This window comes from Amphiura filiformis, chromosome 5, assembly GCF_039555335.1.
Source record: "Amphiura filiformis chromosome 5, Afil_fr2py, whole genome shotgun sequence".
Lineage (NCBI taxonomy): Eukaryota > Metazoa > Echinodermata > Ophiuroidea > Amphilepidida > Amphiuridae > Amphiura > Amphiura filiformis.
Genome location: NC_092632.1, coordinates 23,629,125 through 23,697,493, shown reverse-complemented (window position 1 = coordinate 23,697,493; position 68,369 = coordinate 23,629,125). Strand labels below are relative to the sequence as shown.

General features: G+C 35.3%; 1 protein-coding gene across 2 annotated transcripts; it reads left to right on the top strand.

Moving 5' to 3' along the window:
* The first annotated feature begins 40,575 nt into the window (after window positions 1–40,575).
* On the top strand, window positions 40,576–64,792 carry LOC140151830 (cytokine receptor-like factor 1). Of its 2 annotated transcripts, none has more exons than XM_072174158.1 (9): window positions 40,576–40,688; window positions 52,314–52,552; window positions 54,127–54,411; window positions 56,431–56,557; window positions 57,376–57,539; window positions 58,456–58,610; window positions 59,429–59,568; window positions 61,883–61,972; window positions 64,663–64,792. In XM_072174158.1, exons 2-7 carry the CDS (start codon window positions 52,462–52,464, stop codon window positions 59,453–59,455), a joined length of 849 nt encoding a protein of 282 aa, XP_072030259.1. In that variant the 5' UTR covers window positions 40,576–40,688; window positions 52,314–52,461; the 3' UTR covers window positions 59,456–59,568; window positions 61,883–61,972; window positions 64,663–64,792. The 2 variants fall into 2 exon arrangements, with proteins under 2 accessions (XP_072030259.1, XP_072030258.1); XM_072174157.1 differs by having other exon boundaries at window positions 40,603–40,705.
* The last annotated feature ends 3,577 nt before the right edge of the window (window positions 64,793–68,369 follow it).

Sequence of the window (68,369 nt, the reverse complement as noted above, 5' to 3'; positions counted from 1 at the left end):
TTTCATATGAAAAAAGTACATAATAAGCCTATTAAAGAAGTTTATGAAAATTCAAATATTTTTATACTTTCGCTGAGATCAATTGCAGGATCCTTAATTAGCATGCATCAGTCATTTCCATATTTTACGTCGTGACTCGTGACTTATGGTTACACCATTTCAGAGGTGGTTGTTCTTGCATGTAATTATGATTTCATTAGCAGAATGATGTGCATTGATAAATTGAAAATTATAATTTATTCAACTGGACTTATTATTTTTGAACTGGCGGCACTTTTATTTCCTATCCCGGATGTATCTTCAAGCCGTCTGGTCTTCTGGTGGCAATCGTGAAGGTTCAGTTTAATATTTTGCATACCTGGATGACTGAGAATATACATAAATAGATATGTAATTGTTCAGAGGAGAATATAGAGCTTTTGAAATTTGTGGTGTAATGAACCCAGGAAGCCGCACAATTGGAACAATCATGTTTCTTGCCCTTTTAACCTGTGCTTTTAAAATCATGACAATGTTTAACTTGAAATGAGATCAATTATTGAAGCAGTATCATGTTGATTGATTTATTGATTGAATCACTGAAAAAATATGATTTTGGATGATTTGTTAGATTTTCTAATTTTGCAAATTGATCGGCTTGACGCTCTGAAAACGGAAGTAAACATTGAGCATGCATGAGGATCGCTTTTACAGAGAATCGCTTTTCTGTAAAAGCGATCAAGTATAAACTTTAACATTGCAAAATGTATTTTTTTTTAATGTATTCTTCTTCCCCTTTCTATTGCATCCTAACTTAAAAAATTATTTTGTAAAAAACAAGTTAAAAAGAATAATATGTTATTGCAGATATCAATTTTATAGTATTTGGCATTATCTTTACAAATAACTGTATTATGATGGCCCCAGACTGGAATATCTAGGGCCCAATTGACAAAAACCCGATTTTGATGTGAATGTACTAAATATTGGGGTAACAGTAGCAGTACGTTGGAACTAGGCCAAAGAAAATGTTTGGTTATTTCAACACAGTTTCTAAGTAATCTTTGCACAATGTTATTTTATTCATTCATTCATTCATTCATATTTTATTTTCATCAATCATCAACATCAATATACAAGTGATACTAATAGCTCAACAAAGTAATACAATTAAATAAAGTTAAATGACAAATGAAATTTTTGCATTTAATCACAGATTAAGATTGGCAAGGCGATAAAACTTTCTTGGTCATATAGTCTATTGGCTGGTTTCAAGTGGTTGTTATTTTCCACTGGCATTATTGATTTATGGATTGAATTGGTTTCAACATGTTCAATGGGTTTTCAAATCATTCTTATGTTTGCTGTTGAGGAATGAAGTCATACATGTATCTACCTTGTGTTCCAAATTGTTAAAACTACTGTAGGCCTACACTGCCTGATTAATTTTCTTTGTTGGAAGTTGATGGAAACTAACTTATTATTGGAGTGACCATATTCTACCATGGAATAGAATTTTAAAGGAGATCAAATAGTAGAAGTACAGGTAAATAATCTGTTGGGTAAATCATGAACTTATATAAATCATTTGTTTCATATTTGGATTTATTAGTCGCTTTGAAGATTCTCAGAGAATTATGAAAGATGCTGGGCCTATTTAGCATCTACAAATTTGGCAGAGAAGATTGAGATCCTGCAAGTATAAATAGACCGGTCTAGAAACATAGATTATTGTGAACATTCATTAATTTTGTTGTTTTAATATTTATTATAAGAATTTATCTTTTTAGTATGATATTGGAAAGAGCTAAGTGTGAAGCAATAAGCATCAGTATTCGAGACTACATGTAATAGCCACAGCAGTTGAGATTTATTAACGCTACATGTAACAGGTCCAGAGTAGGTAATAAAGAAACACCAAAACATTGGTAAGTTTGAAATGACAATATGTTATATGTTGTCATAATTTATTTGTCCTAGTATTTAGTTTAACATCAGGCAGTGTACGGCAGGTTTTTTTTGAGTAAAGGTGATATATTATTACAGCACATTTGATTTTAATTTTCATTCTCTAAAACACAATTTTAATAAGAATAGATGATGGCTTAAGGACCCATTGGTTATAAAAAATGGGAGCTAGTGTTAATTTCATTTTGTCAGGAAGTCAGAGATTTAAAAGGAAGAAGGGCAAAACGAGATGGTGCAGGAGCATCGATTTATTTTAGACTATCACATGAAAGTATTGCATTAAATGAAACTAAATATACGCCTATTTATAGTATTAAGATGAAAATTTTACCTGTATGAGGGGATGTGATGTTAAGAGGGGGTTTAATGATTTAATTACCTGGTTGATGATGCTGGTCATAGATTAGTAGATACCAATATAGCGACATCACAGATAGAAATGATACAATAATCACATCAGGTTAGCTTCTTGCAGCGAAGCACAGATTTGTGCATTGCATTAGACAAATTTTTCTTAATTACAGTATTAACACGTAATCATGGTGTATTATTGAAGTTATGTGAAACCCTCCATTAAATATATTAATATTACAATTAGACATGATCATCTGTCCTTATAATAGGTCATGACAAGTGTCAGTATAAGAGAGATGTAGAGAATATGTATCAATAAATTTTTTTATTTATTATGGATTTCATTTTGATAATCGCAGTTGATGTGTTCAGACCAGTGACTATTTGGGGCAACACCAAACAAGCCAATATAGAAAAAGTGTGGTAAAACACAGTTGTATAAACTTGAAATTATATAGGTAAATGGTTCAATTATATAAAAAACATGATTAATATAGTAAGGCCCTAAAATCAGTCAAACGGAGGTACACAGGTTGAAATCTAAAAACAAGTTGATTATTGGGGATATGTAGATAGATAGATAGCTATTAGGGAATTGGTATCAGTCTATATAAGCCTACAGCTTGAATAACAAAGGAAGTTTCTTGCAGCTTGTAATTTATTGCAAGAATATACAGTTACACAATAGACTACTCCATAGGATTTGCAATTATATAGGTAAATGGTTTAATTATATAAAAACATGATTAATATACCGGTAGTAAGGCCCTAAACGGAGGTACACATGTTGAAAACAAGTTGATTATTGGGGATAGGTGGATAGATAGCTATTAATTGGTATCAGTCTATATAGCTTGAATAACAAAGGAAGTTTCTTGCAGCTTGTAATTTATTGCAAGAAGGTGCAGTTAACTTTTTATAACTGTTAAACTACTAGCTTTGAGTGGAATGGTATGTAGAAAACTGTGAAAACTTGACATGAACAGAGCAGATTATGGTCATCACAAATAATCAATTTTGCTGTTAGTATAGAATAATCAATATATTGGTTTAAGTTAAGTGTTATCATCAGATGGAAAGGACATAAACTTGTCAGAAAGCATTATTCTATGGCATGGATATGATGTGTTCAATAAAAGCTAAAAAGAATTACTAATAAGATTTTAAGACATCAATTTATAGTACTATTTTAAGTGAGCTACATAATTGTTGTTATCAAGGGCAAGTTAGTTGTTATTTAGTAGTCACTGCCTCCCTGCTACACATTCCAAAGGTTTAAAAACAATAATTATCAATGTGTAATTAAATAGGATATACACGACTAGGTGAAGAAATACTTGGCACACAATATTATTAAAATAATTAAGCGGAAATCATCAATAGTTAATAAATCGATCTTCATTGAACTAAGCAAGCTGTCAGATAGGCCTATCTCAAATGGGTATATATTAATGCTTGAAACCTTGATGGAGACCAAGCTTTAGAGTTGTTGCTAATTAATGCTGATCAATAACTTAATATGATTTAAGAAGATGATGATTGGGCATTTATCAAGGAAAATTATAAAGCTTATAGGCCTTTATTTAATTATAACAGGCTTACATTAAGGTTACAAATTATCTAATAACTTTGCTTGGTAAAACATGCATAGAGTTTCAGTTTCAGTTTTATTTACCAATTGAGTCAAATAAATCACAACAAACGGTATTACAATGGAGGGATGACCAAAAAAGAGCACAAGGCTCGTACAAGTTTGGTCACCCTGAAAGAAATTTAATACTTAAATACTATACGTGCAAAGACGAGAGACATTATGAAACGACAAAGCTACAACGTGCAAAGCGAGACAGGACAACACAGGTGAGACAGAAAAAAATGTTGGCAATGACGATATAATCATGATAATAAAAAGATGATTATGAGACTCAAAGTCACGAGAGTATTGATGGAAATCAACATGAGCTATAAGTAAAACCCCAAGCAATCTAATTACAACTCATATTATGATACAAGATAATCTTTATACAGGTTTAATTTTAAAACATTTAACAGTGTTACAGTTACGAATATTGAGATCAATAACATTCCAACTTATATGGTCCCTGTCTTTTAATAGTGTTATTTACAAGGTCTATACAATTCAGCTGACCTGGTTCCATAAGAATGGAAAGTATTACTCTTCTTAAAATAATCAGTGAAAATATTTGGGAGTAAACCACTTTTGAACTTATACATAAAGAGGGAAATTTGATGTTTGTGAATATCATAAACTGTATGTGTATTTAATCTCTTAAACAAAGGTTGTGTGTGTGCAAGGTAATGTAAGTTGGTGCATAAACGGACAATTTTCTTTTATTTGAAGTGAATAGATGATGCTAAAGGAGAGTGTATAACATAGTATTACCCAATGCAGTTAGATCAACATAAAAGTTAAAACATTAGCATATTTTATTGGTGTGAGATACGCGTGTGGAGCTTCAGATTTCGGAGCTTCAGAGTTGCTTTTTGAAGGAAAGAGTTAATATAGATCTTACATCTTTGGATTGCATAATAAATAAAGGATTAGCACACATGTTGGTATGGGCATACCTCCACATTGTGGAATTAACTGTAGGGAACATAGTTAATCATAAATGATCATTATTTTCAAAGCATGTACCATTTTCCTTCATGAAATATATCAGCCTCAGGAAATGAATTTTAGGATACCAGTAAGCTATAAAGAAGAGTTAAATTTAGCCCAAAATGATGGGATTTGATTTTGAAATAATCAGCATGTAGCTGTGATCATGAACTTAGGCTATCAGAATATGTAATTTATAGCTTTACAAATAGATTTGGCTAAAGAAATTTATCAGCCTTGGGAAGGTTTATGGCTGTTGGGAAGGTACAAATTATACATGGTATATGATGTAGGAAGGTTTAGTAATTCCCTTAACTTAGCACCACTATTCGTCTGTATACACAAATCAAACTGGAAAGTTATTATAAGATCACCTTAAATATGGAGAGCTCGTATAAAAAATGGATATAAAGCTACTGGTGAGCTATAACTTCTCTCTCTTTAAGGGTAGACGAGGTATTGTGGGTCGAAGCAACCTAAAAATCGAATTTTATTGTCTGGATCAATGTATTGTTGAAAATTGACACCTTGATGTTTTGCAAAGGTTCAGTCTACAAATCGTATACTTTGCAAACTTGCTTAATTTGGTAATGAGTTATGTACGTTTTACAAAAGTGTTGTTGTTTCTGCCCTCTTCACAACGTGACTCAAGAACCGCAGCATCTATAAAAGTATATCAGTGATATTTTAATTATCCTACACACTCACTATGAATTGAGCAATGCAGTTTTTGCCAAAGCTCACAACCATTCGTAAGATACTGTGAACTACCAAATCACAACAGTTTAATAATTAAGAACCTTAACTCGCTTTTCCTTTCTCTATGTGGTATTGTAATTTGAAATGGTAACATCGATTGCATTTTAATAATGGTATTTTCTTCCATGTACAGGTTAAGACTGAAATATGTTATTGTTCAGCAAACAGGATGGAAAGAATGTTATCAGAGTGAAAGATTTCCAAGGCAACACCAGTAACAAAATAGAGTATATGCGCTATAAGTTGGCAATGATGATAATTCAACAACATTACAGGTCGGTCTGGTGCATAGGCCTTTCTGAGGTGGAATATATGGAAGATTTAATAATAAGAAGGATCAAATATAAAAGGATTTCAATATTCAGAACATGTGATTTATAGTGATATAGTAATGGGAATTATCACGGTAAATTGCTTTAAAAAATGTTGAAGGATAACAGGAAAGACGTAAAATTAATGAAAAGTATCAACCTTATGCGGATATTTGGATGTTATGAATAGTTATGAAAAGAACATCTATGATGTTGGAAATATTGGTTTTCAATTTATTATTGGAATTAACAATTATCAGATAGCCGTAAATATGTTGAACACAATAAAAGGTAAATATTGATATTGTTTAATTTATAGCATATATTATATAGCTATAAATGAAAGATTCACCCTCATGAAGGGATTGGGCAGAATATATACTGCATTTCATGTTAAAATGTCCATATTATGCTGATTTACGTGCTAAACTATTCTCAAATGTTTCAGAGATGATATTAATAACATGTCTGATAATGAAATATTTTTGCTGCTAATGGGATTTCAGGATTATGATGCTATTTCTTTAGTTATAAAGTTTGTTAAAAGTGCATTTGAATCCCGAGTTACAGTAGACATCTGATGTACATGTTTCTCAATGTCATACAGTATGTAAAGTGAATGTTGTAATGTTTTATACTACCATTATTATATCCTTGTATTGATGTATATGTGTTTTGACTATACCTATATGTGTGGTGCATGTCAATAAAGAACTGATCTGAACTGAACTGTAGGCCTAATTCATATAGGCTTTTTGATGAAACAAAATAACAGTTAGAAGTCCTATTAGTTTATCCCTTAGATTATGTGATACAGTTGGAGCATGGAATATCTACTTTATCAATGGTTGGAAGCAGTAATAGCTCGAAACAGGTTATGGGATGTTGAAAGTCTAGTCTAGTTTAGTATTTAACTGGAATACAGTATCGATGAATAAGAGGGAACTTGCAGTTATTATGTCTCGGGTAGGCTATCAGGATTAAAACATGTTTAAGGTATGTCAAATGGTGCGTCAGTAGGAATAGGAAGAATTGGGAATATTATTGTTTGGTTTTATTGAAGTTGTTGTTGTTAATTTATTATACTGTATGTGTATGTATTCGGTAGTGAAGATCATTGGGATTGTCTTGTTTGGTGTTGTTGGGCCAAAACTATTGCATAGTCTTGGTTGGGTGTGAAAGTTGAAAGTGGGGAAGTTAAAGTCAAATTTTGGCTGGATCAATACTCCCTAAAATTGGCTTATAATTTTTGAGCCAAAAGTTGATAAATAAAATAACATTGTAATTCAATTCACTCAGCAATTGAAATTCTACTTATGATGAGATGATTAGAAATTAAACAGCATACATAAGTGGCAAACTGTATAGTTTGAGTTTTATTTGTTTTCTGTGTCCGAGTACAATCTTAAATAAAGTTAAATGACAAATGAAATTTTTGCATTTAATCACAGATTAAGATTGGCAAGGCGATAAAACTTTCTTGGTCATATAGTCTATTGGCTGGTTTCAAGTGGTTGTTATTTTCCACTGGCATTATTGATTTATGGATTGAATTGGTTTCAACATGTTCAATGGGTTTTCAAATCATTCTTATGTTTGCTGTTGAGGAATGAAGTCATACATGTATCTACCTTGTGTTCCAAATTGTTAACCCACCCTTCCCTCCCATAGGATATGTATAAGCAGAGAAGATGTAATTAATCCATTACATCTTCTTTGGTATAAGTTTATTAGTAGGAGATTATATAGTAGATTTAGTTATAAAAGGGCAATCAACAGTAATGAAAGTGAAGTTAGGTATAACAAGTCATGGTATTTCGCTTAAGAAATTAAAGTCCGTTTAATGAGATTGCCTCTTTTAATTTACTTTCACTTAATAAAGATTTGAATATAGAATATATATAGAATATGGCTGCTGTAAATACATCTTATACTTGATAGCCATTAAGTATTGGCCCAAGAAATATGCCTGCCTTATTTGGTATTTGGCTGTAAAATTATTATTATTATTATTATTATTATTCAGTTAAAACATTTTGAGAGTATTGGGCTAAAGAAAGATATCAGTTATACAAATGTTATTGATTGTTATACAAATGTTATTGATCGTTGCGGAATATATAAGGGATAAGCATATAATGGAGAGATTTAACTAAAGAATATTATCAGCATTAAGAAACTAAGTGGTAGCTGAGAGTGAGAAATATTGTAAACATACTTTTGATTTCTCAATATACCTACCATTATATTTTGAAGGTATTTAACTGATGAGGAGATATTCAATTGTAGCGGACAATTGAAGATTTAAGATCATACTTACCTTATGAAGGTATTTGAAGACTTGGCTATTTAGAAATATCTGAAAGTATGATGGTATTTATGGTTTGTATTGATTGATAGCCGCTTTAGGCAGGTATTTAGCGGCTAAAGTATAATAGCCTTATGCAGGTATTTGACTATTTAAAGATATACCAAAGTATGATGGTATTATTGTTTGTATTGTTTGATAGCAGCCTTAAGCAGGTATTTGGCTGCTAAAGTATTATAGCCTTAGGCAGGTATTTGGCTATTTAGAGATATACCAAAGTATGATGGTATTAAATGTTTGTATTGTTTGATAGCAGCCTTAAGCAGATATTTGGCTGCTAAAGGATAATAGCATTATGAAGATATTTGGCTATGCAGAAATATACCAAAGTATGATGGTATTTTTTTATATGGTTGTTTGTGTAATTGTTTGCTTGTTTTATAGCAGCCTTATTTGGCTGCTTAAGCATGTTAAGTATAATAGTCTTATGAAGGGATTTAGCTATTTAGAAATGTAACAAAGTATGTTGGTATTTTTTAGTTGTGGTTGTTTGTTTGCTTTATAGCAGCCTTATGTAGGAATTTGGCTGCTAAAAAATATCTTAGCCTTATGTAGGTATTTGGCTGATTAGAAATATCCCAAAGTATGAGGGTATTTTGTTTGCTCGTTTTATAGCAGCTTTTGTAGATATTTGGTTGTTGAAAGTAGTTGGCTCTTGAGATATATACTAGAGTATGATGGAAAATTATTAGCTTTATCCAGGATTTGGCTGTGGCTGTGGTAAAGATATCTTATCGGTTTGTTTAATTGTTTAGAATTTGGCTGTTAAATTACATTTCTGCTTAGGATGGTATTTAGCTTTCAAGTGGATTTAGCTAAGGAAAATCATCAGCCTTATGTTCGTATTTGCCTGATGAGAAAATATCATGTAGTGGATTTGAAACGAGGAAAATATTTTCCCTGGTTGGGTGTGGAATAAATACATCAGCCTTATGATCGTATTTGGTTGAGAGGGTGTGAAAGTTGAAAGTGGGGAAGTTAAAGTCAAATTTTGGCTGGATCAATACTCCCCTAAAAAATTGGCTTATAATTTTTGAGCCAAAAGTTGATAAATAAAATAACATTGTAATTCAATTCACTCAGCAATTGAAATTCTACTTATGATGAGATGATTAGAAATTAAACAGCATACATAAGTGGCAAACTGTATAGTTTGAGTTTTATTTGTTTTCTGTGTCCGAGTACAATCTTAAATGTAAACAAGAGTCATTGGTATAAATAAATATCAATACATTTAGGCAGTAACAATTAAATCAATATAATTAAATTAGAATAGCATTACTATGTATGATTGACCAAAATACACTTTAAATGCATAATGATATTACGAGCGTGCTTGTGGTAGTTTATCACGGAAATACCACACTGCATGCAATGGCAATTGATTTAGAAGTAGGCCTACTTCTCACGATGATAAGCGCCTAACAACGGATAAGCTGGCTCTCCACAAACACGCTCAGTGAATAATACATACTATCAAAATATAACATGGTAATACATGATAATGAATATAAAATTTTAATGTTTTTAACATAATATTATAAGAACATAATAATGTGATGATAATATAATAATATTATAATATAATAACATAATGATAAAATAGTATAATAATAATATTTCTAATTCTCTTATAGTGATGGCAGAGTACATTTTAAATGTTTGTTGATACAATGGATGCATAATATAATGCATAGTAATATATGATAAGAATCATAAGTATGATACATTAGATTTTACAAAATACATAAATGACCATTAATACAATGGATAATAATGATAATAATTATTTTCCTGGCATGATCAACCAAATATAAGTGTCAATCTAACTCTGTGTTACTGGTATGTTAATCTTGACATTTAACACCTAAGTCACCTATGTTTCTTAAGCATTAAGGTATATGACATTTATTTGTTGAGGACAAGGTTAAAGCGATATTGAAGTATTTCAATAAAAATCAATTTGCATTTCTTTTCCACTGCATCGTACTGCAAACTACTGCATTGCGATATCGCAATAAAGTAAAATACATTTTAACTTGGAAATGTGACGAGTTGTGTTGAGTTGCGGCAAAAGTAATCGATATATCTGCATCGCAAAGCAACGCATCGCAAATGCTGTGGTAGTATGAACGGACCTTTAAGGTCTCAGTTAAAACATTTGTGGAAAAATTTTATACTAAAAATCTCTGAATATCCTTTTAAAAGGCTGCAATATGCTGAAAATTTATTTGAAGTTGTATCCTAAAAGACGATATCTTATCCTTCCCACAATGCACTGCTTCTATTTCAATTTTCTGTACTGATTTGCTATCCAGTGCCCTGTCCAGTGCAACATGGGCAGGGCACCTCAATGAACAGGTACCTCAATGAACAGAGCACGTGCATCCAGAGCTTGCAAATTATGTTTATTTCTTGACTATTGGCCCATGTTTAGCCTGTCTTAAAATTTGAAAAGAAATGGAACCTGTAAAAAGTAATTATAGAAGTGTCAGTTGATGAATTGAGTGATGTATCATCTTACAAAGGATTCTGGGAAGGGTAAGATATCTTGTCTGGTATCCAGGTTTCCTGAGATATGAATTTTATCATGTTTCAGAAAACAAAAGAATACAAAGGCTATTTTTCTTGATTGCTGCCTTTCCTGATCATGCTGATAGGTGTACACATTTGGTTTCAAATGTTAAAGGTCTCTGTAAACCACAAAATATTTATGACAATGTACATTGTATGTTTGATTGAACTTTATGAATGGGACACAGTAGTGAATCCAACTCTGGATTGTTATTACTGTGCGATATATATTGAAAAAAGTTAAGCATTAAATAAGCACTGTTGCATGAAGTTCATGTGAAATTTAGTACACTGATTATTTTAATCTTAGACCGCAACACAATTTTGACATGACAGGCACGTAGCCACTCTGTGTATTCTGATAGATGTAACCAAGCCTGGTTACTCTTCCCTAAACTACCTTTTCTCAAGGCCCCACACCCAACAAACACAAAAAGAAAGACATCACACACAGTATTTATGCGGTCTAGGCCAGTATTATTGCGGCATCCAGAGCGACTGGTGGAATGAAAGTTCCACAATCTCAAATGAACTCATACAAATATAATTTAACGGAACCTACACTAATACAATGGGGCAGCCTACCCTGAAAATTGAACACGTTACTCGCCTGCTACGTAAACTCACCCCAGGCCAAAAATTGAGGATGAGACCGTAGATCTGCTCTATGCAATATAACTTCATGGCAGATACCATTATTCCAATTTCCAGCCACCCTGCATTATCCGTTCTTTCACTAACCCTCCCTGGAAGAGCAACCACCAATATTTATAAATAATTGTCTTCTTAAAATTTGCTCAACAGCACCTTAGTATCCAATTTTTATTTTGACTATCAAACTACGAGCTCATACTATCAGGGATTATAACCCAAGAGCTTTAGAGACTGAAAACAAGCTTTCTTTGCTTTCCTTGACATAACCATCCTTCGCAAAATCAGTTTTCCACCTACCGTGCTTCTTCAGCAACCTGTCTTGGATACCCGCATTTGCCGCGGCTGATGCGCCCCCCTGATCTTAAGCTATGCACTCCAAATTTGGACACATCTGGAACTAAAGGCGCAATGCTTCCAGAATAACCTCACGAGCCCTGGTGTATGAAATCGGTTGGTTGCCTTCCCTCAACTTATAACCATCCCGAGTCTTTGACAGACTACGAAAAAGAAACTGTTCTGACTGGACCTGCGCTAAATCTATATATACCTCGAGCATTTTAACGGGACAAGTCGGAGTATTTAACTTACTAACCGCTACCGACCTCCCCTGCCTATATACATCTGTTTTACTTGAGGGAATACATATTTCCACTCCCTTCTCAGTGAAATTTAAATGTCGCAGTTTTATTTCACACAATTCGTCGAAACGCAAGAACGCGGAATAAGCAACCAAACACATAGTGACTGTTCTAATGTTCATTAAATTTTGCACCCCACGTCCTCCCTCTGGAACATGAGCATCGACCAAATCTCTGATCATTTGTGACGTTATGGGCTCTTTTTTAACAATGGGTTTTGATAATTTTCTCTTCAGACCTTCGTGGGTAAACGAAACCATACTCGAACTAGTGGGATCGGGCACTCCTGCCATTTTATGTGCCCATGATAAACCCGAGACAGCTTTGGTGATAGGGGCAGGTGATGTGGCTGTTTGACTTAAATGTGTTAAATACAGAGCTATATCTACCGAATCTGCCGGAAGAACACATTTTCCATACTTATTAGCCCAATCAGTCCACCTGTTCATAGCCCCAGAGTAAGCGCTAACTGTTGAATTAGCTCGTGCCCCCAACATAACATCGGGTAACATCTTTGCCAGTCTGTCCAAATATGGATGGTCTTGAAGCTGGTGTTCTGCCCAAATACCGCTGTTGAATATTACCTGCATTGGGGAAAAACAAAGCATCAGCTTTTAGTGCCCAAGTACATTTTTAAACATCTATATCCACTCACACTCTAAAATCAAGCCTTACTGCTAAAATCTTGCTTCTGCCAATATTCATGACAAATTCCTCATTTCCTCCCTCCCAGGAATAAATAAACCTGGATACCAGGGCATTTCATAAATCCCCACAACTGCTCTAATTGGATTATAACCATCTGGGAAGAGCAAAGGCCAATACGGTGCTGAATACCAACATGGGCATATCATAGTTCCCACCGCTCTTATTTGCTGCATGAATAAAATCACTCTTGATATAATTGCTATTGGAGGGACTATCCAGTTATTTTCGCCTTCCCACTTAACTGTAAAAGCGTCAATGGCCTCACAACCTGGATTCCAGAATCTAGAATTAAACCTTTTGATTTTCTTGTTATAATAGCTGGCAAACCTATCAACAGTATGTGGACCCCAGAGGTCATCAAAATACATAAAGCACTCATCAGAGACACTCCAATCATCATTGTCAATAATTCTACTGAGCTTGTCTGCTTTATCATTTTCCGATCTTGGAACCCATTCCATCTCTAAATGAATATTATGTTCCAAACATGTCTTGCAAATGCTCAAAGCAATACTCTGCAATTCACTTTTCATACTACCTTGCACTGCAATCTTTTCAACACCTTGGTTATCTGTAAACCACTTAGTCCTTCGGCTGGACAGCTCGTGTGCTAAGGATTTAAGTACCAACTCAACTGCTTTAAGTTCTCTCCATGTGGAACTTTTTTGGGATTCACTACTATCCCACAATCCATGTGCTACTGTGTTACCAATATCTACTATATAACCACCAAATCCTGACCTACTGGCGTCAGAGAACACAATTCTTGAACATTCGGCTTTTGGTCCGATACTGGACTTGTTCAAACTTTCCACATTTGAGCTCCAAAATGACAACTCGCTTAATGCTTCTATTGGAATTAAAACAGGAAAATCCCAAGATAACCTTGATTCAATACACACGTGTAAAGCTTTTGTCATAACCCTAGCTATGTTACCTGTCACGAGATTAGTGGACATAATCTTCCCGACCACTCTGGCGATTTGCCTTGCTGATGCTCTATTCATTTCATTCCCTGTAAAATATCATGAATGCCTTTTTGATACTCACAATCGCCTTTCAGGAATCACAAAAGAACCATCTTCTAGGTCTATATAATAGCCTAACCACTCGATCTTCTGCACTGGATCCCATACACTCTTTTGCACGTTTGGAACAAACCCAGAGGCTATCAGATCTGCTTTTACTTCCTCGCTTACGAATGGCTTCAGAAAGTGAACTAGCAAACCCAAGTCCATCGTCTAAAAAGACTACTATTGACTTACCTTCTCCTCTCCACTTTTTAACCAATGGGCGAACAATTTTGCTAAAGATGAAAGGAGCCGAGGAGAGGCCAAAGGGCAACTGTTTAAATCTGTAAAACACGCTCTTGGAACGCGAATTCCATGCAAATCCTAAAAATTCTCTATGCGCAGCACAAATGTCAATGTGATGATAACCGCTTTTCAGGTCAAATTTAAACATAAAACCACCCTTTCTGAGAAATATAAGAGCAGAGCGCATATCTTCATATTTGACTGAAATTTTGTCAAGATCTTCATTTACCAACCTCAGGTCCAAAATCAACCGCTTCTTACCATTGCTTTGAATCGACACCGTAAGTGGATTTACTACTGTCGGCTGTGCCTTACATACCTCAATGGTTTCCAAAAGAACCAACTCAGATAGCTTGTGAAACAAATACCTTGTGAGATAAAGCAGACTTGTTATTCTTAGAAAAAGATGGCGCTTGACCTTTTATTGAATGGAATTACATAACCCAAACGAATGGTATTAAGAATAAACTCTGGCGCCCCTATCTGTTCCCAAAAATGAAAATGCTTATTTAGCCTACCTGCAACTTTAATACCAGATACTCCATTTCGCTCTTCAGTACTCATAATAATCGTTAGCAATAAATGCATTATCATTTTGCATGACTGACTCTGACACACCAGACTTTTTTTGGTGGGCTAGTACAATTTCTTGGATTACCTACATTACTACACTTAACTCTATGTTGGCGGTTTTGACACTGTGCTTGCGGCATATGGAGCTCTCTTGTATGGGCAATTGGCCTTCCAGTGGTTGAAACTCCCACAGGTGAAGCAACTTCCGGTTCCACTTCCGGTGCCTTGGCCTCTGCTGGCGCCGGCGTAGGTGCTTTGGCCACGAAAAAAATCACCAGTATAACTACTCTCAGTAGGTCGCTTGAACTTTTTGGTTTGGTTGCTCGCCCCCACGGCCGCCCTTTTCTGCTTGACCTTTCGCCCGGCCCTGTTTTCTGCTCGCATGATTTTATTGTCATCCTCATCATCTTGCGCAATCTCGTGCGTTTCATATTCCGACACTGTTGCCCATCCGTAAATGGAGGTGTCTGCTAGACGGATCAACTTCTGCCGCTCTTCTAACTGATTCTTCGTCTTGCTTAAAATGGCGTCAACAGCCGACCCATCTGGTACGTGCTCCAAAGCAGAGGTAATCAAATCCTTTATCCCTCTGAAACATTCAAACACAAGCAGAAAAACAACACCCGAATTAATATGGTAAACTACTTGATGCAATTAGGCCTATGTGAATTTCTTGATTATATGTAGGCCCAAATATACTAAAACACAAACAGAGACACAACCCTCATTTATATGACATACTACTTGATGCAATAGGCCCGTGTGGATTTATAGTTATAAAAGCCCAAATAATATAAGCTCAATTACTTTTTTAAAACCTTGAAAAAAAAATAGATGCTCTGCTGCTGCCGAACTGGCGTGAAGTGAGCCAACGCCCTGCCTAACCGTACCACATCATTACGTAACCCCAACGATTTCTAAAACCTTTAGAAAACCACGTACCGTGAAGAAAATAAATATCTTCTAATTCGCTACGGTCGCTCAACCGAAAATATTTATATTTCTTCCCTAAACTACCTTTTCTCAAGGCCCCACACCCAACAAACACAAAAAGAAAGACATCACACACAGTATTTATGCGGTCTAGGCCAGTATTATTGCGGCATCCAGACGCCCGCCATGAGGTTAAAGAAGGTGCGAAATAAAAACATACGAACTGCACGACCTCCGGGACAAACGACAAACTCACAAACATGCTACTTTTCTAACACAATTTTAAATACACTTATCTGATACTTGCTGATTAAACTCAAACTGGCGCTTATTCCTTCCGCGCGCCACTTCTTTTGATTGTTGTCTTTGATTTTTTGGGCCAACGCTGACGCTGACTTTTCTTGAAGCTCCGCCAACTCAGCTTTCACATTTGCTAGTTTCTGGTCAACCCCAGCGGTAAATGAAGTTAACAACTCTTGAATATCCGCTTTTGTAGCAGGTGCTGCCTGCGCCTGTGACTGTGGTTCCATTAGATCCACGTTGATGTAATATCTACAACAATGAAGGCGCTGAAAAAAATAGATGCTCTGCTGCTGCCGAACTGGCGTGAAGTGAGCCAACGCCCTGCCTAACCGTACCACATCATTACGTAACCCCAACGATTTCTAAAACCTTTAGAAAACCACGTACCGTGAAGAAAATAAATATCTTCTAATTCGCTACGGTCGCTCAACCGAAAATATTTATATTTCTGATGGAGTTGCAAAAGCCTTGTCATTGCTGAAGTTAGACCCAATCATAAGAAACATGAGAAATCTTTTTAACACAACTCTCCATAATACTGTATTCTCTCTAATGAAAGCCCTCTCTAATAAATGCCCCCACCCCATTTTCTGGTTCCATAAATGCTAAAAATTCATATACAGTACCCTGTATTTTTTAATATGTGATGTAGGCGTGTGTTGTTATCGACCTTATTTACAGTATCATAGCGGGAACACCCTATATCAGTGTATGTTACTACACACTTAAAACTACGGGGTCAAAAAATGACCCAAACGGGGTCATTTTTGACCCCAGCATAGTTATCAACTAAACACCATACCACTAACGGGGTCATTTTGACCCCATTGGTCGGGTCATTGCAATGACTACGTATTTGGGTCAAATAGTAACCCCATTGGGGTCAAAATATTACCACATTTCGGGGTCAAATGAAATGACCCCTTCAAAAGGGTTGCCTTATTGGGTTACTTAATGACCTCATTTTGGGGTCAAATGAAATGACCCATTTGAAAGGGTTGTTTTATAGGGTTACTCAATAACCACATTTAGGGGTTGTTTGGATTTTTTAGTAGGCCTATGGTCATGCTGGTCCCACCAGGACATAAGTGTGTTTCTGCACAGAGAAAGCATTACATAAACAGCAAACTGCGTCTGTGTATCACACTCACACACAGTCAGTCATCGCCTATGACAGTTCACGTATTATAAGCTTACATGATATAAGCTTATAACAACTGCAGCCAAGACACCAGCCACGACAGCATGAAATTGGAATGAATCTGCGTGCATAGACAAGGGTCTATGCATCCTTGCAGTCTCACTTTTCAACTAACTTTTCATATTCCATCATGCAGACAAGCACACACAACAATCCGCTGAGCTGCACAATCAGAACAAATATGGCGCTGATGTGACCACGTGAGCCGATGCACACCGTGTGTGCAAATAGTTCAAATGCAAGTCATTATAAAGTTGACAAATTGGGTAACTTCGGTCAAAAAATTAGTTTTATTTATTAATCAACAAACATTAATTGCAGCTCATGTTTAAACTCATTTATGAATTGAGATTTTCAAAGCGGAAGATTGAAACTGATATCAATGCGCGACGGTATCGGCAAAATGACCACTAAGTTTTTGACCACGTTCGTCGTGGCTAAAATGACCTCGTGAATGTGGTCAAATTAAAACAGTACAACCCCCTTGAAGGGTCAAAACAACCCCAAACGTGGTCAATTCAAAATGACCACGGAAAATATAACCCCGTAGTTTTTAGTGTGTAGCTTACTAGCTTACTAACTGACTAACCATTTGGTCTTAAATGGGCATATCGCGAAATGCCACGAAGCTATAAGCCTCCGAGTGGTGTCAAATGAAAAATAAAAAATACAATGAAAAACACATTCTACTTCTAATACTTTTAAAGTTACATCCATTTTACTCCCCCCACCCAAGTGAGATTCAATTCAGTGCAGCTGTATGGTTAACAGGTTAGGACACTCTTGTGGCAACTTACCAAATTCCTATGTCAAATAAAGGTCCTATACCCCTTATAGGATTTTACAATGTTGTGCAATGCTGGCAAAATATTGGGAGGATTTCCCCATCCCCGGGATCTACGCATATGCCCCCATGAGCAGGTTAACACCTAGAGAGGGCATGTGCTTGTTAATAGGCCCCCTTTTTGAACCCAGCTTATCATGCTTATACCCAATGACCCCTTTTTTTTAAAGTCACACCCAATGACCCCATTTGTTTAGGTTCTGCTACCCATGACCTCCTTTTTTCTATAATTTCTAAAATGCCAAAAAATAATGCAGACACTTTCAAATTTTCTTATTTCACAAATTTGTATTATAAATTTGACAAATATGGAGCAAAATATATTGTTCTCCATTTATTTTACAACCTAAAAAATCAAATTTTTGTGATGTTTTTTGCTCTAGAAAATCGGTACGAGCTACAAATTAGGAAGTCTGTGCTAGCTTCAAGATTGGTTAACTCAGTGAATTTTTTAACTAAATATATTCAGAACTGAACATGCTGAATAAGTGGATGTCATGTACATAAACATGACAAGTCAAAACTTTATGTCAAGTTGATTTGTGTATTAATCATGATTTTGGTGGTAAAATAAAGTGGTTGTTCATTGGACAAGGGCATAGGCTCCATAGCGCATCATGGTTGTCAGTGTCCCAAGTGATTTTTGCCATTTTGGACAAGTGGACAAAAGGATAAGTGCTTATTGTGAACACTGAACACAGTACTAAGTCACCATAGAACTGGTTCCAGTTCCTTGAGCGCTTCGACGCGAATCCTCAAGTGTTCGACAGCGGCGACCTTGAGCTGCTGCTCCTCGAGGGGGTCTGTGTACGCGAAGCACGCTTTCGGCCAGCAAGCAGCCTTGAACCGTTATGTTAGGGCGGTTGGATTTTGTTATGTCAGAGAGGGCTGTGATGCATGGTCCCCTATGCAGTGAACAAGTGCTAAGTCACCAGAAACAATATCTTACACTTCCCATAATGCATTTCTTCCATTCGCTAGTTCTCTTGTTCAAGAACACAATGGAGCAACTGCAACTTTTGAATTTTCATCTTCCTTGGGTTTTTAGATCATCATGATAAATGAGGTCTTAGATCCGAGCTAAAAGATGCAGCTATTGGCTACTGGTTCCAATTATGACATATCTGTCTTTGTTTAGGATATACAGGGGTGAACAATGCATATAAGCTCATATAAACTGGTACCTAATTCTTTTGCACACCGTAGGTCATGAGTTATAAGTTAATGTTTCAAGTCTTGGTGTAGCCTAGATAAAATATTATCATACAGGATTACTATTAACTTATTTGAATTGTAGCCAAATTCCTTTTAGCCTTGTCTATTATGATCGTTTATCGGTTCAATGCCACAGGGTTTTTCATGGAATTTGATCAACTATTATCCTTCATCATTATATGATTTTGTTGCCTATTGTGTGGAGTCGGTCATGATGGATGACTAGATCAAGTCTATTTTGTGCTAGTAATATTACGTGCATGTCTTCCTGGTTCACAAGTTGGCAAAATAATGGTAAGAAAAGTGCAGTGAATGATTGCAGTAAAACAATTTAAGGTATTAAAGGTTGGTTGTGGAATCTATAGAATATTTTATAATCTAAATTCATGTGTCATGGAAAAGCCACAGATCTTAAGATTTCACTGACTTGATGTTGATCCATGGAGACACCAAGTTATCTTTTGGATATATTATTTGTTTTTTTGTTTTTTTTCATTGCAACTCAGTACAGTGGGTAATCAGTTTGAAAAATAGAGAAACATAAATCCATTGCTCCATTCGGAATTTTCGCTGCCATACAGCAGTTCCAATAGCAGTTCTAGGCTATTGAAAGTTGATCGAGTTTCCTGTCACATTTTGTTTTAGATGAAATGATGTTTTCATTATATTGATTAATCATTATTAAACCATAGGCTGCTTTGTTTTTGAGGCCTGTGCTATGATAAAAGTTGCATTTGCATTGTCAGACGCACACCCGGCAGAACTTGGTCGGACCAAGTTGCTGGGAGTAGCGCTGGGCGCAGCCAGGAGTAGTACACTACGGCAATCAGTTCCACCAAGCATTTACTTCTGGTTGGCATCAACATCGGCTACCACTTTCGGAGTTTTTGTGACCTTTTTAAACCACACGAAATGTAATAATTTCTACTTTTTTCTAGCTTTCGGCCACAAAAGATCAAACTTACACCGGGTGCCAGGCATAGCAGCTTTCATATTGAAAAATACGCCTGGTGGAGATTACACATAACTCGCTACTCCTGACTTTTGTCAGGAGTAAATTGTCGGATTTACGCCTGGTGGAACTTATGCTGAACAATATTCACACTGCTGCTATTCCTGGCCAAGTTCCACCGCGTACGTCTGACAATGTGAACGCAACTTTTAATATTGCTGTAAATATGGTAAGTCAAAACGATTGAGACAAGGTGTTTAACAAGGATTACATTAGTATAGACAACTAAGCATTTAGAAAAGCAGCGCTGTACCATAGTGTTACCTGGTTGTAACACTTTTCAAACAACCCAGGCATCCGGCACAGTTTCAATTCACTGCGACCAGTGTTCGAGCAAAAAAGATATTGGTAGTTGGGATTGCCTTCCATCATAGGGCTATTGCATGGTCTGGCAAACCGGAGGTCGCCGGTTCGAATCTCACTGCAGCCAAATTTTCATTGTTCCCTTTCTCCCCCTTTTAAACATAATTATTAGGTATATGTATTGTTTAGATTCTAAGTTAACACACATGTTTGGCTTTTAAACTTTACCTAAAATTGCCATCATTTATACAGCTACCCTGGATTCAGGCAAGCAAAATCAACAAAGTAATATAGATCCTGGTCTCATAGTCTTTATCTTGTCTTTATCCAACCATGCACTCAGATGATATGAAACAGAAACTAATTATTAATCTGATCTTTTTTTTATTAATACTGAATATTAACTAAACATCACCTGTTGTGCTCATGACTGTTTGTTTAGTTTCTAGGACCCTGTTCACATTAGGAAATTTTCTTCTTTCAATGAACCTCGAACGAAGATTAAAAATCGTTTTTTCCTAATGTGTACGCATTTTTCTTCCTTCGACGAAGATTAAAATTGCTTCGTTCAACAAAGCTAAAAAGGTTGTTTCGACGAAGGAATACTTCGACGACGAAGCTAATTTTGTAAGGTGTACGCTCACTTTGTTCAACGAAGGAAAGTGATCATGTGACAAGTGACCTTCGCCGGTTTTAATAATAGCCGGGCGTTAATAGCTTCATTCGAGCTTCGTTAATCTCATGAAATGTGTACAGTGCAATGTTTTCATTCGGTCTTCGTTCAGCATAATGTGTACGCATGCTTAATTAGTTAATCAAGATTAACTTATCTTCGTCGAATGAAGAAATTTTCTAATGTGAACAGGGTCTAGGTGGATAGGTTGTGGAGTATGGACACTTATCTTCAGAGCTCTTCAGTTTTAGGGTGTGCACCTGTGGGGGTGGACTGATTTGGTACAAGCCATAGACTCTGGGGACAGCTAGGGGTCATTATAGGAACTGATTTGGTACACACCATAAGACTCTAGGGGTCATTAAGAACTGATTTGGAGCAAACCATCACAGTGTCATTTACTGATTTGGATCATACATGATCGATGCACTCATGTCTACAGTAGAATTCACCACGACCTTTGCAAACCCCATTAAAAGCTATTAAACCAAGATAACACTCATTGAAAACAGCTCAACTATGTTACATCAGATCTTCTCTGGTTAAATCCACACACACATGTGTCTGTTTTACCTGTGCAATGAGCAATGAGCTGGTATTAATAGTTTCAGTTGGGTGAACGATTATAAGGCAAACGCAAGGTAACAATTACTGTGTGGCCTTTGTTCACGAAAATGAGACAATACTGTGCATATTGTTAACCACATTCTTGAAAATGAGAAACATAATGGCTGTGGGCCGTAACACGGTTTGGAAATAATTTCTTCATATTTTTTGGTGTTATCTGTCGTTTACATATCCTTCCTAAAACACCAGTGCGAATATTTCCAAACACCTAAATTAGCTAAAAATTTAGGACATGTTACAAAACTATATTTTCTAGAATTTCAGAAGAGTACTTTTAATATTTGGCGGTTATTTTTCACACAGCGGCGTTAACTAGGCAATGTACTATTACCTATAACATACACTAAAACACCAAAGTACGAATATTTCCAAACATCTAAATTAGCTAAAAAATTAGGACATGTTACAAAACTATATTTTCTAAAATTTTAGAAGAGTACTTTTAATATTGGCTGGTTATTTTTCACACAGCGACGTTAACTAGGCAATTACCCATACTTCTATCATACACTATTTGTAGAGGTTACCCGTCAATGGTAAGAGCACTGTGTATTGTGTATAGGAACACGTAACTGCAGTATGAGATCTGCAGCAATCCATAGACCCTAGAGCCACAGATACTAGAAAGAAGTGCTAGAGCAAATGGGTCAGCTAGGGGTCATTAGGAACTGATTTGGAGCAAACCATAGACTGAGCACAGCTAGGGGTCATTAAGAACTGATTTGGTACAAACCATAGACTGGAGCACAACTAGGGGTCATTATAGCGAATTGGGACAAAATATTCTAGAACACAGCTAGGGGCCATTAAGAACTAATTTGGTACAAACCATAGACTCTGGAGCACAGCTAGGGGTCATTATGGAATTGATTTGGAGCAAACCATAGACTCTGGGGCACAGCTAGGGGTCATTAAGAATTGGTACAAACCATAGACTCTGATCTGGAGCACAACTGTAGGGGTCATTATAGGAACTAAATTGGGACAAAACATATTAGACTCTGGAGCACAGCTAGGGGTCATTAAGAACTGATTTGGAGCAAACCATAGACTCTGGAGCACAGCTAGGGGTCATTATAGAACTGATTTGGTACAAACCATATACTCTGGGGCACAGCTAGGGGTCATTAAGAACTGATTTGGAGCAAACCATGAGTGTCATTTATGATTTGGAATTGGATGGAGCAAAAGACCCTAGAGCCACAGACACTAGAAAGCAGTGTCTGAAGCGGTAACTTATGTAGAACAGTCAGGGTATGGCAAAACACCACAACATAACACAAGTTCACAACCCTAGATCACAAGATCAAATAATGATGCTATAATCGGCACTCTAGCATTAATATTTTTAAGTTGGTAATCGAGATAGACTCAAGATACGCTTTGTAAATGAGAAAAACAAACACATTGCAAATCAATTTAATGATACAAGAGGAAACTTATATGATTATATAAAGAATGGTAAAAACAATTTTAACCAACCCACCCAATGTGTTACAGGTTTTGTCAGAATTCTCAGCTCATTTGACCTAAAAACATTATATTTATATAGGGTTTGTGTTTGAAATTGGAGTATTTTAGATTTTAATTTATGTACATGTCTGAGGCTATCTGAGAAGTATACCCATTTTCAGCAGAACTGTCACTAATTTCCTGTTTAAAATGAATAATGATGCATTCATAAGAATAGTTGTACTCCATTGCTCATTGTTGCTGTAATCACTGACAGTGCCTTTTCAAATTTGAAATATAAAACTTTTAGGAAAGCTATCAGATCGATTTAATTTCATATCAATTTGTGTTATTGATCTCATCTACCTTGTTAACAGATTTGTTATGAAAAATATTTTGAACATGTTTTTCTCTTCAGACAAAATGTATCATAAAAAATGTAGATATAAATTTTCTGGATTTCTCAAATATCAAAATGAATTGCAGTTACATTGCAAATTTCTCAAACAATGAAATGTGCATGCCCTACAGGCAACTTAACTTTTTTTAGGGATGTATTAGTTTTCAGACTTTTACCTGAATTCAGGCTTTTTTTGTAGTCCAGATTTATGCAATTTCTTTTTTTGTCCATTTTAAGGCCATTCTGGTCATTTATAAGCTGTTTTTCAGGCTTGTTCAGGCTATTTGTCAAAAGTGGACATTCATCCCTGTTTTGTTTTTTTGTTGTTGTTGTTTCATTTGTATCTCGAAATAGTCTTAAAGGCAGTTGGTATTTAGTCTTTTTATTTAGTCTTCAGACAGTGTGTCTGTATTGTGCCTTTTTGTCATTGTAAGAAAGCATTGATATGAATGATGTCACTAGTTTTCACAATACAGAAGTTTTCATTGCCTTGAGGTTGAACACAATACTTTTTAGAACTAAAATCAAACTTATTTCAATGTCACAATACTAATGGGGGATGTATGTAATACTTTTTTCTGTAGATAATAGCGTTATTGTGTGTTGTATGTATGTAGCAAGTCAAGCAAAGTATGATTTTGATGCTAATGATTCTACATTTATTTGTTGACATGTATCACTCTGAAAAGATCAAAGGCAGCAGTTGTGAAATTGATTATTGAAAGGAACAACAAATAATTAAATGTAAAAGGGCATTTTGTAATCCATAGCATCACTCCCCCCCCCCCACTTTTATCAAAAAAAGTTGAGATTTTTATACCACTGAAACCTCTGGCTCCACAATGTTTATGTACAAAAAATTCCTTGCAGATTAATTCGTTTTGCAAAAGTTTTGTGCAATTTGAATAACCTTCTGGTATACCAAGATGATATTACGATACATTGTCTATGGAGCAGTGTAATACACATAATCATGCATAACTCGCAAATGCAAAATTGGAATCAACTGAAATGTTGGGAATAAAGTTTTTTGGCTAAGCTTTACTATACCCTACCACATTTGGCCGTCGCCGAAGCTACCCTAGTTTTAGCCCTGCTACACCGACGGCGCAAAAGTCGATGATAGGATTACATTGAATGATGTATGGATTAACTCAGTGCAATAAATAAATCACTTAATTCAGCAAATTAAATAAACGAACGAGAGAGATTCAAAACAACATTATAGTAATTTAATTAATGATGCCACCATAGGCCTAATGAAGAAGAGGAACATTAGTAAATTTTGAATTTAATTAATATTCATAATTATTGCTTTGCTTCCCATAATCACCCAGGAATCATAAATGATCGGTTTCCATTCATTAATTATCTTATATTTTAAGAAGAGATAAATAATTATTAATTAACATAAGATCATTAAATAAAACCATTAACTTTTAACAATATTCAGTCATTAATTATTATAAGTAAATTTTCTGATGCACATACGAGGAAGGTTACCGTTGTTGCAGGGCTACAGCGACTTCGCCGTTTGATAATTAATTAATTAATTAATTAACGTTCTTAAACAATTAACTTTTATCAATATTCAGTCATTAATGTTATGCCCATGAGGAAGGTTATCGTTGTTGCAGGGCTACAGCGACATCGCCGTTTGATAATTAATGAATTAATTAACAAACAAACAAACTTTAAAAATATTCACCCATTAATGCGATGCCTATGAGGAAGGTTATCGTTGTTGCAGGGCTACAGCGACATCGCCGTGTGAACTTTGCAACGACAATTTCTCAACAACCCTACTACCGATTTCCATGATTTTTTAAAAGACCTTGCTAGGTATAAATGATAAAAATTATCATGATTATACGTCGTTCATAAAACGCCCCTACCACTCACAAGCTTTACTTTACATTGGCCGCGTTCTTACGTTCAATACAAATCTGAATAAAGATGGAAGATAATTACAAGTTCTGTTTCATTCACAATGTTTTGTTGAACTTGTAAAAGATATGTCTTATGATGCTTATTTTTTCACCTAATTAGTCGGGACTGTATGAGCGATGAATGACCATTTTCTTCTTAATTAACTTTTCAGTGGTCACAGTCCTGTTTTTATTTATAACAACTGCAAAGTATGAAATCACATAAACCAGTGTATACGTCGTTCATAAAAGGCCCCAACCAGTGATAACCCGGTGCAAAAGTTCTGTTTCTTCTTAATTAACTTTTCAGTGGTCACGGTCCTGTTTTTATTTATAATATCTGGAAATTATGAAATCACATAAACCAGTACATACTTCGTTCATAAAATGCCCCAACCAGTGACAACCAGGTGCAAACTAAGTTCTGTGCATTATGCGCTTACCAATGACAACTTAACTTAATATTTGCTCTTGTCAACAAACAAGCAACTCCCCATTTCACATGTGCATCATATGTATGTCGCCCAAGCATCATCATCTACAATCCAACGATCACTTGTATCAATATACAAATATATGATTCAATACGTGCATGTTAAATAGGGATTAGTTTTTTTAACAGCTTTTAACTTAGTCGGGCCTGGGCGAGCGAAGCGTAAATAAACATGTGTTGCTTAATCCTTAAACCAAGCAGGTCATTTATTTTTATTCTTTAAATAATCAAATTTTTTTTTAAAATCATTCGCGGCGTCGCTGTAGCACTGCAACAGCGGTACCTTCACCCAATGACAAGGTATAGGTTAGCGGCGTCACTGTAGCACGGTAACAGCGATACCTTCCTCCTCTTCATTACATTTATTTACTAACATGATCAAGTCATTACAAAATAAGCAAAAAGTCTAGCTTTGCGCCGTCGCTGTAGCACAGCAACAACGATAGCTTTGCGCCGTCGGTGTAGCCCAGTAAAAGGTATAGCTTGGCGCCGTCGCTGTAGCACGGCAGCAGCGATACCTTGGCGCCGTGGGTGTAGCCCCGTAAAAAGGTAGAGCTTCGCGCCGTCGCTGTAGCACGGCAACAGCGATACCTTCAGCTGTCGGTGTAGCCCGTAAAAGGTATAGCTTGGCGCCGTCGCTGTAGCACGGCAACAGCGATACCTAGCTCCCCTACATTCATTTGGTGACATGGCCAAATAAGGTATACCTAAGTGCCGTCGGTGTTAACATACGGAAATAAGTATACCTTCGCGCCGTCGGTTTAGCCCCTCAAAAAAGTCTAGATTTGCGCCGTCGCTGTAGGATCGGCTACAACGACACCAGCGCGTCCGTCGGTGTAGCCCTGTAAAAGTATAGCTTGCGCCGTCGCTGTAGCACGGCAACAACGATACCTTCCTGCACCACACTCATTTGCTAATATGACAACTTTAACAATTAGGCCTACATAAGGTGCACCTTTGCACCGTCGGTGTAGCCTTATGGAAATATGTCTACCTTACCGCCGTCGGTGTAGGCCCCTCATAAAGGTCTAGCTTGGCACGTCGCTGTAGCACGGCAACAGCGATACATTTGCGGCGTCGCTGTAGCACAGCAACAACGATACCTTCATTCACCATCACATCATTATTCAATATTATGATACGTATTTACTCCATGAAATAAATGCTACTCATTTTTAATCAAACCACTTGTTAACAATTAACATTCCTCTTATCAATATAACTACTAGTATTAACAATCATTGTTAATTACTTACAACAACCCTCTTATCCCTCACACTCATTATTATGTCATAATTATTAATTAACTACCATCGCCCTCTAATCCATCATAATAATTAGAATTATATAATCATTCATAACCAATTACAATCTGCCTCTTATACGTCACACTAATTATAATTATATCATGCTTATTAACATCATCTTTTGATGCGATCAATCATTATTACTTGAGTACATTACTATCTATTACGCATAATTAATACTTCTAAGTCATTATATAATGCAATATAGTTATTTCAATATGCTTAAATTAAATTCAAATATGACATTACCACTATCTAGAAGTAACCACAATAATTTAATCGTACTAACACTTATTACCTTGAAGAATGCAAACTTCATTAAGTCAAACGCCGACATACTTTATTAAAAACCTGACTCGTATACCTCTAACTTAATTTAAATATATCCCATTAATAAGTAATTCGCGCCGACGTCGGTGTAGTTTTACAAAAAAAGGTGCAGCTTCGCGGCGCCGTCGATGTGGTAGGGTATTCTAAAGGTACTCCAGTTTTTTCATGGATATCTACTGACAAATGTCATAAAAAGAGGATGCTAGGATCAGGAAATAATCCTTTAAATAGTAAACCATAACATAAGCAATGGCAGCATATGTTTTTTTTTCTTTTGGGGGGGACATTGGGGGAAAATGAGAGCATGGCTAAATTTATTCGGGGAGGTGCAAATGCGGCTTAAGCAACTAAGATAGTAAGTGAGTTTCCCCTGGCTGGTTGCAGAATCGCATGCATTACACATACAAGGGCGCTTTGTTGATGTCCACTTGTGGCGCAGTTGCATAATGCACTGTTGTCATCACCAAACTTACGGTGACACAAAGTATAGAAGTAACACCTTAAGGTGGTTCTGGACCCATTTTGGAAGTGCTCTATTTATGTTTTAAACATATTAATTGAGTAGGGCAGAGAACACTGATCCATATGCCTTTTGTTTGAAGCTAATCGGACATACGGTTTTCATAATACATACATTTTAAATGTCTTTGTATTGTATTGTTTTTATCAATAATCAATACAGTTAATGAGCTAATATGACTTGAAAGTGCTCATTAATATGTAATTTTGCCAATATTTTGCTAAAATCCAATGCATAAATGTTCATAACATTTTTATTTAACAGAATATTGGTTTCAAACTTGGTCAAAGTGTTCCTAATGACTTCCAGATAATTTATGCATAATTAATGAGCTAGCCGCCCTAATTTGCATAATTAATTAGCATTTATGCAAATTAGCTCATTAATTATGCAAATATGCAAATGAGGGGGCGGCTTCACTATATAATACATTAGAACATATTAGAAACACTTTGACCAAGTTTCAGGGCAAAAGTATGCAAAATAAAAGTACCATGAACATTTATGCATTGATTTTTAGCAACATATTGGCAAAAATTACATATTAATGAGCCTTTACAGTCCTTTTAGCTCATTAACTATATTGATTATTGATAAAAACAATAAGATACAAAGAAAATATAATTTGATGTAGTTTTGAAACCGTATGTCCGATTTGCTTCAAACAAAAGGCATATTGATCAGTGTACTTTACCCTACTCAATTAATCTGTTTAAAACATGCTCAAAGCATTTCCTTATTTCTAGAAAATGCATCCAATACCACCTTAAATTGATACACTTTGTAAATAGAATTATGATGCAATCACTAAGCAAAATGAGTTATTTGTCGCATGAATTGATTTTGAGTTATGGTCAAAAGAAGCACTCAAATTCTTTTGTATTCTATTATTTTTAGTGACAAAAAATGATGAAATATGAAGAATCAGATATCGAAACTTGATGGACTTTTCATCATATTGTAGTCTATTATTAAAATTGGGATATAGAAGGCTCAATTAAAAAACAAGTTGATTTTGCTTAATAAATGACTCGTTTGCTTCATTGTGTTACATCTTATTTTTATCCATAATCTGGTTCAGGGATATTCCCCAGCTCCATAGATAGGCCTTCTATCACCCATATTATTTGATTTAGAGATCACCGGCATATGCTTTTATTTACAGAGATTCCATATTGTGTTTGGTGTGTCCAAAGGTTACCCCTCAAGTTTGCTTTGTTATTACACCTGGACATATAATGCAGTAATGAGCGGAACTATTAAAGGAAAAGACAAATTCATTTAGAGATGCTATGTGTTTGCATTTCATTAGGAGCATTATATTAGTTGCAGGAACATCAAAATATTCAAAGAAATGAGCATAATGTAATGGATTGTATTGGATTTGATCATGTTGTATAGCAGAGTAGTCCTGGAGACTTGAGACTCAAATGGAATGTAAACTTGCGCTGTCAACTCTGTAGATTCGGAATCTTGGAGGACTCAACTATGTAGGCTAATTGATGGCTGGTTAACAATTATGTAAGCATGGTAAGAATGAGGTAAACATGGTAAAGAAGAAGGACCAGCCGATTGCTTTCTTTGATGGACCATCTGTGATTTGCTAACCAGCACACCCTGAATATTCATCCAAATTCAGATTTGGGTATTTTTGGGACAATGTCCTTTTGTCATACATAATGCAGTGGTAGGGACAATATCTGACATTCAATGTAAAGGTAGGAAATAAAATCATTAGTGATGTGCATATGCAATGTGGATGTGTGATATACTTGTCCAGATCCATACACAAGAGGGATGCCGGGGGTGCAACCAACACAAACCCCAATTTGAAAGTGTACACAAGTCAAAAAATTTCAATCAGGTTTTTTTGATCAAAAAGATAAATTTTTTTTAGAAGAAGGTCTACTTTTCACAAAAAGGTCCACCTTTTCAAAATCCGCACCCCTCAAAAAGTCCTGCATGGGGTACATCTGCATGCATTTTTGTGGTATGTTTTTTTTTGTATACATGATCCCCCCCAGAGGGTGATGTTGGTGATTACATGTGGGGGGAGGTTGTAGGGTATATGAATATATAATTATAAGTGCAGTTTGGGAAAGCCCCATGATTCTACCCAAAAACAATGATTATAGCATTTTTGAGGAAAGATAAAAATATATTTTTAATGAGAAGACCAAGCTTCCTCTATTGAACTTTATAAATATACCATTATGAGCATGTTTTACACTTTTTGCTAAAAACACAACTCATTTTTGTCAATTTGTGGTAGTATACATGGTATCCCGCCATTTTGTTAATGTAATGACTTCCTAAATTGAAAATAAAAACCAAATGTTTATATGATTATCTCAGGATGATTATTCTCTTAAATAAAAAAGGATTTAACATCATGTACTTTTTGTTTTGTTTCCATGTGATGACCTTGTTTACTTTTAGGACTTCCTATACATTGGAAGATCCTCATCCTACTACGTTGTAGGCATTAAATCTAAATGAATGAATGAAAGTGCATTACAAGTCATAATATCGAGCATAAAAGTGAGCACATGACGTGAACATCCTGAAAGGAAGTTTTTAAAAAAATCCCCTCCTTAATTACGTGTGTATCTTATTACTTCACACTATGTATATTAATGGCCTTATTTTCGGCATGTCTCCGAATCAGTGGAAGAAACTCTACTTGGAACCTTACTAACTTTTTATGCCGATGACGTAGTCACCTCTACTTTATGTACATATATTATATAGCCAACATTCCATTTCCTTCATATTCATTCCTGAAGTCATGTCGCAGGCTGGAGATAAATTTCCGTAAGTTAGATTTTTTTGTTACTCTTCACTTGTTTCATCATAACCAGGGACAGGCGATTTGCGCGGAAAAAAATAGCAAATTGCACGGAATTGCGCGGAACTTTTTTTTTCAATGCAAATCATGTATCCCTAAATTGCGCGGAATTGCGCGGAAAGAAAGTTCCGAGCAAATCGCCTGTCCCTGATCATAACCAATATTTTTGCTGGATAACTTTTGTAATGGTTTAGTACTTACTTTTACTTTGACAGTCTATCAGGCAGGAATATAATTAGTTTTATAAGTTTTTAATCGGTTGAAATTTCTTATCTGTAATTGGGAGATACTTGCACAAATTCTTTGGATGCAGTGGTTTTTCAACAGTGGTGTACCGACCGGGGAAGGGGGAAAGATTCCCATTGCTTGAAATAATGGGACAATTTGTAGCTTGCTTATAACCATGCTTCAAGTACAAAATGAAATCATTTGGGCCACTTTTGCTTTAAAATGGCAAATTTCACCCACTTTTCATGCATATGTCCTAGTAAAGTCATTAGGGGGCACGTCAGAGGGAGGAATTTTAAAATTTGCCCCCTTGACAATTTTACCTGGTATGCCACTAACCATACCAACATGTTGTTGAGAAAAGCTAAGAGGTAGGGTTATGCTAAACTTGAATGCTGTGAAATTTTGGTAAAAGCCCTTCAATTTATGTGGTAATTTTATTAGCAGGCCATTTTCGCCAGCGTTAGCTGGCTATGATCTAATTCGGAGATCGTCTTTGTTTGCTAAAGAGATTACGGGGTACTAGCATTGGTTTGAATTACTTTGCGGAACTTTTTATGGTGAAAATATATAATAGACCTGTTATTGGATTTGTAAGAAAAAAGAAAGTATGTTTTGCCGTTTCAACGAATGAAAACAGTGAGAATTTCAAAAGTTATGGTTTGAAGGAAATATGACATTAAAAGTTCATGCCAGGCCTATAATAGTTTCCACAGCATATCAACGAAAGAAAATTATAGAATCCTTGTTATCAGGCGTTCTTAGATTTACATTAGCAGACCTCCTGGAGATCAGCACAGCATGAGATGTGAGTGTATTGATAACATGATTAAAACCTTTATGGACGTAAAAGTCAAAGTAAAAATATCCTATATCCTGTATCGTTTTATGGATAAAATGACTCAAAATGTCATTTATGAAATAATTTATCTTAAACATCAGTTTTGTCTTTTCAACGGGAAAAATTGATGCAATTTCAGGGCCTATTTTTGATATGGGTATAATTTATATACATGTAGGCCTATTATAATTGAACAATATCAGTCTTTATACATTTTATAATGTGCTATATTACGTATAAATTGCGAATTAATATAAAATTAATGTGCATGTATAAGGCAAATAGGATGGCAGTTTTTAGCCAATTAACTAAAAACTGCATTTCTTTATATTAATAATGAGCTAAGGGTAGCCTAAAAGGCAGAAAAGACAAAAAGACAGAACAATTTGGAGTAATTAATTGACAGGAAGTTATAGGAGTTGTTTGGTTTGCTGTTTCTGTGTGCATGTTCTCATCATTGATGGTTTGGTGGACTGTCATGAAACATGATGGATCATAAAAAGAGTGATCCTAAAATGCCACCACCCAAACTTATTACAAGGCATCTTCTGCATTGAAGCTGGCTTTCCCTTTAAAGGGAATTTTTATCTTATAAATTTCTGAAAAGTTAGCAGTGTGCCTGTATTTTGTGACCTTTCACGCACAACTTTTCTTTTTATTTGGTGTGATTGCTCATTTTAGTCTTCATGCACTCACTGAAAATGATGTGATCTTTTTAAATAAGTATACCCTGGATGTTTATACTTACTAGGCAATATCTTAAGGCAGGTCGGAAGGGAGCATGACTTAGGGCTGTTTGTAGTCAAATATTGAGACAAATAAAGCTGACACAGATATGGGTTCTGCAAAGCATATCCCAAGGTGTGTCATTTTGGCCCCATGCGCATGAATTATCTTGGGAGTGGAATACACCCAAAACCCTTATATAAGTGCAAGTATATACTTTCCTAGATAATTTATTAGTATTAAGAAGTACAATGCATTTTTTTATTTAAATGGCAAACGGGCTGGAAAAGTATGGCACCTGTCATCCCACTCACATTACATGTTAAGTTAACACTCACATATTTTTCAAGTATCCTTGGTTTGGACGTTTGAATGATTTGGCATTGTATTGTTATGTTACTCATCCCATCAGGTGATCTTTATATGTATTGTTTGTGATCTTTCTTAAATTTAGTACAATGTACTATTATTGTATTATTTATTCTTTATTAATGATGTCACCATGGAACCGTGAAAATGTCACCCTTTATTCAGATATTGAATGGCACTTTTTTCCCACTGTCTGAGCATGTAAACTTGAAAGGGCCCTGTCAAATATATGAGTGCATCCCTTAATCCTTGCAATTTACAAATCACGATTTAGTAGTCTTCAGCATGTTTATGTTTTAAATCCTCTTTGCCATGACCATTGGGACTGTGGGAACACTTGGTTGAATGTCGGCAAATTTTGAATTTGCTATTTTGCTGCTTCAGGCAATGAAAAAAAAACCTGTTTTACGGAACTAACCGACCCAGAGTTGTTATGTTTTTTGGGGTTTTTTGGTTTTGTTTTTGGATAAAATCATGTAAAATCAGCCATTGTTTGGGCAAAATTTGTTGTTTTTGGCTGAACATTTTTGAAAGAAAAAAAATCAATATATATATTTTCAAAATATGTTTGCAAAAAGTCATCTGATTTTCCTAGATATGTCAAGCTTTTGATGACACTATCACCTCCAGAAAAAAATCCTGACTGCCCAATATACTTGAAATGTCTGTCCGCCTGTACAATGGGGGTTTTTTTTGGTGTCTTAGTGGTCAGACTGTAATATAGCAATATTCTGAAAATTTATATTGATGAATTTTAAAATAATGATAAAGCGACCAGTTCATGTGATCATAGTTATGTCACAGTGATTTGCTCAATATCAACATTAACTGTGCATGAACTGTGCATGAAATTTATTATGTGTAATTTTTTAGTTTAGTTTTTAAGTTGACTATTTCCAAGTTTACTTCACTTGGATTATTTCTGCCGGAACTGATTTATTTGTACTTCATTTGCTGTGCTTGAATAAGTGTCCACAATATGACAGCATGAAATCATGATTATTGTTAACATTGTTGATATACTTTCTGCATTAGGGACTTTAAATGACAAAATTGTAGGCAGCCATACTCTTAATGAACAAATCATGGGAACTAGTGTGGTACATTCAGATTCATAATTTTTGTGGTATTTGAAAGCTGAGTCTGACTGACCCAGAATTTGTACTTTTTTTTGTATGTATTTAAAATCAGCAGTTTTTGGACAAAAATAGATTGATTTTGACCAAAACAATAAGAACAAAGCAAGTGAGTAGAAACAAATATTATTGCAAATTGTTTAAATATCTTTTTGGCATTATTTGCAAAAATAGGATGCTTTTTACAAACAATATGGGAATTTTCCATCAATAAATAGCTGCATTAGATATTGTAACATGTTACAGACCGTGCTCAATTTGAACATACAGGTGGTATATAGTATCTTTGTATTTCCAAATGAAATTTGGAGTAAACCTTTTTGTCTGCAGTATTTGTTGAGAAAATCAATTTGAGTAAGAAAGCCTTGAAAAAGTTTCTATTGCCCTTTTTTCGACCAACCAAAAATATGAAAAATAAAGTTGTGGTTTTTTTTCACATTTGAATTTTCATACATGATATATTGTCAAAATGTTTGCCTGTTTGTAATCCCTTCTGACAACTCTGATATACTAGTATTCAAAAAACAAGCGTGGCAAATCTGAACCGACCAATTCTGACTTTGGAGTCGAGTTTTAAGGCCAATTATGCAAACTTTTTTTAGGCCTAATTACCGGTACTTAATTGCTCAACGTTCCCATGTACTAGCATTATGAATATGGGGTTCACTCAGACCCCATTTTTTCCCATTTTCTGCAAATTAAACATGGGGTCTCCCTGAATTATTTTTGGATCAGTGGATCTGTCAGACATTAGTAGAGCTCATATTTACCAAGTTTTATGTCTCAAATTATGAAGTTCATTGTATCAAAAGACCCCATAACTTGGTCTAAGCAGGCATCCAGTGTTTTTGATAGTTTTTCTTTTGACAATATAATTTTTGTGACACACACTGATTGACATATATCTTTTAAAGTGGGAGCTTGAAACCCAAGTGTGTTTTAGTAGTTTGATTAGTTGATGATGTTCAGGGGCGGATTTAGGGGGGGGGCACAGCCGGCGCGCGCCCCCTCTATTTTTTGACTAGCAAAAGGCGCCGGCCTAACTTAAAAATACAAAAAATGAAAGAAATTTAAAAAATGAACAAATCCGCCATGAACAGCAAACAATGGGCCAAAACCGTTGAGTTTTCGAGGGGGTAACCCCCTTAACACCATTTTTTCGTCATCGACCAAAAGGCGCCTCCTCTATCAAAAATTCCTGGATCCGCCCCTGATGTTGTAGGTAAAGCAACAATTGGTGGTTAACCAAAAACAAATTAGCCAACAATTTAGTTCTATTTGGCTCATACCATTTGCATACAAAATGTTGAATGTAATTTTGGAGCAGTAGTTCAAAGCAAATAAGTTTCTGTATGGTCACAACATCTTAGGCCAACCCCAAAATATTCACAGTTTCTTGTCCAGACTTTTTGAAAAAGGAAGGATGCTTTTCTTTTCTTTTACCCCACAACTGCTTAGAGCCTCCTGGCAGATGCTTAAATTTAATAGATTACATTTAAAACTATTGCAGACATCTCTGTTCTGAAACTTTTTTGTGGCGCCCTCTACGGAGGCGCGCCACAATATAGGCATGACTTTGTAAAAAGCTTCTAATTTCACTCTTGCTAGATTGACTTCGCAATTGTTTTGCTAAAATTATGCCCAGCTCAGAAATAAAACCACAATTTGCTTGGATTTTATTTTATTATTGTTTTCTGATATGCACGGGATAAAATGGTGAGCGTATATTCTTTGTTTAAAATACAAAATTAGGATTTATAAAACACCAAATAAATCCTGACCTTTGTATCGTTCAACCAGTTTACCGTGTGCCTTAGAACCCGATAGAGCGGTGACATTTGACCATACACTAGGATCCACAACATGCTCATCTATCATGGGAACAGTTTTTAAACCCTAATACATTTGTACATTCATCCTTTGAAAATTTGGATATACTCTGCAACTTGAGGTCAAATTTTGCATTATGATTATGTAATTGAGGTTATTGGACTGTGCCATTGGGATGAGACTCTTGTGGTCCATAGTGATAAGATCAATTAACGAGGCCTCTTAAACTGATGGCTTTTGTTTGCTAATTATACCATAAAATCTATATAGCGGTTATTGCCAAAGTTGCAATATGGTGGCACAATTGGGCGGCAAACTGTATGCAAACAACACGGCATATTAATTATACATGTTCTACATTGTTGTATTTTAAAACACTGAAGACCAAAATTGACTAGCTACTACCTCCATGATTGGATTAAGTAAATAACTAAATCCTGTTATCTACCCAGCAATGTTTGCTTATCTTAATAATTGTAACAAACTGTAGCGTGTACTAAATGGTATAAGACAGAAAAGGCAAACAGACAGAAATTTAGAGTTTTAAATTAGAGAGTTGACAGGAAGTTGTAAGAGTTAAATTGTTATGGATATGATTGGTGTAAGCGCGAAAATGTTGAATGTCAGATCAAAGTCATCCGAGGTGAATTAAGTAATGTCAATCACAAATTGTTACAGGTCATTTGAAGTTTATATTTGGATTGTCAGAACACCTTCCCCAATCAAACGCATTTCTCTTGCATTTGATCATCTTCTACTCTTCCCTAGAAAAATCATTATAATACCAAATCTACACACCATGGAATTCACCATATCACGTCCAAGTTCACATTGGGCGCCACATTCCTTTTTTAAAGGAATTTTTATTTTAAGTTATACTTAATTTTTTTTCATTACAGAGACCCTAAAAAATAACCATATGCGATAAGAATATAGAAATTTTTTTTATTTGACTGGAATTTTGATTTAGAGGACCCGTAAGAAAGTCAATTATACTTGACATGTCAGACAAAAATAGTTGGCTTTTGATGCCTTTGAAAGAGAGGTGAAGTTGGCTCGAGATTAGATATTAGAGATTAGACATTACGCAATTGAATAATTCAATACTTTGAATATAAAGTTGTTGAAATTCCTTATTTTGATGAATTTTGACCTAAAAACAACTCTTATGTATCGTTCAAGTCTTCTACAGTTTTTGACACTATTTTTTGGACATCCGAAAATTTTGGCCAAAATATTCAAATTTTGGATCTTCGTTATCTGGCCAAATTTAGACCTAAAACAACTCTTATGTATAGTTTAAGTCTTCTTAAGTCTTTTGACACCATTTTGGGCATTCAAAATTCACCTAAATAACGAAGTTCAAATGTTTGACATTTTGGCTACAATTTTGAATATCCAAAATAGTGTCAAAATACTCCAGAACACTTGATCGATACATAAAAAGTGATAATTAGGTCGAATTACCCAAACAACTTGAAGTTCAAATATTTTGAAATTTTGGGCCAAAATTTTGAAAGTTCAAAAACGATCTCAAATGACTCCAGTACCATTGATCGATGCAGAAAAAGCGATTAAAAGTCTAATATTCAGCGGAAGAACGAATGTCTAATCTCTAATCTCGAGCCAATCACCGTGCTCTTTGAAGTACTTGATTTTCTTTTAAAGAAAATGTTGGATGTTTTGTGAGTAATGGCTTGTCTGTATAAAGCATGCTTTACCAGGAATTGACCAGGAATACAAACATCCTAACAAAGGTCTTGTGTAGTTATAATCATTGTCATTATGTCAAGAGTTGTTTCTGTAAACTGTCACCTATATAGAGGCCATATAACCACTATTGCTCTATTATAGTGTAGAAGCAGAGCCCGAAGCAGAGCAGGAAGGATGAAACTCTGGAACAACCAACTTATTCAAGTTTACTTAGGGTTCTAATGAAAACTAATAAGCAAAAAAATCACTGCAAGGCACATTGCACTTGATTCTGTATCCCGTTGCTTTTGAATTTATTATTGAGATTTTTCACAAATTACACCCAGAATTTTGAATTTTTTTTTACTTGGAATGCTGTCCGAATTTGCTTCACATATTACAGTGCATCTGCTGGAACGTGCCTCCTTTCTGTATGGGGTAAACACTAAATTGGCACATAAAAAATGTGTTTAAAGTCCCACTCAGTGATCCCAATGAAAGTGTAAAAAAAATAAAAATTGTTTATAAATTGCTTAAAAGTGAAGGATAAGTCATTCAAATTGTCAGTTGGTATTTTGAAATGAAAAATTTGGCAAAACAAACAAACAAAGAAAACAGCAGTATTGGCGAAGTTGAAGCCACATTCAAATACATTTAGCTAATTTACTGTCAGTATATAAAGATTCATGTAAATTCAGCCACATTTGTTATGTTTGTGGGAAAACAGAGCAATTTGTAATTAATGTCTACAAGCAATAATGTGCAACTTCCAAAAAAAAGAAGAAAAAAAAATAGAAGAAAATTGCTACTCTTTCCAGTGCTATCAATGTATGTATCCGACTGCCTCTATGTTATCGAGTTGAGCTTCATCATATAACTTCATACATAGATGTATAGGCAATGATTCACACAAACACAAAACATTTCAGCCATCACTAATATTTTGATCAGCGAACATAAAACCCAGGGATCTCAGGATTTTAATGAAAACTCTTATATTTTACTGTCATTAAAGCACTTCAGACTTTAGTGTTTCACAAGGTATTTTAATATACTATTGGGCATATTTACAATTGTGCAAAAGTAGAAATTCAAGAAAATTGAGGGTGTTGCAAAATGTGCAAATCACACATGGCAAGACATTAATTTAGGATAACAGAGCAATTTTGAATTAATGTCTGAATTAAGATAGTTAAGCAGCGGTTGTAGGATTTCTTCCATTTCTGTTACCTAAAACCTTCCTGACAGTAAAACTAATATTATTTCATAATATTTGGCAAAGAATAACAAAATGTTAACCCAAACCTTAAAACAAAGGTGTGTAACAGAGTATTCTGCAATGTTTTCTGCTTAAAAGTTGATCAGCCATGAACTAATTTGAGGCACTGCAATTATCTCCTATTAGAGTACGATTACACTTGCATCAATGACAAAACCTTTCAGGGTTCAGGGTCCCATCACCTGCTATTGTATTATAGCACAGGCTTCTGCATACATCTCATCATGTTGAACATTTTAAGAGATTTTTATTCTAGTTCCAAGCTGAAAAGTTTATACTTTTATTCAAAAACATGAGTGTTGCCTAACACATTGAAATTTCTGTCTTCAACAAGCCTAGTGTATGCAGGATTTTTTTTGTGGATGATGTGGAATCTCTCAAATGTATACTTTTCCACCCAAAATTTCCTTGCATGCAAAAGCGGACTTAACCCCCCCCAAAAAAAATGGTCCATTTGTTTAATTTTTCTTTCTAATTTGGACCTTAGACATTTTAACCATGTGTTTACCCTGAACAGTGGACTTTTTTGGGAGGAACTTTATGGGGAGGAACTTTATCTGACTAATATACTTTTAATGTTTTTACGTTTCAAGTACAGTAACATTTACTAATCTTTTCTGTCTATTTTGGTCCAAAATTATTATAAATATTATAACCAAAATAGAACCAAAGTTTCTGAAATTAATAAAAAAGAAATCTTTCTGTGACTTCACTATGGCCTATAGAGATAGGGCTTGGTAGTGGCATTGACACTTTTGAATCTTTTAGTGAAAAGGGAAAATCCCTTTTGTTAGATTGTCTTAATGGTCCAGGTAGTTGTATGGACCGAGCTTTTCTCTCTCTCGTCAAAAAAAACTTACCTGCATGCATGAACATCATGAATAGGAAGTTGAATAGTGCACTATATCATAACTGATGGCATTGAGTAGTGCACACAAACTTTATTTAAATGGGTGCATAATTTTCACTTACAACACACCACATGGTCTGATCTGAAAATTATCAATTAAACTTGTCAATTAATTGTAATTTATGCAAATATATTCCTTATTTAATAGCAAATAGTACACAGATTCAAATAATTAAATAATTGCAAGGGAAATAATTAATTTATGGTGCAATGAATATTTTAATCAACAAAAAAATATATTTTGTATTATGAAGGTTCTGTTTGTAATACTGATGATGTCATAGACTAATAAAATAGATCTACATTCTTTAGGTTCAGTCAGTATGATTCTGTCAAGTTGATCGGTAGGAAGGAAATATACCTATGGAATAAAGCCTATACAACATGTTGTATTCATATTTGTAGTAAACTACCAACGTCACTTCGGGAAATTATCTCACTTGGATTGCATTAATGTGAGCAGGTATGACCAATTGGCAAGTGAGTTTTTAACTTCTTTTTTTTATGTTAGTTTGCATATAATTATTGGTGTGTGTCACACACATGTGTTGACTGGGTTTTGAGGAAGGCATGCTAGGTGATTTTGTAGTGCAGTGATAAAGTTTGCTCCTAGTGGAGATCCCGTGTTGAGTCTGTTGACTCTTCACTTATGCACATTTTGAAAATGATTTCTCAAGTACACAAGTAAAATAAAAGTATACAAGTTTCATCATCTGATATATAAGAACAGCTTGAGAGCTGTTTTAGTTATAATTAATATAAAATTGAAACTACATGCCAACATGACATCAAAGGCACTCAGTCAAAAGGGTAGGCCTAAACAAATTGAAATGAGTATAGGAATTGCTTAAAAGTGATCTAGAAAAGTCAATATTTTTTCATATAAAAATTTAATAAAAACAAAGAAAATGGCAGTGTTGCTAAATTTGGCTCAATTCATATGAATGTACTGACAAACACCCACAACATTGGTTAAAATGAATTTACCCTCATTAGATTGTTTTCAGTCATCATGGTACGTCATATCACTTTCAGGGTATATTAGCACACCCATTCACTTTACAAAGAAATACAAAATCTGATTCGGGATGATTTTTGTGATTAGCCAGTCATTAATTATAGTGCCTTCAACAACAACATATTGGGAAAAACGTCTCCTATTGATTCTACACCGGATCCCACGATCTTGGGCTTTCACCACAGTCAAAATAGAGAATTGATCAGGAAAATTTCCAAAAAAAATGGCAATTTTTAGGCAAATTTCTCCAGTCATGCTTCTGGCTATCACAGTGGGTTCAACATGTTAGAAGATTTGTTTGCAGTATAGTACTATGTGATGCGATCAAGCAAAATCAGTCGGAACTTGGAAATATTGATTTTTGAGATATAGCCAAACAAAGGAAATATTTTGTATTGTTTCCTGTTGTTTTGGAAGCTCTTTAATTGCTCATATGTATTTCATTGGGGTTTTCTGCAAAATGCAGCTTTGTAAATGCTTTTACTATCCTACAATGTATAAAGAAACTGACAATTTAATATTTCCGAGTTGTAGACACATGACCAAGTGAAAAGGAGGGGTTTTTTTGTTGGGGGGTGGTGAAAGAACACAAAATGTGTGTTTCACATATAGGGGTCTTCAAATATCAATTTTCAAGAATAAGGGGTGTTTTTCAAGCTAGTTCATGTCACATTTGGTGCAAAAATACATCTTTGGAGTTAATTTTTGCCGAAAAGACCAAAACTTTCATGGCTTTTTTTTTTTTTTGTTCACATGGGTGTGTGTGTGTGTACACTATTATCGTTGAGTGACACCTCCATGGGTTCATGCTTATTGAAAAGACTGCCTCTGTCTCTTCCAAATCCAGATGTAATTTTGGATCCACTTGACTTGCTTGAAATGAATAGACACATGATTCTCATTCACAAATATCTCTTAAATTTTTGGAAACTAGGCAACCAACCCAGCATTTTTGTGTTTGCTGGAAAGTTATTATACATAACCCAAGATGAGAATTAATTTCATTTTCTTACAAGAATTTTGTGTGATTTCTACAAAAGTGATAAAATTTAACCCATGTTGCTATCAACTGTTTAAAGTAAAGCCAAGAATTCTCCAGCGTTGCGAAATTCCTTAATCATGAATTCGAGAATTAAGCGGAAAACGCATTTCTGAGAAAAAAAATTTAAAAAAATAAGCAAAAATTACCTAGAAAAAGAAAAAAAATACAATTGAAAATAAATAAATAAAATACTAATGAAATGGGTCTTCAAAATTCATCAAAATAAAGTAAAATCCGTCATAGATTTACCATACAACGCCGAGTATCCCACAATCCTTTAGCACCCGACTAAAAAGTAAGATTCTTGTGAAATTTTATTATGTCAGAAATGTGCTATAAACTACAAAGCGGAGAAAAGCGGAATTTAGCATTTGTAAAGCAGAAAATTCTTGGCTTTAGTTTAAAGTATGTGTACTACCAATGCTTATTGCACAAAACTTTAGCATAGATTGTGGGGAGGGTATGATCAATTTCTCTCAGAATCGATATGGAAGATTATACATGATTTTGTTTGAGCTTGGGTGTACACAAGTTTTATTGGCAAATTTCATGAATTAAATAAGCAGGGAATGCATCTATTGCAAAAATGCAAAAATTCCAGGAGTTATATGTGCAAGTAGTCTTCCTTCCATAGTTGGACAAATTTATGTGAAGGGTGCGACAATGGTCCAAAATTGGAGGTTAATTTTGCTCTAATAAAAAGTAATATAAGCATATGATGCACACCAATAGTTTTACTCATGTTTGTCATGTTATTTCAGGTCTGGCAAGGCAACATCCCTCCCCTCCCAGTCAGAGCACCGCTGCTGCATAGGAAGTTGTCCATCAAACTGATAGAGCTCAAAGTTGGTCACAAGTTGCACATTTCCATTGAAATATAAAATTCTAAAATACAAAAACTTCTAAAATCCCTTTAGAAGGGAAAGCTGGCCTCGAATTTAGAAGAGGTCTTAATTGATATTGGTGCTAATTAAATGTTTTATCTTATTATAGTTTTGATGGTTAACTCTGTGTCACCTATTTTCAAGTGTTCTAAATTGATCAAGTATGAAGGTTTCCATTTTGTGGAAACAAGCATAAGCGATATACAAAAGAGCTTTTCACCAGTAAACTGCCCATGCAGTACAAGTCTATCTGTGACATAAAGCAATTTTTAAGAACATTTTGCTCAAAAAAATACAATAGGCTAAAAGAAAAGGGTACTTTACATCAGATAAGATGATCGGCAAAAGAGGTGAAAACTAAAGGAAGTTTATTTTGGTTCCTATGAAGAATCAAACTGTGATACAATTTCAAAGTTTTTGAAACAAAATAATTATTCATAATCTGTTATAGGTATATTCAATCAAACATTTAAACATGGTATATTCATCATTTTTACTTTGTTTCAGCTTTTTTTACTGTACCCAACTTCTTTTGCTCTGCATTTCGTACCAAAGTATTTTCTTAGATCTTGCCACAAACAGTTTTGATACACATACCACATGGAGAATATCCTTTTGAATTTTTCACATTCATTGTTCCACAATTTCACATTTTTCTCTGCTTGAATTAGTTCTTTTCTTCACTTAGGCTCATTACATACGTAGGTGGCAATGATACATTGTAGTTTGTACTGTAAATGTCTATGGTATTTGATAGGAATTTGAAGACAATTGTTGGTTTGATATTGTATAGGCCTATTCATGTTTCCAGGTCAAGTTCCAAACTGTGTAGCCAACCCATCATGCATGTCTATTTCTCTGAAAATTGCACTACATACAGTATTAACGTCTGACCTTCCTTTACCATAATATTCAATTTGTGTTAATAACTGCCAGGAAGGATTACTATCCTTTAAACCAAACCAAACCAAACTATAGGGTAAAATAAAGGCAAAAAGCACTTGCTCTCTTGACCATTTCAATGTGAAACTATATAGCAGCATGGATACTGATATTGGACTCTGTCATTCTTGACATTTGCTTAAAAAGTTACCTTTTTCAGAGTCTTGGTTAGCAGCGACGTAGCTTGCGACACCATCACGGCGTCTTCATTCAGCGTAGTGTTTACACTACGCTGAATGAAGACGCTGCGTGATGTCGCAAGCTACGCCGCTGCTAACTAAGACTCTGAAAAAATAACTTTTAAGCAAGTGAAACTATATATATGCAATGGAGATTTGTAATCTAAATTATGACAATAGTGCCAAATGTGTGTGTACATGTATGGCCAACAAATTTGGCTGATTCCAGTCAGAATTGGCCAACAAAAATTACCTTAACTGAAGATGATAGCAAGCATGTGTAAATTTAAGTGTGGGGTGACAATAAAATTTTGTTTTGATATCTGAAAAACAACCCAGCCAACAAAATGCAACAATTAAAATTGTTTTAATTTGGATTACTTTCTCATACATTTACTTTAAGGGATCTAAAATGAGCGTTTATTGCGTTTCGACAGTATTTTTTGTGGGACATGAGAGCACCTCAGACCTATCGAATTGCATTTCTGAATCAGAAGCATGTCTTTCTGATATCAAATAATTTTCATTTTTTGAAAATCACAATATAATACAAATTTTATGACAAATTATAAAAATTTGATATTTTTCAAATTTTTGATATATAACAGTCCTCGAAGTAAATTATATAAATCTAATAACATATTCTTAAAGTGTGTGTAGCAGGGAGGAAAAGCCGACGGTCAATTGAAAATTTTGACCTTTCATATAAGATATGGATTTTTTCCCCAAAAAGACCTAATTTTTGTTGGTGTTTTGGGAAAAAAATCTATATCTTCAATACGAAAGGTCAAAATTTTCAATTGATCATCAGCTTTTCATCCCACCTACATACACTTTAAGCATAAATCATCAGATTTATAAAGTTTACTTCAAGTACTGTTAAATATCAAAATTATCAATTTTAATGATTTGCCATAAAATGTGTATTAAATTGCAATTTCAAAAATCAAAATTATTTGATATCAGAATGACATTCTTCAGTATTCAGAATGCAATTCGATATGTCTGATGTGCTCTAATGTCCCACAATAAATACTGTCCAAACGTCATACCCCAACCTTAACTTAACAGGGGCAAGATTCATCAAATTATCCTAACTTATATATCCCAAGTTATATCTTAAACAACTTCTGAGCCGACTGACACTGTCTGGTGTTGGTGGCTCTCGAGAGCATATACAAGATTCCGGACCCAGGCCAGCATCTCATCAACACATGTGGTTGTTTTTCTCCTTTTCAAACCCGGATTTGTTATAATTATAATCACTATATCTGGGCCTTTTGTATAATCACTGTGCCTATCTGCATATGAAAGGGCAAGGTATATTACATGAATTAATTTGAGCATTTATTTCCCCTTTCTGTTATAGTTACAGCAAAATTTTAACATTTCTGTTAAAAATGGATATTGTTTTTTGAGCCAATCTAATGAGGTAAAATAAAGAAAATTGCTATTTCATTCGTCATTTCGTGTATCAGTCAGTCAATTGTGCAAAGTCAATCGGTGCATGGACTGATATTGTCAGTCATATGAATTCAACAATATGTTTTGTTGTTTTGTTCAAGAGTGGCTTTCAGAGTCATGCTGCTGCCGCTCAGCGGTGTGCCGCAGTGGCGTAGCTGGGATTTTTTCCAGGGGGGGGGGCAAGCCTGTGTGGGGCGGGGGCCCAAATACACCAAACAAAAATGGGGGTAGATGCGGGTGGTGCGACGCACCCCCATCGAAAAGAAAGTGTACTTTCAAAGAAAAGTATACACTTTCAAATATATCAAAGAAAAATAAAAAACAAAGGAAATAAGTTTGAATTTGGCAATACAGTGGCCCAAGAGGGAAAATGGTAAACTGGGTTATTACTTTTTCAAAGAAATTGCGCATTCCACGAGAAAAATTTGCTTTTTTATTACTAATTTGGTCTTAATAGACATGAATTTTGGCAATAATTCTTGCTAATTTCCTGGTTAAAGTGTGCATGAAACATGTCGGACACAGCCTTCTTGACCACCTTTTTCGACTTTTCTTTTTGGGTTGGCCCTTTTATTGTTTTATTTGTTTTAGTCAATATACTGCTCCTCACGGCCGTTCGCCGCCTATGCGTGATGTCAACTTTAATCTAGAGCGCCCTCAGTTTTGACTTAAGGAGTCTTATTTGGTTTAAGTGGTGTTGGGCGATACAAAGAGTTATAATTTAAAACTACCGATACCAATTAGCACACAAAGTATAGCGGTACTGTTGACTCAAAATTCCCCATACCGCCCAACCCTACATAGTTACCGAATGTAATCGATCGCCGATAATAATGCGACGAAATGTCCTTCGAAGTTGAAAATAGCCCATTTTGATCACTAGAATAGACCCACAAAAACACTCCCAATTATATTTTATTAATTTTTCAAGTAAACCAGAAGCTTTAGATAAAAATGCTATCTAAGAGTTACCGTTCACACTCCTTAGATGCTTGATAATAGACAACTTATGTCCGTACACCATCACTAAATTCACTGCACAAAATGCGAATCATACCGTACGTTATAGCGTATTTTAGTCAGAATATTGGAACATAAAAACACTTAATAATCATCCTCGTTTTATTTACAAGTAAAACAGATGCTAATGATAATAATTTGTGCGAGCTTCAGTGTCACAGTCCATATACTTTGCAGAAATGATATGACATGTACTGATAATAGTTAATACACGCACTATAGCCACTATACTGTACTACAGTACATACAGTACATGTACATGTAAACTCTACATAGAAACCCAAAAGTATAACATGTAGTGTGTGTGCGCCGACTGAAATCATTGTGAGTTGCGATTTTGTTGTCAACCCTTACGAAGCATTAATTTGGTTCGTGTGAGATACGTAACGATACGCTATGACTTTTCGCTTGTTTTTACCAATCTCGATAAATTCTCCATTTTTTATATTTTGTCCTTCCGTAGTTCTTCCAAAATTTCCGATAAAATTCTACATTACATATAATTTTTGTTACGGGTTCCGTAGCAATTTACGGGTTCCGTAGCAATTCTACGGTTCCGTAGCAATTTACGGGTTCCGTAGCAATTTACTGAGTTCCGTAGCAATTTACGGGTTCCGTAGCAATTCTGAGTTCCGTAGCAATTTACGGGTTCCGTAGCAATTTACGGGTTCCGTAGCAATTTACGGGTTCCGTAGCAATTTACGGGTTCCGTAGCAATTTACGGGTTCCGTAGCAATTTACGGGTTCCGTAGCATTTCTGAGTTCCGTAGCAATTTACGGGTTCCGTAGCAATTTACGGTTCCGTAGCAATTTACGGGTTCCGTAGCAATTTACGGGTTCCGTAGCAATTTACGGGTTCCGTAGCAATTTACGGGTTCCGTAGCAATTTACGGGTTCCGTAGCAATTTACGGGTTCGTAGCAATTTACGGGTTCCGTAGCAATTTACGGGTTCCGTAGCAATTTACGGGTTCCGTAGCAATTTACTGGTTCCGTAGCAATTTACGGGTTCCGTAGCAATTTAATGGTTCCGTAGCAATTTACGGGTTCCGTAGCAATTTACTGAGTTCCGTAGTAATTTACGGGTTCAGTAGCAATTTACGGGTTCCGTAGCAATTTACGGGTTCCGTGGTGAAATAGTGTATCGGTATGTTCCGATATCATCGTCGCACTCTTTCGAAGGACCAATTTGGTCCGTGTTACAAATGTAACGCTACGCGATGAGTTTTAGATTGTTTCAACCAGCTACGTAACTAAATGCTCTATTCCCTACATTGTCTAATGTCTTGTTCTGTACTGGGTTCCGTAGTACTTTACGATGCTGAAATAACATACCGGTATGTTCGATTTCATCATTAAGCTCCTCTGAAAGACCAATTATGTACGCAACAATACACGATAAGTTTTAGTCTATTTTAACCAGCTAGGTAACTTATTTATACGGGGCCTAAAATCTGGAGTAAATTGTACATTTTGCTGTGTCGTACTTCTTTACGATGTTAAATAGGCTAAAATAGCGTACCGGTATGTTCAGATTCACCGTCACAGTTTTATTCGGGCCACTGACCGGGTCTTCAAGAATCGGACTTTCACTTTGGAATAGATTCAATTAAACTTACATTAATTGCTTTAGCTTAGAGACAAAATTATTGTTAAATTGAAGGTATTGGACACTTTAACTATTATATAACCATGATCTAATGGGATTTTAAGGAAGCTAAAAACTTCACTTTCAGTAAGCTTAAAAACTTAACTTTCAGTAAGCTTAAAAACTTAACTTTCAGTAAGCTTAAAAACTTAATTTTCAGTAAGCTTAAAGCGTAATATGTATTACGAGTCCATATCTTCAACGTACTCATCAGTAACGGTGGGCATTACGCTGTGTAGGCGTCTGACACGCCACAAACGTATATATCTGAGACTAATAGTTTACCCCTCAGTTTTCGTTGTTTTTCGATAAAAGTAGACGTTAAAAACGGCCGTGTCCTATAAGTGCTTTTGTGCAATTGCATTTCAAAAGATTTCTATTTCTTTGTCTTCAAGAAGTCAAGTATATTGTCGAGTATATAATCGTATGGCACTACATATATCATAGGCCTATGGATTCCCTCTTTCTCTTTCCCTTCTCTCCCCCCTCTTTTTCCTCTCTCTTCCTCCTTTCTCTTTTTTCCCTGCACTATGGGGGCCAAATAGACAATTTTTGCCAGGCTTGTTGATAATAATCGTATGGTATTGCATATCGTATGGATTCCCCATCTCTCAAAGTTTCCTCCTCTCCTCTCTCTTTTCCCCTCCTCTGTCTCTCTCTCTCCTCTCTTTTCCTCTCTCTCTCCTTTTCCTCTTTTTTTTCCTTGCGCTAGGGCGGGGCCCAAATAGCGCAAGGGGGCAGGGGCCCAAATAGGCAATTTTTGCCAGGGGGCGATCACCCCCCTGCCCCCGGCAGCTACGCCACTGGTGTGCCGCTCCGCTGCAGAAAATTACAAGCGGCATGATGAAGCGGCATGCCGCTCAGCGGCAAGCGGCAGAAAGTATGAAACCAGCATAAGGCCTTGATTTTTGCAGTGTAAGAAATACATAATGTACATCACAATTGTGTGAAAATCAGTGTTTTGAAAACAAAAATGAGGACATTCTCATAGGGCTTTAAAAAAATAAGTTGACTTGCCCTTATTGACCGACCCAAGAATCTGAAAAAACATGGTCACTTTTCTTTTCTTTTTTTGAAATTTGACTATAGGAAAATGTCATATTTTGGTTTATAATAATTCAAAATATGTGTTTTATTTATGTTAAACTGCAGTATAATTGATAAAATCATAGATTTCTTGCAAATTCTGACTCAATTTCTACTTTTGTTCAATAAAAAAAATTCTGATTGGATGAAGGGAACACTTGAGGTTTGGCAAAAACCAATCACAGATGTCTATTTTCCACTAGATCTCACACAGCTCTTATGATGCTATGTACTCAACTGTGTAGTATAACACAGACTGCGTGGAGACTAGACTCGATGTGCTGGAAATATCTGTGTACTCAGGTGTATCGAGGTGGAAACTGCATAGATGTAATTTATAAGATAATTGTTTTTGTAGTCAACCTTTTCATTAGTTCATTATACTGACAAGCCCTCTCTGAGACTTGAGTTTATGCACTTTCAGGACCACATAACAAGCACAATATTTATACTTGCAATTTAATGGAATAGAATAAGTGGATTTAGGGGGAAATGATATTAGATGAGAACTGAGCCAGTTCTAATCAAAGATTACTACAAAATTGTCGCCACAGAGTGAACCATTTTAACACAGTTAATAACACTGTGTCAAATCAAGAAAAAAATGACAACCAAGTCTGTGGCATATTAGGCAGGTGGATAGATTAAGGTTTAAAATGACACCAAATTTGTGTCTGTATTTTTCTATGTATACCTTTGAAAATGACACTTCCAAGATTTACAAATAAATGCAAATCTAAAATACAAAAAAAATGAATTTTTCTAGGTAGGGCTATACAGACTTTTAAGTGAATGTGTATACGAATATTCAATGTAACATGTCTTCATTACTTAATCTATTCCTATTTTATTTCCAGTAATACTTCTAACAAATGTTTGGTGAGCTAAAATCAATAATATATTTCCACCAGATATTTGACGTAACATATTATCGATTATGAAATGACAAAGTTTTATTGCATTTTATAACCAGTGGCGTAGCGTCATAGTGGCACGGGGGCAATCGATTGCAAAATTTAGAAAATCCTATAGGAAAATTGCCAAAAATGGCTTGTCCCCCCCATCAGACCTGGTGCCCCCCCCAATCAGACCGGTGCCCCCAATCGGATGACCCATGCTACACCACTGTTTATAACTACAATGATGTGTATGTGTACATACTATAAAGTTATACAGGTGAAAGCTTGCAAGCAATGAGATCATTTTCCTTATTAACAGGTGTTTTCAAAATGGTATTTAAAAATGAAAGTTGTGTCACACATCAAAAACTAAATGTTGCAATGCTTGCATGCATCATATGACCAGCCCCCATAAACCAGGAACATAATAGATATATCTGGATTTCTGGGTAATTTATTATTAGTTACTACTAGTATTTATTTATCCATGTTCAGAGTAGTCCTACCAGGTAGGTCCTTTTACTGTTTACCTCTGAAACCAATATGTCACCAGAGAACTATGTCCGAGAGGTTATTTTTCAGATATCATTGGGGTTTTTTTGAGGCCATAGTAAAAGCATGCTTAGGGCTGTGTGTTTCCCAGGCTTGCATTTCCACAAAAAAATCATGACTCCAAAAGCAAACCTGGCACAAAAACCAAAATTGTGTGTTGTTTCCCAGCAAACACAAAACGTTTTTGACATCATGTGGAAAAAGTTGCCAGAAAATGTTTAATGTCAGGTTATATAAAGGATTGAAAACATTTTCATAACATCAACCTGTTTAAAATGTTTTTAAAAATGTTTTGTGTGTGCTGTGTTAATGCTTATTTGCTACTCTATAGATAGGCCCCTACATGTTCTTGGTTTGTAGAAGGGTTCCATAGTTCCTAGGCCTTGTGATAACAGTATAGTTAGTTTGCAAATCAGTTATCATGAATATTTCAGGCAGGGAGCTAACCTCTCCTAGAACTGGCTCCTTTCCCTCTGACCGCGATGCCCCGATTGCGAGCGTGGAGCGCCCGAGCGCGTACAGGACGAGCGGTGGTTTAGGAGTTGGATTGTAACTAGTGCTAACCTCTCCCTCCATATGGGATGGTAGGCTATACTCAAATTTAAATGTTTGTGGCATATCCCTGTATGGTCATCTGTTACCTCCAGGCTCTCTGTATAGCAAAAGACAGCTTAGGCGACAAAAAAAACCCAAAAATTTGACTGAAATTTTTTTAACAAATTCAGAATATTTTTCAAAATATGTTTGTAAAAAAATCATCAGTCATTTTATCCTCCAGAAAAAAAAATCCTGACTGACCCTACTTGAAAAGTCTGTAAAAGCAATATATTTAAATTGTGACAATAACTTCAATAACATTAATGATTGGGGCATCAGGAAGTACATTCACCTGGTTATTTTGTATGGGGAAAATATACATAACCTTGATTCCTTGATCATGTTGATGTGATGTGTCTCATTTTGTTTTGTTTTCTTGTTTTATTTTGTTGTGTCATGATTCACCCCAGATGTACACACCAAACAAAAAATAACATGGGCAAATTTTATGAATATATCATATGACCTTCATGCAGCCAACATTTAAACTTGTAAACATAATTTTACACCAGGTTCGCCATCGCAAATAATAAAGGAGGCAAGCAAAAGAAGTACAAGTGATCCCGCCCTGGAATCAAAACCCAGGACCTCAGGTTTACAAGACATGTGCCTTAACCACTTATAATTCCTGTCGATCATGCCACTGTTTTTCCATTTAAACTTTTATCATTTCCGTTTTCCTTTAAACATTTAGAAACTGTGACGTAGATGGCATTGAACTGATTTCTTATTATTTTTAATTTTGTTTCCGACATGCAGATTAACAGATTTTCTGATCCTTATGAGACAGTGACAAACTAACTACCGTGACCTGTTTGACAGTCAATGCATCAACCATTCCGTAGATGTATGGGATGCCACAAACAATTACTTCGATTGGTTATCTAAGATACAGGGTACGCCTAAGATGAACACAATGATGCGTTCCGTGCTTGTGTCGGCTGTTATCATCAGTGTACTTGTCAGCTTCATTAACACACAATCCATCAACACTAATGGTGAGTTTTTGCGTCAGCATCAGTAATCAATCTTATTGTTCTTATTTGGATGTATAGAAACATTGAACGGTTTGCCCTTGATCTTTGGGGCAAATTTTACCCTTCTGAATGTGTTCTAATGTACAAAGTGGATGTGGTTGAAATGGACTATTCAGTTGAAATCCCTACACCTCCATGGAAGACATGACCTTAATATTCCACACAGGGAGTGTAAATTACAAATGGGGTTATCAGCCACACCACTTGCGGGGGAGATTAAGGTAATGTCTTCAAAAGGGGGTGCATGGATTTCAACTGGAATAGCCAATTTTATTTTTGCTTGAAAACTCCAGCAACCTGATGTTGAATCGTTCTTTCATTCCAATAATCAGATGACAGAATTTTCCCGCAACAAAACTGAAAATTTTGTTGCGATGGTGTGAACTAAAACATGGTAAAAAGTGGTAGTTGCCACCAGAAGTGTGTACTATCCTATATACTGTAAAAAACATCTGATAACGCTTAATGAACACTAGAACACATTTATTTTTATAATTTAAAAGTATAGGAGGCATTGCATACGATTAACAACATAACACATTTATACAGGTATTTGTGATAAAAACATAAACACGCCAACACGTTTATATCACCAATATAAACATGTTAAAGTGTTACTAATCCATCAATAAATCCTTCTATTAATGTGTTATAGTGTTAATTGTATGCAACGCCTCCTATACTTTTACGTGAAGAATATAAATGTGAACACGTTTTAGTATTTTATTAAGTGTTATCCATTGCTTTTTACAGAGTAGTGCATTTTTATAAACATTTTTAGTTCTCAAATCACAATTACTGGAGCATTACAACTCAAAATTTGGAAACAGATTGTTTCGGTCTCAATATAAGAGAATATAGAAATATCTTACCTTTAGGCCAAAAAAGAAAGGTTTGTCTTATGTCTCCCGAGCTATTACATACCCGGGATTACATATCCAATATGTGTTTATTTTTTATTTTATCAATAAATCAGGTGTTCAGGGGGCTACCCCCTTGAAACTCACCGGTTTTGACCCATTATGTTTTGCCAATGGCAATTTGTCATCATTTTTTGAAAATAAAATAAAAATTGTGAAAATAAAAATTAGTTTTGAACGTTTCACCATCAGAAATCCAATGCATGCAGGGTTGTGAGACAAATCTTTTTATTTATTTTGTTATAAGATTAAACAAAATGTTTTAATGTTTAAGCAACATTACAAATATTCATTTCATATCTCGTAAAGTAACAAATGACTCAATTTTGATGACAGTTTTAGCAAAATAAAAAAGATTGTAATAAGTAAAATAAAAGGCGTACCTCTTCCAATAATTGTGATTCCTTGTGAGTTAAACACATTAATGAGCATGAGCATTTCTTATTTAAATTATTGAGTTATATTTTAACTTAAAACAACTTGTTATATAAAGTATTGTTATGAAGCAAATAATGCCTTAAACTGAAGAACAAAATGTATAAGTACATTTTTTGCACTACTAACTATTTTAATGTGTTCTCTTCTGTTTTCATCTTCATATTGATTTCTATGCAGCTACCGTTACCATATCTCCTAACACAACAGTAGTAGTTCCAGTAGGAACCCATGTAGAATTCAATTGCAGCATCGATGGTCCTAAAACCACCATCAATTGGTATAAAGGAGCCACTCCATTACCATCCCGCAGCATGAGGAGGTTGGAAGATGGTACAATACAACTGGTATTTTCTGAGGTACAGGTGGAGGATGGCCAACCTGGTTACTACACCTGCTGTGTGGTACTTGAAGATGGTCGGTGCCACAGTGAAACTGAAGTGCATATTCACTTAAAAGTAGGATGTAAGTAAACTTTAAACATTCTAAAAATAAATTGTTGGTGATTTTAAGGCAATTTTGACCAAATTTGTGACAAATTATTCAACTCTGATGATTCCCCCAGAATGGGTTATACTACAATAGAGTCACATTCAAATTTGCCATAAAATATGGGCGAGCCAAATGAGCAACAACAGATTTCATGAGCAGGTCCCTTTCAAAACCATGGATCTGCTACTGAGACTGTAATGCTTGTCTTACTGTTTGTTTTTGGTTGTCATGTCCTTTAAGCAGTGTATCAAGCTATACTGTGACCATCCTTAAAAAGCAAGTAAACAATAATTTAGCTGTCAGCTCTTACTTGTCTCTTAGGCTAAATGAAATGAAATTCCTGACTCAATAAATACCATTGATTCATTGTTACAAACAACAGTTTGATCTGTGGTTGTTACAAACAAAGATTGATCTTTGTTATGTTTGAAAAAAATGTATTAATGGCAATATAAAGTCACGGTGACTTTTGTGCAAAGTGACTTGTTTGAGAATCAACCACTGTGCACAGTATGTGCATTTGTTGGGTTTTGCATTGAATATTGAGAAACATGAATCATAAAACCACTTCCTGATTTATAAGTGCATCAAAAAACAAACACAACATCTCTTCCTTGACCACAAGTCATGTAATGACCAGCATAAGGGACCGTTCACAAACACTTTGTTTGTTTGTTTACCCAGGTTGGTCTGTGAGGAACACATGCTAATCCATGGGAAAACCATGGACCGTTCCAAGCTCATACAAATGCACAAGCCTGGATAGCCAGTGTAGGCTAATATATGCATGCTGGCCTAGATAGCTTGATAAACAAAGCACGAAATGGAAGAAAATAGCTAGGAAAAGAGAAAAGAAGAGAAGGCCACTCCCAAACACAATTGTACAATTTTACTCTTTGCCCTTACTTCGTGAGAAAGGAAACTGGAATTCCAATCTCAGGCCCCGATGCAAAGGCTATGTTGTTCGAGCCTGATGCAAAAAGGGGTGCCCTTAAAAGCTTTGACCCTCCTAAGGGGAGGCCCTGAAAAAAATGACCACACATTTTCCTGGGAAAATTAAGTTTATATGCTTTTCTATGGGGTTGACCCATAATTTTCATGTCAAAAAGGGGCTTGAAATGTTTGAGATCTGTAAAGGGGCCCCAAAATATTTTCACTATGAAATTTTTTTTGCATCAGGCCCCCTAACAAGTGTTTGTGAACGGTCCCTAAACATTATCTAATTGCAATGTGTACATGGTGTATGCCCGGGGTGTATGGCTTTCACTTTTGATATCCATTGAGCTATTCAATCCATACACCCCCTATAGAAGACTGACCTTTAATCTTCCACATGGGGGTATAGATTTCAAATGGAGTCATCCATTCAGGTAACCCTGTTTTTGAACTTTATACTTCCTGTGTAGAAGATTAAGGTCATGTCTTCCGTAGGGGTGTATGGATTTCAACTGGAATAGCCCATATCATTTGGAAGTTGGTTATGGTTATTTATTCAGTGAAGATAATATACATACTGGGGCTTTTCTGTAAGGTTATTCTTTTGGCACTTATTTTGAGAATGGGAAATTTGAAAGCCATAGGCTTTAATGTGTAACTGTTTGAAAAGGCAAATAAACAAAACACAAACTGTTCATAACAGCTAAAACTGTGCAAAATGAATACCGCCGAAATTACACATACATGAAGACAGTGTATGATGATGATGATACTCATGATAATGATGACCTGAGCAGGTGTGGCAAGAGGAAATTCTTGGGGGGAATGGGGGGGGGGAAGTAAATTTCAGGGGGGTAAGAAATCATGAAACTTCCACAAAAACTGCCACATAGATTTTGATTTATATTGAGAGAAAACTGGGGGCAAAATCTCTGATGGGTGCATTTGCTCACCAGATATAAAATAATACTCATCATTTGGAAAATCCAATTAATCATTCAGATGCCGAAGTAGGCAGTCAGTTAATCGTGTGCAATATGTCTTTATATTTTGTAGATCCTCCTGATCCAGCCAAGAACCTTGAATGTTATAGTCATGACATGTACTATGGTCACTGTAAATGGGACAAACCTGATAGAGACAGTCATCTAGAAACCAGTTACACACTCCAGCTTAAAACAGGGTGAGTTTACTTTGTGTGCGTGTGCATTTGTGAAGACCTACATATGAAGACGTACCCCTGAAATATAGCTTGATATCGAGCCGAGGACACCCAGCTATTGAGGATGTCCATGGTTCCCTAGCTTTCCCTGTCTACCAGCATATTGCAAGCAATGTAAAAATGCATATGACCTCATTTTGTGTAAATTCTTGTCTTTGATGGCAAGTAAAAAGTCAAGTGAATTCCTCATATCCCATAATGCACGATTTTTATAATTATGAAAGCGGTAACAAAAATTCAAACCTAATTCTGTTTGTCAGGTTGACAGAGCAATTTTGACTTAATGTTGTATTCAGACATTAAGGCCCCTGTAAAAACTCTCCAAAATAGTCAGTGAAGTGTCTTTCACTTTGTTATTTCAGCTACCAGTTATTACTTACATTATTTCATCATTTTGAATAAGGAATAACAAAATTAAAATTTGATGGAAATCGTACATTATAGCTTTAATCCTATTTTTGACTCCAATATAACTTTTCTAGACTTCCTGTGTAAGACTATAGTGCAATTATACTAGCAGTCACAGCGTGCAATTCAAAAATTGCTACCAGTGTCCAGTGGGCATGGTGGCTAGCAATGTACATCAACTGCTTGTGACTTGACACTAGGGCATGCTAGCGATTTATGAATCCGATATCGGCAATCACTTTTCTGATAAGCGACGGCAGTTACGTCACAAAAAAACCCCACTAGGCTCCTTGCGATTGCCTGGTATGATATGCTCAAGAAGTATGATGATCTCTTTAACTTTGACCAAATGTCCATACATATTTTTACAGTCGTGATAAATGGGACTCTGTGAAGTGCAGCAACAAGACTGTATCTGATAGCAGTTGTACATGGCAAACTGATGACAAGTACCATGTGTATCGAGTACTTACTTGCAATGATCTTGGTAAAAATGCCACAAGTCCAAGTGATGCATTTCATTCTTTACATGCTGGTAAGTGGTGATTTGTTAAAGTTATATTGTAACATTTATTGAGGAGGATGCCCTCAATATTATTCAAAATTCTGATTTGTACATGATTGTAATGTATTTTGATAAACTATACTCTGCAAAAATATAAAGGCACTGTATTTGTGACAAAATACAACATTTTTAATAAAACGATGTGTCCCATCGTTTTATTTACACAATCAAAATATTAGTAGAACGTGTTCACACAGTGTTCATAACACTGTATTTACATGGTGTATGGGATGGTCATAACACATCAAAGCTCTGATGTAAGTTATGATAAACATAGCGACACACATTAGTGACACTGCAATCAAATACAAATTCTCTTTGTTTTGCATCATTTGTTCAGCTCATATATGTGACCGTGCACCACAAACCGCTCGTAAAGTCAGCAAATTGTATTCTGAGTTACAGTGCACAATGTGCATAAAGGTTGTATTCATAGGTACCTCAAGTTGGTGCTACATGTTTCTCATTTTGCTAGTGTCAGTCAAACACCTTTTAAACCAATCATTAATCCTATTTTTGAAGAAGATAATAAGCGTATATGTATAGAATTCGTAAATAGCTCTAGTCTTTATTTGCTTTGGCTAAATCCTGTTCATGTGGTGGATTAACCAACAATTAACAAAGAGAGGACATTCCTGAACCTTGTTGACTTTGGGATGATTTGAAGTGATCACCAATGATATTTATTACCAGCAATGTGGAAAAAGGGACATAAAAAGCGCCGAAATAAGGTACCCTTTTGCTGAAGAACAAAGTTCAACAAACCATAACTCTTTATTCCTTTTTAGTACAGTATTATTTACACTGTTTTGTAAATGCAAAATTTTATATAAAACAAATATTTTTTCTGCTATAATCGCATACTTTCTTATGGTTTTGTTTCCAGCCGTACCATATCCACCGAATGAAGTTAGATTTGGATCACCCACCAGTAAATCAGTGCGTGTAAAATGGGACAAAATAAAAAAGTTTGATTATTATAACGTTGACTACAAAGTAAGATATAATACCAACTTCAATCAGGAGTGGACTGAAGTTCAGGTATGTATATAATATTCCAACTGTCGGTGATTATATATGTATGGCAATGATAATATTAATATATAGGCCTAACAGAAAACAGGAAGGTTCTGTTCATTGTCTTGGGGATAAAAAAAATCACTTTTTGTCAAAACTGATGTGGTGGTACGTGTATTTTTCTGCGAGCTTAACATCTCTATACAGTGGCGGCACCACAGGGTGGGGGTGGCAGGAGGGGCAGCTGCCCCCTATCATTTGCAAAAAAAAGGACAAAGAACCGGGTAGTGGTGGCACCAGAATTTTATCCAGGTGCATTGGGAGGGGGTATAGGTCTATATAAAAAATTGGACGGAGCTCCGCCGTCTGACAGTTCCCATTTAAGGAACCGTCAGTAGGAACAAAGTCATATCAATGCATTAAAATAATAATTAATATATCAGATATATCCCTGGGATGTGCCGCCCAAATGGGTAGGTTTTCCACAAAAAATCCTTAGACATGGGTCTATGTTTTGAAGAAAAAATCCTTAGACATGGGTCTCCCATTTAGAATTTCTGTGCTATGTGTGAAAAACATTCAGGAAAACATGTTGCTTTTACTATTTTCAAGCTCAAATCCTTAAATATGGGTCCTTATTTCCTGAAAATCCTTAGATATGGGTCCCTATTTTCGGTATGGTTTCGAAGCTCAGACGCACATCCCTCCCAAAAAGTACCCCCCCCTCCCCGGGTCAAAATCAGATTTGGAATTACTTGCTGTAGTGTGTACTTTAATAAGGGATGTTTGCCATCCTAAACATAAATATGAAAATTTAATCTTGATTCTGTTTCAAATTTCAGATAGAGTATGGTACTCATAAAAAATAAATGAATTACAACCACCCTATGCAATTGTGTGTTTGCAATTAGCAGCAAAAACACGCTGAATGATGTGTGGAGTGATTGGTCAAAGAGCAATTGTACACGTTTGAAGGAAGAAAGTAAGTATAATTGCATGGGTTCTTAATTAGTATAGTGTCTTGGACAGTCCTGTATTCACTATTTATATATAGCTATTTATAAATCTCCATAGGGTACATGGGCGCAGCCATTACACAACATCGTATCAGCAAAGAGTATCTAGATAAGCATTCACTCCAAACAAATGAATAGGAAAACAAGATGTCGGTATTCATGAATTTTCACAAAAATGACATGTTCCAAAAATCTGAAGATTGGGGGATCCTGTAACTTGCATATGTTATGAGAAATTGATTTTAGAGAAAAGTTACCGAAAGCATTTAAACATTTACCGAGCGCCATTTATTTTATAATGGTTTTTATTCGGTAAAACACACCAAATTATGACCGACAAGTTGCTGAAGTCAACTGTCTTACCATTGAAAAGTACAGGAAGACCACACACTGTGCTAGAGGTCAACTCTACAGACATACTACTGGCGCCCAGCCATAATGGCAACCTCCATTGCTCTCTATCAAGAATTTATATATTGCTATTTATAAATAGTGAATACAGGACTGTTGGATAGTATCAATGATAGGTGTAGATCCCAGGGGGATAGGGGGATAAATCCCCCCAATATTTTTGCCAGGGGGATGGTCCATACAATCATCCCCCCAATGTTGATGGCTGTATGTGTGTTTCTGATCAAAGTTACCTCATATTTGGCCATTTTAGGCCCAAAAGTGCACATTTTTGCGCGCTTTGTGTGAATTTATTCCATGTTTGCACCATATTTCAAAATGGCAAATTTTTCGTGCGCTTCACATGCATTTGTACCATTCAGTCACTAAAAGGTGCTGGATTCACTAGTTCAAGAATTTTTTTCCAACCCCATCCCCCCTCGATGTCAAAAAAAATAGACGCCACTAGTTCTAAACAGGCAGTCCACAGGCCAAATCCGGCACGCCAACCACTGCATGTTCATTGTTGGGCCCTTGACCAACTTTTAAAATGTAAAGAAACTGGTGTGTATTGAATCTCTGTACAAAAGTATAGGGATGGATGGTGAAACACGATTAGTATGTAGTGTCTGGGATAGTATCAAGAATTATACTTGTAGTGTTTCATAATTATTGATTAAATGAATTAAAGTCAAAACAAGATTTTATTATTTACTTTTAAACAAATATGCAACATTCTGTCATATTTACGTTTATTTCATGTTCAAGACACTATATACTAATCGTGTTTCACATATCTGTTCCATATACTCGCTGTAGTAAACTTCTGTACATAAATATAGGGACGGGTGGTGTAACATGATTAGTATAGTGTCTTTAAACTTCATACTTATCAAATTGTTATAGTTTTTTAATGGATTAAAGTCAAAACAACATTGTTATATTTATTTTGAAACATAACTAAATTAAAGCAGTATTGTGTAATATTTAGATTTATTCCGTTGCATATATTGTCTTGGATATTACCAAGATTTATACAAATTGTCTTTGATCAGATATAAAGTCAGAATTTTATACATTTTAAAACATTTTATTATGAGATTTTGAAACTTTGAAAATAGGTATGTGACAATCTTTTGGATTATTCAGAAAATATGTAGCCTAAGTTTCTCTACCCAGAGTACCCCCCAAAAGAAATCCCCCTTATCTCATCCTCATACATGGCCTTAATCTCCCACATTGGGTGTGTTGATTTCAAATGGAATCACGCATCCAGGAAGTGTGGATTTCAACTGGATAGCACAGTCTTCACAAATTTTTGAACATTCGTTATTAGGCCGAATTTTGCTCTAAAAACCATTTTTCTACGTCGATCACGTGTCCTGTAGTAATATCCAAATTTTTGGACATTCGTTATTAGGTCCAATTTTTTTTAAAGTACAAAAATGGTGTTAAATTACTCCAGGACATGTGATCGGTGTCGAAAAATGTTTTTTAGGGCAAAATTCGGCCTAATAACAAATGTCTAAAAAGTTTGGCTTAGTGATGAAGTTTCAACATTTTTGAAATTTTTGACCAAATATTTTGAATGTCCAAAAATGGTGTCAATTTACTCTATTTCATTAGATTGATGCAGAAAAATAGTTTTCAAAATAAAATTCACGTAAATAACGAATGTCCAATCTCAGACCAACTTCACAATCTGTTTTAAGGTTTTCTTAATTTTTCTCTTAATTCAACATAAAGAGAACATTACTTAAAGGCCTTTTCACCATGTTAACAGATATATTATTTGTGCAAAATATTTTGTCTAACTGCACCATCAAATGATCAACAAGTAATCACCATATATCATTCCCGAATATAATTGTATGAATTGTTCCTTTATAGAACCTGATGTAGAACCACGCATTACAAAAGTACTCGAAAGAAACCAGAAAAAACAACAACAATCTCAAGGATGTGTTACTATCTTGGGAAGTAAGTTTTGAAAACGATTTTTGTTTATTTCTAACTCATCACTAACTTACTTAAAAGTCAATTTTGTTTAAATTATGGTGGGTTTTTTTGTTTTGTTTTTTTGTTTGTTTGTTTTTTGTTTGTTTTTTGTTTTTTTTTAATTTGCAGAGCCTATTATTTATTTAGTTTTTGCTGAAGCCTTTCAACTTTGGGATTTGACAGAACAGACTGGCATTGTTTGATCATATTTTTACAATTTTAGCAAAATCATACACCAGTACGACAGCAACTTCGTGACCTCTTTTGTTCGACAGAAAATTTATACGGGTTGGTGAACACGGGTTACGTAACACAATGTTGAAATTTTAGCCGGCAAACGCTTTTTATCAAAATAGCTCCAGAAATGGAAGACACAGGTCGTATATTGCATCATTCATGTACCCTGACCACAGATAAGACATCAAACATTTGTGTAAAGCAACAAATAGCGTGTAAAAGTTGAATTAAATGGAAAAAAAGAAGCTTGAACATGTCCAAAGTAGCTCGGAAAATGAGAAAAATTGCATGTCACAAACACAAAAATGTTCATATCATCAAGCAAGAAAAAGCGCCGGAATCAAAAATCTGTGTCATGTTATAGAATAACTTAAGTTAGCTTGCCTGAAAATTTCGTGAATTTTGGTTGGGGTATATTCGTAGTCGTATATTGAACATGTTGAAATGTTTATCTTTGTGTGCGTGACTACTGTCACGCCATATATTGTACGGCCGATGTTTTTCCTGCAAAGAAACTTTCATTGTCAATTGTCCATTGTTGGTTATTTAACTTGAAAATAATACTCCCAATGTTCAAACAATTTTAAAAGTCAGCATAAAGGTTTGTGTTACATTATTTGGACGGTGTTAATTCATTCCAGAAATAGAATACACGAGTGAGGCACTGAGTGGGAATAACATTGCTATTATTGTCACCGAATTAATCATATCTCTGGTATGGCTTAGTGGTAAATACATGTATTTGGAAGTTTGATCTTGGTTCAACCCATAAGCACCTCTCTTTGATTTTTGATTTGATTTTAACTCATATTTTTAAATCCTAGTTTTCATATTTTTATTAAAGCCATAATATACGATTGAGGCAAATTTGAAGTTTTGTCATTTCAAAAATTATAACAATATTTATAATATTAGTAAATAACTGTCAGGAAGGTTTTCACGTTACATTTGAAGCAGTTTGTAGCTGGATTAAAATGAAAGAAAACACTTACTATCTTGACCGCTTAACTGTGGTGTTCTGGGGATTGGTCTAGACAATCGAACTTGGCTGATTCCAATTAATATATTAGTTGTAATCCGAGGTGTAAGTTGAACATTGTGTAAAAATTACAAATATGCCAAAATATTAGGTTTCAAATTCGTGCATCTCTTGATTTGATATGTATGCATAAAAGCTCATAAAAAATGATGCCGATATGGGAGGGGTCTAGTCCAATTAAAAAATTGTGAAAATCTGTGTTGACGTTCCTTTATTTGATAGGCCTAGGCCTATATATATTCTTGAACTTTTAAAAATTACTTAAGTTTGACATGCTTTATTTGATTATATCATATTGAAAGCTACTGAACTTAAATGCATTTTTTAAAAAGATATGAACTCGAATGTAGGATTAGGCTTAAACATGAACAAGAAATAAATCATGAAAAAAGTGGGCCTTCAAGCCGACATTTATTAGGCCTATATTATTAAAGACAAAAGGGAGAGGAAAAAAGAAAAGAAAACCGAACTGAAAAATTCCACATCATCGATAAGATAACATGGGAATCGAACTCTCAACCTTCGGCACTGCACACCTTCGCTCTGTCCACTAAGCCATCGCAACTTGTTCGGGCAAAGGGTATTCTTTTGCTATCTTATTTCTCGTTCAACGTGTTCAAGGATCTCACTCAACAACAATCTTTTCAAAACTGCTTGTACTTCAGTTAAATGAGATGATACTACCTTCTTTGACTGACTACAATATTTTGTTACACAATAGAGTATTTTGCATTTATAAAATATATAACAATAGACGCGTTTTAATTGCTATATTAATCAATATAACATGTATAATAGACAGCGCCGGCTGGGATCCATTTCGTGAAGCATCGTGACACTTGCAACGTCGGCGCTTCCGCACGAGGACTCAAAGAACGCAACTTTTCAACCTACGACTAGGTTGTTCCACCGCTCATTTTCGCTGAAATTTTATTACAAGCTGTGGTTAATTAATGTTTATCACAACAGAAAAGCATTAGACCGGCGTTTCCTCAAAGCTGCAGATATAACCATTTTAGTGATAGTGACATGCATTTTCTCTCATTTTTAGGCTACTTGGCACCAAAAGCATTCATTTTTCCACAATAATTCAACTTTTTACGTTATTCTTTGCCTTATACTCATGTTTCATATCTTATCTATGGGCTCAATTATGGAGAAACGACTCGTGTATTCCATTTTTTTGATTTTTTCTAAAAAAAACGTATTTGCCACCTGATTTTCAACATTGCGTTACGTAACAGCAGAGGTCACTCCGGTAAAATTACGGAAGTGAGCTAAGTTGCTGTCGTACTGACACAAAATTATGAAAAGATATCAGTCAAATATTATATGAGAAGGGCTCATCTAACATATCTTGACACTATTTTTTAAACCATTACTTTTTTTTTATTAGCATATACCTGAAATGAAGCGAAACGGAAAGATTGATGGCTACAACATCACAGTGATTGGTAGATATGAAGGTGACACATTCCATAGTCCTATATACGATGTTAATGAAAATCACACCAACTATTGGATTCAGGTAAGATGTCATAAATTTGGTTCTCTCTTCCCCCATAAAAGTAGAAAATGGGCAGGGGTGTAAACCAAGAATGACTAAATTGTTACGTTGTCATTGGTTAGCATGTACACACAAATAAACAAGTACTTATGTAGTATGTTATGAAACAATATTTGTGAGTGGACACTACGAATGAGCCGTAAACTCTGCAAATTGTATTTTGAGTTACAGTGTAAAATGTGTGTGAATGTCGTATCCATAGCTATCTCAATTCGGTGCGACAATTATCTCATCAAACGCTGTTTAAAACCAATCAATAATTCTATTGCTGAAGAGGATAATAAGCTTCTACCTATTTCTATAGAATAGTTCTTGCCTTTGTTTGCTTTGGCTAAATCCTGTTCAAGTGGTGGATAACAAAGCATTGTATTTTGTCTAGGTATGTATAATAAACAATTAACAATGAGAGGACATTCCTGAACCTTGATGACTTGGGGATGATTTGAAATGACCGCCAATTATGACTGTTTGATATTTATTACCAGAAATGTGGAAAAAGAGACACATGTAGAACCAAAAAAAGGTACAATTTTGTTGAAGGAACAGAGTTCAACAAATCATAACCTAGACTATGCCATAGTCAAATTTTATTTAAAATATGTTATTATTAGTCATGATGAACCCATTTCGTTGAACTCAAAATTATACTGATGTTTATTAAAATTAAAGTATTCAATAGTAAAATTGTCATAGAGTAAAAATATCAGACGATTAGTGACAATAAAAGTAATTGAATGCAACATTATCTTGCATAATTATAACAGCTCACTTTAATACTGAGCAATTCTGATTTTGGAATCTACCAGTTTATTGATAGCGAACCCCGAAAATTCGACTATGAACTTTGAATTGTAAGCAGAACTTTACCCCCTGGACTTTGCTCTCTAAAAACACACTGTCAAGCATACTTGTTTATCAGTCCATTAACCACAAATCTGGCGCTAGATGTTTGATGAGAGATTAACTTTCAGCGTCAACACAAAAGCGCCGCAAATACCACAGACAGTTGTTTACGGTGTAGTTACTGGTAATGGCGCAGGCCCAGACAATTTAAACCATAGCGAGGTATGGGCGACCAATCACAAGGCAGATCCATTTAAAGATGCATTACATCATGGCCAATTTTAGTTAGGCCAGAAATTGGCCTAACTCTCCATAGAGTCCCGTGTTAAAAATCTTAACTGCAAGGCAATGTCAGTAGTCCACTTGGGAAGCTAACAAACAGAGGGAGTAGGGTGACTGATCAGATGTGAAAATCTATCATTTTTGCACACATTAATTAAATCAGAGTTTAAAGCTTAAATACAATATCCAGAGTATGCACAATGGGCAAGTGGACTACGGGTAGTCTAACCATAACCCCGCTTCTGGATATCGCTTTGAAGTCAAATGATACACCATTTTAAAGCTTATGATATATATTTTCTAAACACAAAATAAAACAAAATTGACCGGGGGCCGACTTTTACGGCTGATTCAGTGGTGTCCAGTCACATTTTTCATTTAAATGTTTTGTACAATGAAAAATATATAGTTTGAATAGTTAAATTTTACTTGCTTTGCAGGAGTTTCGGTTCAAATCCTGGCAGTGAAATCATTGATTTATAGATTTATCAATTATCTATCGATCTAGTAATGGATTTACTGTCACCGGATAGTGGACCAAAATGTCACATGATTAAATGATTGGTCAAATGATCAATCAATCAGTCAAGCTAACAATCAAGCTAACAATTAATCAATCACACACAGCACCTGTTTAAGTTACTATCAATCAATTGATCTATTAATCAATATCTAAATTCTACATATATATTTTCAACAGGGGTTTCAACAAAGATTCTGGCTTGATTTTGAACATTTCTTAGAGATTGGCTTGTTATTGTTACTTGTAAAATCTAGAGCTAAGGTCAAAAAATAAAGGTTTGTCTCTGGTCAACCCTGTGTGTTCATAAAATCGTGCAGATAAAAAGATAAGAAATTATCCAGCAAAATCATTAAAAAGTTGCATTGCATGTTCAATCTCCAATGAAACCAGAGACAAAGTTGTTTTCAAAAAATGATATACACAGCAAAGTGTAAAAGTCTCTGGATAATGTCAAATTTGCATGTCCCCCATGGATGGAAAAGTACCGGTAATGATGTACCTCTGGAATTTTTCTCCAGCTCAATACAAGATTTATTACCGTTGATTTGGTTGAAAAAGGAGGTGAGACATGATCAATTCTGTTCAGGCAGTGGAACCTTATCAATATTCTCTAATTGTACTTTTAAATAATTGTACTTTTAACACAATTTTCTTGCATTTCAGATTTGAATAGAACATATGCTTATCACATCGAGTTAACAGCCAACAATTCACAAGGCGTATCACCAGCAGCAAACACTACAATTTTAGCTAATCCATATGAAGAGTTAGGTGAGCTTTAGGGTGAACTGAGTTAACTTATTAGGCCTACTGGCTTGGGGCTTTGGGGAAGTCTGCAGTCATGAAAAACAATAGAGGACCATTTTGTGGGATTTTTTTCCATCAAAAACAAACCTCTGTGGTGTACTGAAATGGATTGACTCAGTGGTACTGGCTTTAATTCATGATCCTGAGGGTATGGGTTTATGCCATCATGTTGTACTTTAATATGCAAGGCCCGGATGCAAGGCCTTTAACTTCTAGTGTGCAAGGCTCTTAACTTCTAGTGCCTCTCTCCACCCAGGTGTATAAATGGGCATCAGCTTATTAAGGGAACAAACCAAAAGATCGATGACGTCCTATAAACGTAACTAGTTTCGTTTCTCAGCCGACCCCCTCCCTCCCTGCCAGAAACTTAATAATGAAATGTTGAAAATTTTGACATAATAATAATAATGACACATTCTTCAGACCGATGTTTTTGTACAAACGTAATCGAGTATTTTTACCCCCTCCCCCCTAAACGAAACTAGTTTTGTTTATAGGACGTCATCGATCTTTTGGTTTGTTCCCTAAGTAGGTGTGGCAACCTCAGGGGTTGGTCTGAGTAGAAAGGTGTGTATGGGGATGTGCAGCAGATATGGGGGTACATTCCACCCTTTTTTAATTTTGGTATTACTTTTGGTCACAAAGTTTTCTTTCTCGCAGCATGTATAATTATAATACTGAGGAAGAGTCTGGCACCAATTAATGCTTCGACAGAATGATGGGTACTTTGCATAATTTTTTCATAATCTTTACCTTTTACCTACTAATAAAATAATGGAAGATCAATGATATGACATAGCTGTAACACCATCCATAAAATTACATGCCTAATATTTTTATAATTTTTCCCTTATACAGGTATGGATAGAGCTGTTTTCATTCCACTCTTCGTCATAACGTTTCTGTTATTGTTCTTCTTGATAACATACTGTTCATGGAGGAAAGTCAACAAACCAGTTCACAATATACAAATTCCAGAGATAGTAGCGGTAAGTTGTTATCAGTTAATGAGGGATTTATTTATATCTGACAATGAATTGAAAAATCTGTTTTTACAGAGAGATTAGACCCATAGAGTAGC

What these genes read in the sequence shown, in the direction of transcription:
- LOC140151830 (XM_072174158.1), top strand. Translation starts at nt 52,462, where the DNA reads ATGAACACAATGATGCGTTCCGTGCTTGTGTCGGCTGTTATCATCAGT. An exon ending in ATTTCATTCTTTACATGCTG is followed by an intron (nt 57,540 to 58,455) that starts GTAAGTGGTGAT and finishes TTTTGTTTCCAG; the next exon opens with CCGTACCATATCCACCGAAT. An exon ending in AGGAGTGGACTGAAGTTCAG is followed by an intron (nt 58,611 to 59,428) that starts GTATGTATATAA and finishes TTCAAATTTCAG; the next exon opens with ATAGAGTATGGTACTCATAA.